This window comes from Equus caballus, chromosome 7 (assembly GCF_041296265.1).
Source record: "Equus caballus isolate H_3958 breed thoroughbred chromosome 7, TB-T2T, whole genome shotgun sequence".
NCBI lineage: Eukaryota > Metazoa > Chordata > Mammalia > Perissodactyla > Equidae > Equus > Equus caballus.
This window is the reverse complement of record NC_091690.1, coordinates 78415225-78487313: the sequence shown is the minus strand read 5'-3', so window position 1 is coordinate 78487313 and position 72089 is coordinate 78415225. Positions and strand designations below refer to the sequence as shown.

Sequence of the window (72089 nt, the reverse complement as noted above, 5' to 3'; positions counted from 1 at the left end):
GCTCTGACTGCCTGTGGGTCTTGTCCCCACACACCAGCTCTGCCTGCCCATGGGACCAGTCCCCATGCCAGCGGGGGCAGCAGCAGGAGCTCTGACCGCCCGTGGGTCCTGTCCCCACGCACCAGCTCTGCCTGCCCATGGGTCCTGTCCCCATGCCAGCGAGGGCAGCAGCAGGAGCTCTGACCGCCTGTGGGTCCTGTCCCCACACACCAGCTCTGCCTGCCCATGGGTCCTGTCCCCATGCCAGCGAGGGCAGCAGCAGGAGCTCTGACTGCCTGTGGGTCTTGTCCCCACACACCAGCTCTGCCTGCCCATGGGACCTGTCCCCATGCCAGCGGGGGCAGCAGCAGGAGCTCTGACCGCCCATGGGTCCTGTCCCCACGCACCAGCTCTGCCTGCCCATGGGTCCTGTCCCCATGCCAGTGGGGGCAGCAGAAGCGGCGGCAGCAGAAGCTCTGACTGACCATGGGTCCTGTCCCCATGCTATTCCACACTATTATCTAAATAAAAGAGCACTACTGCCAGATCTTGAGTCTAAGAAATCTTTATTTCGACTCCTTGGCTCACCGACCCCGCATCATTCCCACTAGGCTGTATGAGCCCTTGTTAGTCCTTGATGTTCTCTCAAACAAACATCTCCTCCCCATTCCTTCCTTCATGCCTTAACCTTCACTTTCTGCTTATCTGTAGCTTAAGAATCAGTTAGAGGTAAAAGATATCAGTGCAAATAATCCATAGTCAGTCTATTAATCAAACTTGGGGTGAGATTTTTATGAGCCAAGTTTGAAGACTATGGCCTTGGGCTTTCCTTCCCCAGTGAAGGAAGGTCACCAAAGAAGTGGAGTATACAGAGTGGTTATATATCATCTTGGAAAAAAGAGCACACATCACATATGACAGGGATATCTCTTTTACTACTGTCATCAGAGGCTTAGCTGGCAAGCAGGTTGGTGGTCATCAGGTTAGTGGTCAAAAGAGGAGTACAACAGGTTGGTAATTAATCCTTAGTTTCCAGGAAGAGATGCTTATCGTTAAAGAAATGCCTTTATGGGGGAAGCTACATTCCTCTCTTTAAGGGCATAATTCTTGTCTTTGGGACATAGTAAATGTTTAATGCAGATATACAATGCAAGCTCCACAGGCCCTTTTGGAAAAACAAGGTCAGCCCAAATTAGCTTGAAACAGAATGGTTCCCTCATACACTTCAATATATTCTATTGCTTTTCATTTACTTATCATAGTTCAGGGTCTTCTCAGGAATTTTCTGAGCATATATCCTGCCCTGAGTTTTCAGGTGGCTTCCTAAAGTTCTATATATAGGGAGCTAGTTAATCTTCTACTTCCACACAAAATCTCTCCCTTCAGGCTTTCCTCCCAAGTTTTCAGCATGTCTATTGTTTGTTTTAACCTTAGTCTCTTCTCTCAGGCAGGAGGGCTTGTTCATTTGCCTTTCATTGTTTTCAAACAATACCCTCCACTTGGCTGCTTTTCTGCCCTGAGGAAGCTCTGTGCTAGGCAAAACAAAGGCAAGACTGCCTTTTATCAGTCCTTCAGATAGCCCTCAGATCCAAACAGACGAACACAATTCTTAGAGAACAAGGTCTGCTCTTCTCCCTTTGGAATCAGGGACCAGGGTCCCACATTGGAAAGGTGGGCTGATGTCTTCAAGACCTCTATCAAGCAGGGCAGGAGCGTGAGCCAAGAGCAATCAAAAAGGCCAAAACACTCCATTCCCATTTTCAGGTTGCCTTTTTCTTGATTCAGCTTTCATTTTGTTGCTATAAACCTTTGACTATTTTCCAAAGTTCCAAAAGGGTTGATTCTGGTGGTTTTTCTCTTGCTTGTTTATTGTTTCAGTGGAAGATGGCCCCTGGAGTTATTAGCCCTTTATATTTGCTGATGTGACTCTTATAGAATTTATTTTTCATAATGGCTGTGCTTAAGAAATGCCTTACAAAGTTCCTGAAAATGTAACAATTGGTTCGCATGAGCCAGTACAAGCTGGTTCCAGCATACCCCTTGTCAATGCAAATAATCCATAACCAATCTATCAATCAAAATTGGGGTGAGTTTATTCTGAGCTGAAATGTGAGGACTATATAGCCCAGGAGAGTCCTTCCACAAAGGAACAGAGCACTCCAAAGAAGTGGGGGTGTACAGAGTGGTTATATACCCTCAAAGACGATGATTCACATATGATTGAAATGTCCCTTCCACAATAGTCACAAGATTGCCCTGTCAACACAGCAATTGATGGAAACAGCAGGTAGTAGGTCTGTTGTCTTGATGGGTGCAGCAGGAAGCAAGTCTGTTGTCTTGAGCTTGGTGGTCACACGTGAGCTGGGTGGTCACAGGTGAGCACAGCAATCAATTCCTAGTCTAAGGAAATGCCAAGGAATGTTAAGTGGGGGGAAGTTGCACCTTTATCTTAAGGGCCTTTGTTCTTGCCATAGGAAATGTTTAAAGCAGATATATAATGCATGCTCAATGACCATGTCAGGCCCTTTTGAAAAACAAAGTCAGGTTGAATTAGGTTTACACCAAATGGCTTCCTCGTATACTCCAAGATATCCTATTGCTTGCCATTTCTTTTTTTTTTTTCCTACTTTTTCCTCCCCTAATGCCCCCAGTACATAGTTGTATATTTCAGTTGTGGGTCCTTCTAGTTGTGTCATGTGGGATGCCACCTCACCATGGCCTAATGAGTAGTGCCATGTCTGTGCCCAAGTTCTGAGCTGGCAAAACCCTGGGCTGCTGAAGCAGAGTGCAGGAACATGACCACTTGGCCACAGGGCTGGCCCCTCCTTGCCATTTCTATGTGTCACTATTTTTGCTAACAAATTTTGTAACAGACTTAGTGTTTGCACTATATCCAATGTTGATAACTCTCAAACATATTTATTCCAATCAAACCAACAAACTTAAGCTCTTAATTTAACAAAGGTTATTTTATATCAGGGTAATTTGAAAGGCATTTGGGTTAGCTTATATTACATTTAGAAATAACTTATAAAAGTCTTTACTCCAAGGCAATTAAATAGAATTCCTTTAGAAATTATATCATCTGGAGGCAGACAAATACATATAGAGGCAGATAGACAGAAACAGAGATCTTCAAAATTTTAAGGAGATCTTAGGTACAAAACTCAAAAGAATGGTTGGGTCCAAACTATTTTTCTGGCAAGTGGACCAGCTCAGATAGCCAACAATTTTTATTAAAGATTTTTTTTCTTTTTGCTGTAAGGCTCCTTTGTATAGCTGTTTTTGAAATCATTTTGCCTTTTAGAACTTTCTGTATATTAATCAAAGTCTGCATTCCATCATGAGAAGTTTCTAATTTTCTCTTGTAAGGGTGACCCTTAAGGTGGCCTCGCCTGAAACAGAGGTTCCCCAGAATGACCACTATAACTCCAAATTATCTCGAAAGTTTACTTGCTTAATCAATAATTTCAGGGGAGTCGAAGAGGGGAAGCTCCGCAAGAGAGCAGCTTTGTTTTCATTATGCTAGCATGTTTCATTATTTAATTATTTTCTTTTAAAGAGGCAGTAAGTATTCCTGATTTGATTTGGGAGCCTCAAAAGATTAAAATATGCCTCCCATTGGTTGTTTAATTTTATACTTTGCTTTTTCCAATTGAATATGTAAATACAGCAGTTTGGGTAAACTGAAATTGTCCTATTTTGGCCATTTTCTCTCTGGAGTTTAAAGAATATGTGACCATGTGGTGCTACAAAAGAAAACTATCTTCTTCCTGGACATGGGCTCATAGCTAAACTCAACCCATTTAGTCAGGAGGCAGCCCAGAGGGCTTTTCTTGGGGACTTAGGGAGTTTCTCCCATTCCAATACAAAGAGATAGACAGACACATAGATCCAGACACTGAAACAAACAAACAAACAAACAAAAAACAGACAACCAGTGAACCAGTTCCCAGGTTTAGAGTAGAAAGTTCTACAACTCAACTGTTCCCACTCCAAATGCACACCGAGATGGCCCCTCCACCAACAGTAAGGACGCCAGATGGCCCCTCCATAAGTGGAAGGGATCCTAGATGGCCCCGCCATAAATGGAAAGACCCCAGATGGAAGAGAAGGGAGTACATGGGCACCCCCGAGATGACCTACCCTATTCCAGATTGAGCCTGTTGACTCATCAGAAGCAAAAACAAACAAGTAAATCTAGAGCCTGTTTGCTTTCTTCAGCCACTAGGAAGCATTGAAGGCAGTCAACAGTCAAGAGAACTGAGACAGTCCCCAGGAGAAAGAATGTCCCAGCAGCCACTGTGAAAGTCCAAGATTTCTCCTGGAGTTAACTAGCTGTGAGCAGAGGCACATCCCACCTGGGTCACCAGAAATTTGTAACGAAGCAAAAAGGGACTGGTTCTGCTCACCACAATCTAGGGACAATCAATTGCAAACAATCCAGTGGTAGAAAAAGGAACATTTATACAGTTAGCTAGCATAATTGGATGGCAGACTAGTGTCCTGAAGAACCATCTTAAAATCATACAGAATCTTGAGGCTGTCACATACAGTAAATGGGCAGGGTAGGAGATGGTTTTAGGGATGTCAACTATCTGATGCGACAAACTTCAAGGCACCACATTATCTCTTTCTTCTGTCATTCATGAAGGGCACCAACACAGAATTTTTCTTTCTGGAGGCCATCATGTTCCTGGCGAACTCAGAGAACAAAGTTGTCTTATCACAGCTGGGAGATATAAATTAAAAAGTGTCATAGAACTAGCAGATCATGTATTTTGTAAAAGTGAGAGGTGCTTAATCGTCTAGGCCATGTGCAGGCTAGAATGTATTCACAGAGACTAGTGAGTCAGGGTCGTACTTACAATGTTGCTTCTTTTCCCTAAGATGGCTTCCTTCATGTTAACTTAAGGTCTAGCTGTTACATCTCTTCTCCCAAATTACTCCCTATCCTATGTCTGCTGTGTTTATCATCTTATGATCACCCACCCCACCATTAGCATACACACACACACACACACACACAGATGCACACAGATCATCATTAATCTTCTATATGCAGTAAATTTAAAACCCAGGAATCATGATAGAAAGAAGGAAGGAGGGAAGGAAGAATGAAAGAAAGAAAGAAAGAGAGAGAAAGAGAGAAAGAAAGGAAAGTAGAAAGAAGGAGAGAAAGAGAGAATGAGGGAGAAAAGGAAAGAAAGGTGATTCCTTTTAATCAGCTAAAGATATTTTTTCATATCCCTTTGATTTCATCTTTTACCCATTGTTCATGAGTGTGTAGTTTAATTTCTGCATATTTGTGAATTTTCCAATTTTCCTTCTGTTACTGATCTCTAGTTTCTTACCATTGTGGTCAGAAAAGATACTTGGTATAATTTCAATATTTCTTAATTTGCTGAGACGTATTTTGTGATCTGTATTCTCTCCTGGAGAATGTTCCATGTTGCTTGAGAAGAACATGTATTCTCCTGCTATTGGGTGGAACGGTCTGTACATGTCTGTTAGGTCCACTTGTTCTAAAATATATTTCAATTCTAATGTCTCTGTATTGATTTTCTGTCTGGATGATCTATCCATTGTTTCAAATGTAGTATAGAAGTCCACTCCTATTATTGTATTGTTGTCTCTTACTCTCTTCAGATCTGTTAGTGTTTACTCAATATACTTAGGTATTCCAATGTTGGATGAATACATATTTATGATTGTTATATCCTCTTCACGAATTGACAATCTTATCACTATATAAAGACCTTCTTTCTGTTGTTACAGTTTTTAACTTAAAGTCGATTTTGTGTGATACAGTATGGCAACTTTACTCTTTCATTTTCTATTTGTGTGGAATATCTTTTCTCATCCTTTCACTTGGAGCCAGTGGTTCAGGTCAGTGGCAGGAGACAGGGCTGGATGCAGGCCAAGAAACACCTGTGGGGGCTCTGGTGAGTGTGTACTTCTAAATCTAGAAAGGCTGTATTAATATCAAAGTTGAATTCAGAACAAGGGATATTAACAAGAATAAAGAGGGACATTACATAATGTCAAAGGGGTCAAATCACCTAGAAGCCATAATAATCCTCATGTGTATGCACCTAACAACAGAGCTTTTCTTAAAATGAAGAAAAATTGATGAACCTAACAAGAAAACAAACAAAAGCTCAACTATAGTGCAAGATGTCACCATTCCTTTCTTAGAAATTTATAAAAGGATGAGACAGAAAATTCAGTAAAGATATAGAGGATCTGAAAAACATTGTAAAGGTCTTGACCTAATCGACTTTTATAGAATATCCCAAGCAAAACAGCAGACTATACATTCTTTTTTAGTTTACAGAGAATACTCATCAAAAGAGATCATAAAACAAGCAAAAAACGTTTAAAAGAATTAAAATCACATGACATAGATCTCTGATTGTAATGGAATTAAACTAGAAATCAATATGAGAGAGATATCTGGAAACTCCTCAAGTGTTTGGAAAGTAAGCAAAATAATTCTAAATAACCCACAGTTCATAGAGAGAAAGAAAAAATAAATCAAAAGGAAATTTAAGATATTGAACTGAAATAAAAATAAAAACACAAAATATGAAATTTTGTGGGATGCTACTAAAGTAGTATTTAGGAGTAAGTTTATTTCATCACATACCTATATTAGAAAAGAGGTAACATCTCAAACCAATAATCACAGATCCCAACTCAAAAAAAAAATCGAAAAATAACAAATTAAACCCAAAGTAAATATAAGAAAAGGCATAATGAAGATCAATTCTAAAAATCTAGCTAGACAGGGGGCCGACCCCGTGGCTCTACCTTGTGGATGGTAATCTTTCTAGTTTATTAGTTTCTGAAAATAATTTTAGTCTATTCTCAAGCTTGAAAGATAACTCAGTTGGATTCATGGTTGTAGGTTTGTAGGTTTGTCTGTTTGTTCATCAGAATACAGAAGAAGTTACAGACACAAATCAAAGTATGGAAAGGCAAAGACGGCTGCAAGAGGATTGGATGAAATGACACTCGCTGCAACCAAACAAGAACAGTGCTCAGATGTATGCCACTTCAGTGATGTCATTAAGTTTGATGTCAAGACTCACATCTATTACTTTGCTCACTTTTGGGAAGGTTCTCCCCAACTGGCTCCTTCTAATCGCTGCTATAGCCACAATGTTCAGGAGCTGAAAAGCAGAATTCTTAAATATGCCAAAGAAGAATCCAGGGGAGGTGTTTTGAAGATATCAGAACCTAAAGTCTGGATACAGGATTTATGAAAGGCCTTAGTGAATGAGAACTTCATTTTCAGGTTCAGGAACACCCCAGAGGACATGGCTATGAATAAACTGAAGAGATGTATAACAGCTGGACCTGGGAACTGAGAAGTCATAGGTTGACTTGCAGAATCAGCTGACCAACCAGATTCTGAATGCAGTTGTTGAGGAGATCAAAAGAAGATCAATAGAGAATTGACTTGTGGAAAGACATGAAGCCATTAAGCAAGAATTTGAAAGGTATTTTTGGGAAGACAGAGATAGAGGTATCTTGGCTCAGTGAAAAGGAAGGAAGATGATTTGAAGGATCTTAAAAAGGAGCTTATAGGATAAACTGTGAGAAAATGTGAGTACTTCATCAGTGGAAAGAAAACACAACACCTCTTGAAGCAGCAAAAAGTAAAATTTGAAAATGAGCTATTGTAAAAACTCAGAGATGCCTGTGTCCCCCAGTGGGAAAGAGTTACATGATAAGGAGCTCAGAGATACTTTCAACAAGATCTGATCAGAGAACATCTGCATTCTGTTTCCTCCCACACTCCCTTCTGCTGAGGGTTCTGATATTGCTATTGAGCTAGAGAACATTCGATTGGAGCATTTTAAAAAGCATTCCAATATTGTGAACAAAACTAGGTATCATAATATGAATAAAACATTTTACTTTAATGTTTTATTTTAACATTTCAATTATTTGAATCATGTTATCACCTCTAAAAAGTTCCAAGCATATGAACCCTCTGTGGAAGAGTTTGAAAAAGATATTATATAGAGGACAACAGCACAAATTCTGAAATTCTTTAAAGAAATCATATACATAGGAGAACAACAGAATGAGGGTTACAGTTCTAGTTACTTCTGTGAAATTCTGCGAGTGATCCATACTGACGCTGAGGCTGCATCTCAAGGAGCCAGGTTCATGCTGACAAACAGATATAAACTAGAACTTGCACTCGAGCTCTTCCAAGAGGCAGCAAACAGCCTTAAAAAGATATGTATTGCATGCAAGAGAGCAAACAACCCTGTTCTCTACCTAGAAAGGATGAGAGGAATTTTCTACTAATTTTATCTACTCTTACAAAAACTGTCAAAACATTGGCTGATTTCCTTTGGTGCAAAGAGTTTGTGCTACCTTATGAATTGGAATAAACACTCAAAAAGCTTGTCAGTTCCTCACCCAGCTTTTCTCTTCGTGTTAGATTGATTTCTCTAACGAGCATTTTTGTAACCAGATAATTAAACCCAACCAATTAAACACTACACCTTTCATCTTCACTGGGAGTTTTAGAATTAGTATATGTTCTGGATTGATGTCAGCATCAATGACAGAATGAGTTTCCCAGAAATATTTCCCCTCCAATATACAACAAGAAAAACATGCATACTCTAACAGAGACATCCAAGCACAACACAAAAACGTTGGAGAGACCCATGCAGCCATACAATGGAGGGTGGTGAGGCTGGAGCCCCCCTTGAGGTGGTGAAACTGGGTAAGAGAAAACTTTGCTCCCTCCCCTAAAGACTGGCTCCAGGATGGTGGGTGGCCTCCAGGAAGGAAGGAACAGGAGAGGGGATGTTCACTCACAGGAACATCAAGGTCTCCTGAGGACCATTGCAGCCTAGAAGGAAGCCCTCTATGGGGCGAAAGCTTTCATGGGGAGTGACTTTATCAAGCCCATACCCAAGGAGAACAGATAGCAAGAGTAGAGGGAGAAAACCCTGAGAGCACACAGGAGAAAGAGCCACTCCACCTCCTCCCACACACACAAGCAGCACAACTATGCACCCTGGGATTTGGGCTCAAGGCATAGATGACTCAGAATACATGGCTCCTGACCACCACCCAGTGACAATAGGTGGTAACTGCGACCTAATAACACCAGGATGCAAAAAAACAGAGCCACTCCCTCTAGCAATACCAAACATTATATTAGATCTCCAGACTAGAGAGAAAATGACACGTACCCAGAAATCAGTCCTGAGGATACAGAAATATGTAATCTAAGTGGCAAAGAATTCAAAACATCTAACATCAAAAAACTCAATGAGGTAAAAGAGAATGTAGAGAAACAATTCAACAAGTTTAGGAGCTACTTCACAAAAGAGATTGAAACTATAAAGAAGATTCAACCAGAAATATCAGATGAAAGACACAATGGAAGAAATAAAACAAAATATGGATTCCCTGAACACTCAAGCAGACACCAGAGAGGATCATATCAGTATACTCGAAGTTAGACATGTTGAAATGCTCCAGATAGTGAAGGAAAGAGAACTAAGACTAAAAAGAAATGAAGAAAGTCTCCAAGAAACTTCTGACTCAATTAGGAAATGCAACATAAGAATTATAGGTATTCAAGAAGGAGAAGAGAAGGAGAAGGGACTAGAAAGCTTGTTCAAAGAAATTAATAGCACAGAACTTCCCAAACCTAGGGAAGGAGATGGAAATTCATGTGGAACAGAATGCCCTATCTCCTAAATATCTCAATGTAAAAAGAATTACTGCAAGGCATATAGTAGTGAAACCGGAAAAACTGAACGACAGAGAAAGAATACTAAGGGCAGCAAGGCAGAAGAAAATAACCTACAAACGAACTCCCATGAGGCTTTCACCAGATTTCTCTACAGAAACCTTACAGGGTAGGAGAGACTGGAATGACATATTCAAATCATTGAGGGACAAAAACTTTCAGCCAAGGATACTCTATCCAGCAAAAATATCCTTCAGGCATGATGGAGAAATAAAATCTTTCCCAGACAAACATAAGCTAAGGGAGTTCATAGTCACGAGACCACCCCCGCCCCGCCCCACACACAAGAAGTGGTATATGTTCTTTAAATAAATCTCCAAAGAAATGTTTTGCCAAAGTTTTAAACTGAATATTTGTCAAAAAAAAAAAAACACAAAACATGTAATTCAGTTTGTTGAATAACCATCTCAAGTAGTACAAAATTATAGAGCAAAGAAAAATAAAAAGGAAAATTTAAGAACTAAGAGTGGGGGCTGGCATTGTGATTAAGGTTGCACGCTCCACTTCAGTGGCCTGGGGTTCACAGATTCATATCCCAGGGGCCGACCTGCACACCTCTCATCAAGCCATGCTGTGGTGGCATCCCACATGCAAAAAAATAGAGGAAGATTTCACAGACATTAGCTCAGGGATAATCTTCCTCACCAAAAGAAAAAAGAAGAGAAAAAAAGAACCAAGAGCGTATTGAACTTCTTTTTCTTTCTTCCTTCCTCCCTTCCCTCTTTCCTTTATTTGCTTAATTATCAATTGAGTCCCAGCTATGAGCCAGGAATTTTGCTAAGAATTGTGGATATAGAGCAATATAAGACATGGCCCCTGGTTGTTATATAAATGAGCAAAATATAGTCTCCTTATACGAGCTCTTCGGTTGTTTATTTCTTCACTGTAGCCTTGGATCCATTAGTTCAAAAGCCCACCAGTGCTAAACTCAAAATTTTGCACAGACAATTGTTTTTACTCTAGTCCAAATAAGCATATTTTTAGCCATTTAGTGCCTGCCTGCTTTTCACACCTTGCAAAATGGGCTCCAATATCTCTTAGCCTTAGAAAGGTAAATGCCAAGGCTATCAAGACCCCAAGCTGCGCCCTTTGGAGCTCTTTGATTCAGAGACTGCCTACTGAACCACTGATTTCACCTAGACATGTAGGCCCTTCTCTGACCTCCTGGGAGTTTCCTTGCCTTCCTTTGCTCCTGAGTGATGACCCCCTCTGGATGGTCTCCTGCTATGTGGTGCTTCTACACACAAACCTTTCAGTCACACAAATAAAGGTAATATGCTCCTGCCATCTTGTGGTCATGTCTTTTTCCTTGATTAGCCCTGAAATCCCTCAACCTCCTACACAAGGACACACGTGTTTTATTCAGGGACTGCTTGAGAGGAAGAAGTAAATATTATTGATTACAACAAATTATAAGATTTGCTGTCACTAAAGGAATTAAAGAAAGATATGGGCACCAGAGGGAATAAGGCCTAGTTTAGCCTAAGCTGAGAGAACCATCAGAAAATGCTTTTAAGATAAGGGAGATGAAGCCTGAGCCAAATCTAGAAGAATGAAAACTGTGAGGCAAAGGTAAAAACTTCAGGCGGAGAGAAGAGCTTGGAGACTCTGAGGAAGTAGAAGTTGACTGACATGCTTAGAGCACAAGTTGTAAGTGGGGCCTGATAGGAGAACAAATTAGATAGGAAGGTAGGTGGCATGTTCTATAGCCCTTGTTAACCCTCATAAGGACATTTGATTTGATCCTGGGTGGGATTTTTAAAAGATGCATAATTGTGCTTGACAACTTCCTTCCGTCTCTTCAGGAACGCTCTCACCTTTCTACACTTTGTACTGTATACCAGGAAGTTAAGCTCAGCGGTTTGAACCAACCAGGCTTCCTTGCCTTCTGACTATGGTTCAGTTTGGCCAAGGAGAAGTTCTTGCAGGTGATTAGCAGGGAGAGGGAGTTGGGGAGGATGAGAGTATTTGTCCTTCTGGTTCCCTCTTTGGCAGACTCAGGTTAACAGGGACATTTTCCTACAAAGACAGGCATTTCAGAATTGTCCTTCCTGCTGTTGCTAGCGCCTGGTGCTTCACCATCCCTTTAACCCTACCTTTATAAGTATCCCCCTCATTAAACTCTCTTTAATCCCCCCTTTTGAATGTGCCATATTTTAGCAAGTAGCTCAAGTACCTTCTTTTCACAGCTGTATACTATTCTTTGAAATTAAGCCACACTGTCAAGGCTATGGAAAACAATGATGGACTGAGAAATAGTCACAGACAAGACGAAAATAATGGCACATGACAATTAAATGCAATGTTATCCTGGAACAGAAAAAGACATGAGTGGGAAAAGTGGTAAAATTCAAATAAAGTCTGGATTTCAGTTAATAATAATAATGTACCAATGGTAATCTCTTAGTTTGACAAATGTGCAATAGTTGTGGCAGATGTTAACATTAGGGGAAACTGACAAAAGGGTATACAGACATTGTACTATCTTTACAACTTTTCTTTAAAACTAAAATTATATTCTTGAATGTTGTGGCTTTATACTAAGACTTGAATATGAGTAATTTCATTCCTCTAATTTTATTTTCCTTTTTCAGATTGTTTTGGCTACTCTAAGTTCTTTGCCTTTCCATATAAATTTTAAAATTTGGTAGGGGGCCAGCTCAGTGGCGCAACAGTTAAATGTGCATGTTCCACTTCGGCAGCCTGGGGTTCACCGGTTCGGATCCCCGGTGCAGACATGGCACTACTTGGCGAGCCATGCTGTGGTAGGCATCCTACATATAAAGTAGAGGAAGATGGGCATGGATGTTAGCTCAGGGCCAGTCTTCCTCAGCAAAAAGAGGAGAATTGGCAGCAGATGTTAGCTCAGGGCTAATCGTCCTCAAAATAAATGAAATTTGCTTGCCAATTTCTTCAAAACAACCATTTAGGATTTGGTTGAGATTGTATTCAATCTATAGGTAACTGAATCTATGGTTTAAGAAAACAGTGAATCTTCCAATCTATGAACATGCTATATTTCTTCATGTCTTTAGATCTTCAATTTCTCTTTGCAATGTTTTATAGCAGCACCAGGAGTTCAGAAACAGGCTGACACTTATCTGGTTAATTTTTGACAATGCTACCCACTAAATTTAGATGGAAGAAGAATGTTTTTAAGAAATGGTCCCAAAGCAATTGGATATCCGTAGGGGGGAGAAATGAATCTTGACCCTTGTCTCACAGATTAAACAAATGTTAACAGAAAATGGATCATAGAACTAAATGTAAGACCTAAAACTATTAAATTTGGGATAGAAAATAGGAAAAGAATCCTTGTGACACTGGGTTAGGCAAGAGTTTCTGAAACAGGACACACAAAGCACAAACTATTAAACAAGAATAGGTAAAGTGAACTTCATCAAGATTAAAAATCTTTGCTCTTTGAAAGACCAGTTAAGAAAACAAAATATCAAGTTAACTGTCGGTCTATCATTCATAGGAATGCCTACAAGCCAGTTTTAGATCTTCAGGACATGCAGTTTTTACGTAAGATATATCCTGCTGTGAGATAGTCCAAGGTACATAGAAACCTAAGAATTGTGCTGAGGACCCAGAACATCTAAGAAGTGGATCAGATAAGGTCTCATCCCTGTGGACCTAACTCCCATGGGGGTGGTACTGGAAGCCTTGAAGCTCTCCTTCTGTTCCTCACCCCCTAGAAGGGCAGTCGGCCATGGTCATTATCCACTCCATTCAAGAAAAAGAAAAACTTAGACTCAAATATGATGTTAGGGTGAAAAAAACATTAAAACTTGGGCCTATACAGGAACTTCCCTGAGATCAAGTGGATATCTGGTCTTCAGGCCTCTTCTGGACGGGCCCCTGCTTTTTGAAGCATTTTCTCACAATCTTCCCTGCCGGCTTAAAGATAAAATAAAACCACTCTCCTTTCTTTTAACTTTCCCCCACCCTACCAAAATTCACATGTCAGGCAGGAAGCCCAGGACTGCACATACTTATGTCATTTGACCCTTAAATCTTAACACTCCCCACACAGCCACAACAAACCCAGGGCCAGGGTCGGGCTGAAGGAAGTGAGGGGTCTACAGCACACAATGTGAGGAGGCACTCACTCTGTAGTGAGCCAGAAAATTTAGGAAGATGTGGAGTAGCAAAGGGGCAAAAAGATGCAGAAAGAGCAGTAGGAGAAGAGAGAGAAAAGTCAGAACAGTCTTGTGTGACTGAAGCCCAGAGCTTTATAACAGAAGAAACAGAAGCAAAGATTACTGGGTATCTCTTCACATCCCTCATAAAGGCACACAAAGCACACATATAGATGCCTCCTTGGAGACGGTCCCTGGAAAGCTGGGATTAGTATGGGATCCATGTCCATCAATGAACAATGAAATTAGAGACGTTTATGGAAGTTATCCAAAGCTCTGAGTTTGTTTATTACAAACTTTCTAATATTTACATTATTAAAGAAATATCATTTAGAAAAATTAGAAAATATGAAAGAAGAGAATTAAGGAATAAACCTGAAACAACGTAGAAACAAAAGGGCCTGTGAAGCAGAAGGACTGCCTCAGGAAATCATCGGTTTGTTGTTTGGATGATGGCTTTAACATAATACACATCCTTTAATTCACTGCTCAGCCTGACAACCAGACCATTCACTATGACTTGCATTTACTTCTGTCCTTGTTCTTTTATCATTTTCCCTAACTCTCAGCACCTGAAGTAAACACTATCCCGACCTCGTGATTTCTGCCCTTGTTTTAAAAAATAGTTTTAGCACACACATTTCTTTCTAAAACACATATTGTTTACTTTAGGTTGGTTTAACCTTTTAGAATGGGTCTTAAATGTTCTATAAACTTGGATTTGTATTTTCACTTAGGACATTATTGCTACGATTCACTTGTAGCTGAGGTTTATTTTTGGACTATTGTGCAATAATGTTGCGTTATAGGAACACGCTAGAATGTGTCTGTTGTCCTGAACCCCTGTTTCGTTTCCCCAGAACTTTGCTTTTCTGAAAAATACTGGTCAGACATGTTTGGCCAGATCTCCTAGTGCACCTATGCCAGAGTTTCTCTTGAACATACGCCTAGGAGTGGAATTCTAGGGCATGTAAATGTTAAGCTTTACTAGAGAAAGTGAAACTGTTTTTCCAAAGAGCTGGTGTCAATTTACACTCCCTCCGACAAAATATATACAAAGTCCTGTTGATCCACATGCTCTTAAACACTTGATAGTTTTATATTTCTTAATTTTGCCAATCACATAAATCTAAAAAGAAATCTCCTTGTGGTTTTGATTTGCGTCTCCCTGATCACTCTGGATCTGAACACCTTTATTGGCCACGTATCTGTGCAGTGCTGTTCACAACACTTGTCATTTTTTCATCTGCGTGGTCCAAGGTAGTTTTTCTGGAAAGAATGGAAAATTTGGCCAGTGGATGTTCTCATGTCATATGGACTGGGACTTTCACCGCATATGGACTTTCAGCCATACACTCAATTAATTGACCAGGTATCAGGAACATGCCCCAAGATAACATGGAGCAATTGTGAACCAATGTGCAGGCTTAGCTGCACCTGGAAAGTACAAAACCCTGCTGAGGAGCTGTGAGGGAAGAGAGCATTTTATCATTCCCTCTCACCTCCAACCCTCATAAGAGAAATAGAATATTTCCCTGGTGATTTGCTTAAGTTCCTGCCTCATTAAATCTCCTGACAGACAGACTGCTCTCAGCCCTTGCCACTCCCAGGACACACCATTTTCCTAAGAGTCCCTCTGATAGGACTGCCTACAAACCTGTCTTGGACCTTCAGGACAGGCAGTTTTTACTTAAGAGATATGCTGCTGTGAGACAGCCCAAGTAACAAAGAAACCTAAGAATTGCGCTGAGGACCCAGAACATCTAAGAAGTGGATCGGATAAGGTCTCATCCCTGCGGACCTAACTCCCATGGGGGTGGTACTGGAAGCCTTGAAGCTCTCCTTCTGTTCCTCACCCACTAGAAGGGCAGTCAGCAATGGTCATTATCCACTTCATTCCAGAAAACAAAAGACTTAGGCCTAAAGATGATGTTAGGGTGAAGAATACCTGGAAACTTGGGCCTATTCAGGACTTTCCCTGAGGTCAAGTGGATATCTGGTCTTCAGATCTCTTCATGATGGGCCCCTGCTTTTTGAAGCATGTTCTCACAATCTTCCCTGCTGGCTTAAAAATAAAATAAAACCACTCTCCTTTCTTTTAACTTTCCTCCGCCCTACCAAAATTCACACATTAGGCAGGAAGCCCAAGACTGCACATACTTATGTCATTTGTCCCTTAAGTCTTAACACTTCCGACACACACAGGGCCAGGGTCAGGGTGAAGGAAGTGAGGGGTCTACAGCATACAATGTGAGGAGGCACTCACTCTCAGGGTTGTGCAGGTACACGCTTGGCTTGCCCCTAAAAATAAGTATCCAGAGTGTTTAGAGCTTACAAAAGCTTTAGGGTCCTACAAAAATGTTTTAATTGTAATTTCTTTTAAAATTAGAGTAACAATGAATATAATAATAATGAATATATAATCAAGAATCCAGCTTGGATTATATTTCCTTACATATCAACACAGTGGCAAAATATAATTTTTCATATTTTCTATGGAGGAAGGGCCCAAGAAGGCAAAAGTGTCTAGGCCCCACAAATGTCCTAATGGGGTCCTGAAACCCTGCACAAACATATTGATCTAATCTTCCTATACTAATCTAACCTCTATCTAAACCATCGAGATATATAATTATATGAGAATCCCTATGAGTCTTAAAGTACCTGTGCTAACTCCCATAGGGTCATAATTCCCATGTTCTAATAATACCCAGTTCCTTCAACTGTGTCTCCTGGGAAGTGATTTTTCATTCCCCCATACACTCCTTACTCTCCCTGGAACATTTCCATGCACGGTCATTCCGTACGGAGAGATCAGAACCACACAGAACACTCCAAATGCGAGTTGATGACCACAGAATGAAACGGGATTCTTATATCTCTTGTCCTAGAAGCAGTTCTCCTATTTTCCCATTTGTTGGGTTAGGTGCCTCGTCATTTACATTCATACATTTACAAATCACTTCATCACTTAATTATCCCTTCAAGAAAAACATTTTAAGCTTTTGTTATGTTATAAGCACCATGACATTTCCAGAGCATATAGAAAGAGAGGAATGTTTTCAGGAGAAGGAGAAAAAATTCTCTGAAATTGCTTGCATTGGAAGGCCTGCGAAATAATACTAAGGAGCTGATTACAGAATCTGGAAATAAAGATTTGGAAGGCATCAGCAATCAAGTGCTATTTAAAACAACAAAGTAAATTATATAACCTAAGAATTAAATAAGAGATGGAGAGAATGGGGAGAAAAACTTGAACAAAGATAATACTTTACATCTAAAAGGATGCATATTCATTTAATAAAACCTGGAAAATGCACATACAAAAAATGAAAGCATAAAGAAGGCAACAAAAAAATAGAATTATATTGTGAATACTGCTTGGGGCATACTTTAAAATAAAGCAGGAACACGTAAGCGTTTAGACCACAGAGCAAGTCAATACAATCAGTTACCAAGGGGCCCCTCATGCATCCAGTTAATAGTGGAGAGTTTCCCAAAAACCTATTTATACTTTCTGAAAACTTTTTTTGCATATATATTTTTATCCTAGGGGTGCCTTGATGAAGATGCATTATGACACAGTGAGTAATTGGTAAGCATTATGCTCTTTGAAGATTTCCCCAGTTTTGCCTTGACAGTCTATACTGTTTCTTTGGAACAAAGCCAGGCTTCAGAAGATTGGCCCACCTGGTCAAAATACATTGTTTTGACTTCTCATAGAACTGACTTTGTTGAACTTATTTTGTCACCGTGCCACACAATTCACTGAGGGGCATTATCATTAACAAATACAAGAAGCTATTGTTCTATTTAGTATATACAGATGTTTTCTATGATCCAATACATTGGACAGAGGAATACAGAATGTATGAATGAATGAATGAATTGTAGCCTAGAATGCAATTCAGAGAAGAAATTCATGTGTTTGAATGATACTGTCACATTATCAAGAGTTGCAAGAGTGGAGGAGAAACAAAACACCACATTCATATTTCCAGAGATAAAACCTCTGTGGATACCAGAACACTGAGTGAAAAAAACACAGAACTCTTCTTCTCCTGTGAAGTCTCCCTGACTCCCAGAGCTCATAGGACTCCATGGGCCTGCAACACATATCACCATCTCTGACGTCCGCCCTACACTCCTCTCCTTTTCTCTACCCCAGGTCAGACCTTAATACTACATACAGGATGTGTAGCAGACTAACGGTTATCACTACAACCCCAAATCAGTTTCACTTCTTAAGTGGTAGATGAAACCGCCCTGCCTGTTAGCAGAGGAAATATGTTATAAACTGGGTGCAGCCTGGGTTGACTCTTTAAGCCCCTAAAGGGCTGTGCCTGGAGGTCGCCAGGAAGAAATTGTTTCTCCAACCCTGTACCTGGAGTTGAGCAGTCCCCAGGGCCAGGATTTTATCCCTGCAGATGGGTAGCTGGTGGGAGGAAATAGGGGAGGATGTGGGAGTTATAGATAGAAAGAAATGAAGAAAGAAAAAGGCAGAGAAAAAAGATGCATGGACAGGAACAGAGTAAAAGAATCAATCATAAACATGAAAATGGCAAGTTTGAAGGAGAGAAGAGATGAACATGAGAGATACACAGAGAGACAGAGATGTCTATCACAGAGAGACATAAGGCAACGATAGCCAAAAAGAGAGGTTAAATAAAAACACTGAGGTTCATCCAAGTAGTTTTTAGAATTGGCTGGCCTTCACATTCTTGTTGGCCCAGAAGAGGGCTTGCTCTGCTAGCTGAGATCCGTGCCAATCAATCACAACGAGTTAGAGACCAAAAAAGGAAGTTTAATTAGATTAGCTAGCTAATCAGAAGAGGAGGTGACTAATGTCTCAAAACCCATCTTCAAGGTTTACAGAACTTTGAGGCAGTTATATAGGAAAAATGGGCAATGAGGAGGGGGTCCAGGGATGTTGGTCTCCAGGCATGATGGGCTCCAGGCATCACATTGTTCTATTCTTCTGTCAGCTGTGACGGATACCTTATAGGTTGTTTCCTGCCTGTGGTCAGCCTGTTCCTGGAGAGACACTCATAGAACAAAGTTTTAATTTATCAAGTATCAGGGAGTATATACATACGCAGAGGCCATATATCAGGAGAGCATGTGAATTTGTTAAAGTACGTGCAGAGCAGCAAGTAGTCACACAGAGGAGGGGCTGAGGCCATTTAGCAAAACAAGATGGCCCCCCTTTTGCTCCCTTACGGAAGGACTACCTCCATCATCCACTGAGTGTGTCGTCAGACTGACAGTTGTCAGAAGGTCTTAGAGATTAGGCATTTAATGAGAGGTATTCCTAAGAAGGTAACGAAAAGAACAGTTATGAAAGCTTGAGCAAGGGAGTAAAACCAAGACTTGATTTTAGGAGGGAGCCAGTTGAGAAGATTCCAGGACATTGGGCCCAAAGCATCCTTCAGTGGTGAAGTGAGAAAAGCATTCACAATTTAATGGAATTCTTGGTTCTTGATCTGAATATTTTTGGTGATGGCATAGACATCAGAAAGATTTCAGTGAACATATGCACAGATGTCTCTTCCAATCACTACACAAGTCTCCCTTATGAAGCTAAAATGATGTCCAACACCAGATAATTGTAGAGGACCTGTTGCTGGCATTTCTATAGTTCTATGGAAACACTACTTGTGGTTTCAGTAAGACTGCCCACAGACTTCCTTATTTTCCAGAGCTGACAACGAAAACTGAGGGAGTTCTGAAAACGTCCTGAGCATCCCCCACAGCAGCAGTTCTGGGTCAAAAGTTTGCCTATACATGATAGTGGAAGTGGTCAGTCTTTTAGATTTAGTCTCAAACTTTTAGTCTCTTGTTCTAAGGCTTCCTGAGCTCCTGGTGAGAAATAAAGGTCACAGCTTCTTTATGGGACTGGGATTCCTCACCCAAATTTATGGCTCTAACATGATTCCATAGACCTTTTGGATCCTCTAGTTCCACAAAAACTTAAATCCAAAGTAACAGTAGGTAAGGTGAAAAAAGACGCCAGTCTGGTTAAAGATTAGATAAGGGGAGCCGGCCAAGTGGCATAGTTGTTAGGTGCGCACCTTCCACTACAGCGGCCTGGGGTTTGTAGGTACAGTTCCCAGGCGGAGACCTGCACACACTCATCAAGCCACAGTGTGTTGGCAAACCACGTACAAAAAAGATAGAGGAAGACTGGCACAGATGTTAGCTCAGCGCCAATCTTCCTCAGCAATGGGGGAAAAAATAAGATAGGTTAAGGGATAAGTAGATGAGCTAGAGATAAGAATCACATTATGCTGTAACACTCTCATAACTACTAGAGTATAAATCATAACTAACAGGGTTTTAAAGAGATGGTAACAGTCAAATCAAAGCATAAAGCAGAAATCTCTCAAAGGATAGAATTTTTCTTCAATGAGTATGTTTTGTATGTTTGTTATTTTAATCAATAACTGACTGTAACATCATTCATGTCACATGGAAACTGATGTTAGCTGCTAAAGTGGAAAGAACATTGCTCTTGGGAGTCAGAACATTTAAGGCTGAGCCCAAGACAAAGCATACAAAAGCTGTGACATCTTGGGTTACTCATTTGACCTCCCCCGTTCTTTTCAGAAGACAGAAATAGAAAATTCTGCATCTTGCTATTTGAAACCCTGACAATATAAAGAGCCTAGGTAAAGAGGTCAAAAGAGCAACTCAACAGTGAAGTGGACCAGGAGGCACAGAGCTGACCTAAGAGCACCTTGGTCTTTATTCTGGCTAAAGTGGGAGAAAAAACACGTTCCTCCTCAGCTACAATACTACTTTCAACATGGGCTATAGAATAAGATGTTTTGTAAACATAATTTTTCAGCAAAAAGTGACTATAAACAATAAGAAAAAAAGAGGATGATGAAACACATGAAGAGGATGACAAGGAGAAAACTGATGAAGAAGAATCAAGTGATGAGGATGATGATAGAGATGGTGATGATGTTGATGATTAAGTTGTAGGGCCTTGTGGGACATGGTAAGGATTGTACCTTTTGCTAAGAGCAGATTGGGAAGCTCTCGGAGATTTCTTAGCAGAGGAGTGACCTTCTCCTTTCAATCAAACAGTATGCTGTGTAGAGAATCGACTGAGAGAGGAGTGGAGGAGAATTCAACAACAACGACCGATACAGGGGAATGAGTTAGAAGACTATTGCAACAATCTGGGAAAGACATGATGGTAGCTTGGATTAGGATGGTGGTTAGTGCTCTACATGGTCAAAAGTGGGCTGATTCAGGACCTATTTTGATGGTAGAACCATCAAGATGGTAGCTTGAATTGGCTATGTAAACAATATATCTGGGTTAACCAGTTTGAGGGTTCAAATATATCCCCCTAAAATGGCAGCCCAAATTACAACTCCAAGTCTCCATTTGACCAAACTGACAAAAACCCTGGATCAGCTTTCTCCTCAAATGTGACCTCAAACCCTACGGGTACTTTTCATTAGTAATCTCTTCTAATGCTCTCAATATTCACTAGTGGTACTGGAATACCGTCGAATCGCCTTCAGGGACAGTAAAGTCCACAACTGCTGCCGTGTTGCTGGTGGTTCTTTCCTTAAGCCAATCCCTACCATTTCCATGGTACTTAATCTTCTGAGTTAAGCTTCTGACTTGATTGCCCTTTGTACTCTACCTGGCCATGCTAAAAGTCCCTCAGGATCTTCTGCAATGGGGGCCACCCTAAATCCCCATGCAGAACAAATTCTCTACATTCACTCTTCCAGATTCCCATCAGAGGATATCTATCCTGCATAATAGGCGCTCAATACAATCACTTACGGGACATATCATAATGTCTACGAGGTACAGGAGGTTGGCTTGATGGTGGACCATTGGGTGATTTGCACACTGGTTTCAAGACCCCCACACAAGGCTGAGTTGCAGTTTATACGAAAGGGTCCATTAACAGGACTTGAGTGGGAAGAAGAGATGGTAAGAATTAATTTTTTGAGCTCATACTTCCAGTTAGGCAATGGAATTGTCTTATGTGATCGACACGAGGAAAAATGGTAAGGTGAAAAACTGAGAGATTAAATGAGTGACCCAAGATCACACAGTTAGAATGTCAGGAGAAAGGAATCTGAGTCCACTTCCCATGTACGTACATGACATTAAGGGAACTGATGATGATAGCTATCTCTTAACTGATCAAAGGAGACAAGATCCTCACCTTCCTCCATGTGCAAGGATAATGCCACCTCATAATATTCAGAAATTCATATTTACAGAAGTGAGTAGGATGGAGGCATGAGCAGACAGCAAAAGCAGGGAAAACTCAGGGTTCCTAGGAGAAAAGGAGGGGCTCTTTCTTTCTCCCCATCTGGCAGGCAAAGCACTATTCGTTGCAGCTGGGGAATGCCCTAAGAGGTAGGTTGAGAAATCCACTGAGGGCAGGATCTGATGCCTCTGCATCTTTCCCTGGGTTATCTGATTTTTCTTTCTCTCATCCCTCTTTTTCTGTCTTGGCAAGTGTCCCTCACTAGATTTCAGAAGAGGCCATCAGAGTCCCTTATATATTCTCTTACCCAAGGAGGAGCCAGTTGGAGGAAAGGATCAGGGAGAAAATGCCGCGTAGGAGAGACCCAGGACCCAGCTGCCCTCTCTCTGTAATCAATGGATTAGATATGGATTTGCTCACTCCATAGGACTTTAGTCAAAGCTGGGAGTATATCTGGAAGGAGGGAGAGGCAAGTGAGGCGCTGAGAGAGCAAAGTTTAAGCGTTCCCTCACTCTCAAGAACCCTTGTACCCTAGCTGCCTCTCTTGCCCCACCCCAGTCCCAGTGCTGGGTGGGCCCCTGGGTGATTGGCTCTCTCTAGTACCCCTGGGGAGGTCTGAGTGACTTCCTGCCCCTTCAGTTTATTAATAATAAGACTAGAAGTTTTCAAATGGAACTGAAGTCAAGAAACTGTCAGGAAAAAAAAAGAAACATGGAAGCCTAGAGAAGTCAGCTTACAAAGAACATTCATTGATCACTTCACAATCTTTCGTGTTAAAAGCAACCATTTCTGGGAATTGACATGAGACTGAGAAATGGAAGCAAAAGTCTTTTGTCAGCGCTGGGCGTTGACTTGAGAAACAGGAGCAGCTGTGTTGTGGAATGAACTTGTTTGTGCATCTGATCTTGAGGCCATAGGATTGCTTCATCCCCTTCCTCTATTTATACAGCACTGACTGAGATCTTATTATATACAGAAAATGGGCTCCCACTGTGAGAGAATCTGAGGTGGATCGGACACAGACTTTATCATGGCTAGACTGAGGGCGCAGTAATAGAGAGACATAGGCACTGAAAAAGGACCCAGCATAAGACTGCAAAATACTCCCCCAAGAACTGTAAGATGGTGGGACTCAGGAATCATCAGAAGTTCAAATTAAACACTTAAAGGAGCTACAATGCAATAGCAGAGCATACCCATCACAATGGTTATAATTCACAAGAGAAGAATTAACAAGTGTTAGAGAGGATGTGGAGTAAGGCAAACTCTCATACACTGCTGGTGGGGATGCAAACTGCTGCAGCCACTATGGAAAGCAGTATGGAGATTCCTCAAAAAATTAAAAATGGAGCTACCATATGATACAGCTATTCTACTTCTGAATATTTATCCAAAGACCACAGAAGCACTAATCTGTGAAGATATTTGCAGCCCTATGTTCATTGCAGCGTTATTCACAATAGCCAAGACTTGGAAAGAACCTAAGTGCCCATCGATAGATGAATGGATAAAGAATATGTGGTATATGTACGTAATGGAATACTACTCAGCTGTAAAGCAGGTGAAATCTTCCATTTGCAGCAATACGGACAGACCTTGAGGGTATTATACTAAGCGAAATAAGTCAGACAGAGAAAATCAAATACCATGACTTCACTAATAAATAGAATATAAAAACAACAGCAACAATAAACAAATACAGAGACAGAGATTAGATTGGTGGTTATCAGAGGGGAAGGGAGGGAAGTGGACAAGAGGAGTGATAAGGCATATGTGTACGGAGATGGATGGTAATTAGTCTTCGGGTGGTGAACACGATGTAGTCTACACAGAAATCAAACTATAATGATGTTCACCTGAAAAAAAAAGATGACTATGACAGAATTGACACAGAATATGACACCTGTGGAGGTGGGACTTTGAGGTTTGGGGGATGGGAGACTTCCTATGAACAAGCAGACAGCTACAACACATCACAGTGTGATAGGAGCGTTACAAGAGTGTGAAGTAAGTGCTGTGATAGCACAGCACAGAAGAGTTCAGTAGAGGTCAATGCAGGTAGAGTCGTGTAGGTGGACTGGGAGGAGGAGGGGGAAATATGCAACAATGTGGGTAGGATTTCTCGAGGAACTGGAAAAAATATGTATGAATTTCACCTGGAAGAACATGTATGTGTCAGACATACCAAGTTTGATCTAGAAGAAGGATAATGACGCAGGAGGTAAAGATCCACAAGCAATGATATAATGAATTCAATCATGGAGAAAGACAAGAAGTGGCAAAACAAAATGCTTTACCAGGGATGTAGGTTTAAGGGAAAACTTAGAGATAACATTACTAAAAAGACAGAGAACAGCGAAGTTCCCTCTGTCTCATCATGAACACACAATATGCTTTTAAGAATTTAGTTTACTTTGGGCCGGCCTGTGGTGCAGCATTAAGTTCGGGCACATTCCCGTTCGGCGACCCAGGGTTCGCCGGTTCGGATCCCGGGTGCAGACACGGCACCACGTGGCAAGCCACGCTGTGGTAGGCCTCCCTCATATAAAGTACAGGAAGATGGGCATGGATGTTAGCTCAGGGCCAATCTTCCTCAGCAAAAAGAGGAGGGTTGGCAGCAGTTAGCTCAGGGCTAACCTTCCTCAGAAAAAATAAAAATAAAAATAAACAAAAAGAAGAATTTAGTTCACTTTGTGTTGAATCATCCAAATCAGCTAATAGAATGTTGGAAACTTTGTTAATTTTCAAATCAAACACTGTGGAGAATAGCTAATTCTGGCATAAAGGTCTTTTACAGGAAATGAAAACTCACGTTATTTGCACTGGGAGCATGCTTCTCTCTTTGTTCTTAGATGACTTGAGAACTAGAACAGCAAGACAGTTAAAGCACTTTCTCTGAGGAAGAAACTCTAATGTGCCTGTGTTTCTTCTTCCAAATTCCTTCCCTATGCTGTTTTTGCTGTGTTCATTATCTTGTGCTCACCCACTCCCACCTTTGTCCACACACACACACACACACACACACACACACACACACAGAGATTAATGTTAGTCTTCTATCTGTGGTAAATTTAAAACACAAAGGAAAGAAAAAAAGAAAGAGAAAAAGAAAGAAAGAAAGAAAGAAAGCAAGAGGGAGGGAGGGAGGAAGAAAGGACAAGGAAAGGAAGAAAGATGATTCCTTTTAATCAGGTGGTTTATTTTTTAAGGAAAAATGAAAGTGAAACCAGTTTTTCACTTCTTGCTCAAAGGATAAATTGAGCTCTCTCTGCCACACAGGAAGCCAAAGTCTGGGCTGGAGACAGCAGCCGGCCCGGCTCAGGGAAGGAATCTGCTTTGCCTTCTCTCTGGTTTCTCTCCAGCAAACTGAGAACAGGAGCCTGGCCTCAAGGAGACAGGTAGGTGAAGAAAAAGAAGGGAAATGGGGTAGACAGAGAGATACAATGACAGATTCAGAGGCTAAACTTGAAACAGAAATTCGTAGAAATAACCATAGTGAATTGTGAGAGACCAGGCAGATTATGAACACAAATATGAATCCACCGTCGTCATTCTTCCAAAAAGCAGCTACAAATCAGGGGAAAGGGAGTACAGCATCTAAACACACAGCTAAACAATTTAGTAATTTGTATTATGAAAGAAAAGTAAACCCAGACAGAGGTAAAAGGAGCCTTTGCTTGAAAGGATTATTGCAATGAAGGGAAGGAGACTCTTGCAATAGGGAAAACAATCCACCTGTAGGGCTGCCAGCATCTCAAAGGCCAGGCAGAAAGGAATTTTCTTTATGGGGAAGTGTCAACGGGGCCAGAAAGACAGGCTATGGAGGGAGTAGGATCATCAGGGAATGTTTTTCCCTGAGGCCCGCAGATTCTTAGGAGGGAGCATTTAGGGGGTTGTGTGCTAGGTCAGGAGGAGCTGGGTCACAATCAGGGGCCTGGAGAAAGGAGAGAAGCTTAACTAATGTTCAGTCAACTTACAAGCACTTTGTTTCAATTGAGCAGTAGGGACAAACAGCCCAGCTAATCTTTTATGAGGCAACGAATGGGAATTTAAAGGGTCCCTGTTTGGCCTCATTATAGGTAAAAATGGGGAAGAAGATTGAGTCCTATCTAATTCAGTCATATGTGGATGAGTGGTTTTCTGCTCTCAGCCATTTCTCAGAACACATAAGGGTGGATGGATTTCTTTAAGGATCGTGGTTGCAGGAGTAAAAGGCTAGAAAAGGTTAACACTGTTATTATGATTCATGTAAGTAACAGGTGCTATTGCAAGCACAAAGAAGAGAAGTAATAACTCCACCTGAAACGCTGATGGAAGGCTTCACAAATAAGAAGAAAATTGAACTGCGTCAGGAGTGATAATTGGCTGTCCTAATAATCAAATTTCCATAAGACAGATTAACAGGAGAAAACTAAAATTAAGTGTATGCATATCGGAGCCCCACAGAGACATGAAGACTCAAAGACAGTCAGGCAATTGAAGCTCATATGCCATCCTGAGCTAAGGAGAAGTGGGTAGGAGTCTGGGTTTCAAAGGGCAGGAAGATTCCATGCAGATAATTCTTTCTGGTATAAGAGTTATCTCTGGTAACAGCACCCTTCCTGGTACAGACATCCTATCTAAATTCTTGTAGGCAGTTAAGGGAGAAGAAAAAAGCTTTTCCTGAGTCTGTTGGGTCTTAATTGGCTTCACTCAACACAATCCACATGCCAAAGTGCCACATTTTGGGGTGGCATACTCTGCTCCCCCTAATTATACAAGGTTAGGAAAACTATGAGGTTGAGGAAAGATGACAGAGTGTAGTTGCTAAGGAAAGAAAGTGAACTAGAAGGTAGGAAAAGGAAAAAGAGTGGTTGTGAAAGGCAGTAGGCTAATTGTTCCACATTAGGAGGGGTCTTGAACCAGGACCAAGTAATCTGATCATATCATAAACCAATGAAGAATTTTCAAAGTTTTGCAAACAAGTAAATGATGTAAATATGAGTTTCAGGATGTAGCGTGAAAGATGAACCACAAGAGGGAGAGAGAGAACTGACAAAGAGCTTCTCAAACAGAGCAGTCAAACAAATAGGGCACACTAATGCCCCACATTTGATAGGAACCCAACAGGGACCACAGTTTTGGGGAAGAATTAGGAAAAATGGGCTTCTAAGAAATAAAACGTGCCCACATCACCATTTCCTCATGAAAATTGGGTGGATTCCCCCAAATGGCTAGAGCCAGGAATTTAGGATGAGTTTCTAATTGGAGAAGCCGTTCTCCATAGTTAGTCCAGCAACTCCAAAGAGCAGCTCCAAATACAAATGGAATAAGATCTAGGCTAGGAGGCAGAGCCTAAGAGGAAAGCTAAATTTATTTAAATTTTTTATTGAGATGTAATTCACATATGACATTATATTAGTTCCAGTTGTACAACAAAATGATTCCATATATGTAAATATTGCAAAATGATCACAGAATAAGTCCAGTTAACATCCATCACAACAGATAGTTATAATTTTTTTCTTGTCATGAGATCTTTTAAAGTCTAGTCTCTTAGCAACTTTCTAACTTACAGTACAACGTTATCAACTACAATCACTGTGCTATACATTACATCCCCAGGGTTCATTCATTTTATAACTAGAAGTTTGTACTTTTGACCTCATTCACCCATTTTGCCTGCTCCCTCACCCCCACCTCTCCCCCACCCCCGCCCCAGCAAACACCAATCTGCTCTCTGTATCTATGAGTTTCGTTGTTTTGTTTTTTACTTTCCACATACAAGTGAGATCATATGGTATTTGTCTTTTTCTGCCTGACTTACTGCATTTAGGACTCAAGGTCTACTCGTGTTGTCACATATGACAGGATTTCCTTCTTTAATGACTGAATAATATTCCAGTATTTATTTACCACATTTCTTTATTCATTCACCCATCAAAAGCCATTTAGGTTGTTTCATGTTTTGGCTATTGTAAATAATGTTGCTGTGAACATGGGAGCGCAGAGCTTTCCGAGTAAGGGTTTTGAGTCCTTCAGATAAATAACCAGAAGTGGAAGTGCGGGATCATTTCATTTGATGGAAAATAGAAAAGATTGCACACTGCAAGAAAAGCCTAAAGCAGCTCATGATTAGCAGCAGAGTCACAATTCTTCAAACACATGTTTTGTTTTGTTTTGTTTTAAAGATTTTATTATTTCCTTTTACTCCCCAAAGCCCCCCGGTACATAGTTGTATATTCTTCGCTGTGGGTTCTTCTAGTTGTGGCATGTGGGACGCTGCCTCAGCGTGGTCTGATGAGCAGTGCCATGTCCGCGCCCAGGATTCGAACCAACGAAACACTGGGCCGCCTGCAGCGGAGTGCGCGAACTTAACCACTCGGCCACGGGGCCAGCCCCCAAACACATGTTTTTTAACTGCATGATCAAAAGTAGCCTCAAGATGCTCTTCATCCCGTTACATGCTTATTTCTTTCTAAGCAATAAAACAATCTGTGATTATTTTGCTTATTCAAGTATTGACAAGTTCATGGTCTGCTTCCCACCACTGGAATATAAATTCTCCAAGGATAAGGATCTAGCCTGTTTTACTCATCAATCAACACACAGCACCCAGGATGTTCCCCAGCATGCTGAAAGCCCTCAATAAATATGTGTGGAATAAATACTGGAATTTTTAACACATGTTGCCAAGCCTCTGATCCATGGTAGTTGTATGATGAGTTTGCATAAAAGTACATTATCAGGATGGGTCCAAGAGAGGAGAGAGAGTCAACAAAGAGAAGCTCCCCACATTGAGCAGGATAGAAATGTTGGAGAAGTCCCCTGGACTGGGTAGTTACAAGGTGACTATCAGGCTACAGAGAATTTTTTCAGAAAAAAGTGAGGGCAGAAGTCAGACTAAATAGTGAGAAGTGGATGGGGTGTATTCATCAATTCATTTCATCAATAAACATTTATTGAGCCAGAAGTGCTAAATTTCAAATAATTGTTTGAGAACTCTGGCAATAAAGGAACATAAAGAAGATAAAAGTTTATAAAAGAGGTGGGATATAATCTGCATTTAAATAAACTGTGAAGACTTGAGCATGTTTTCTTGTCCAAAGTGAGCAATCGTGAAAGTAAGATACTCCAGATATTTTAGACTCAAGATACAGAAAACAAGAGCCAAAAGGAGGTGAGTAGGAGACGGATTTAGAGGACAGAGTTGGTATTCAAAGAGTTTAGGGACATTTCTTCCCTAAGGACCAAAGGGAAAAACACAAGGATGGAATTTGATCTTATTTTGAAGGTGGAAATGTCTGAAAGTGAGAAAGGTGAGACCACATGGCTTCTGCATTCTGTAGAATTAGAAAGTGAGGTCACCAAAGGTGAGAGGAACCTCAACGAATGCCGTTTGATGTAATCTTCCCCGTACTCGTAGACCTCTTCTCTATGCTTCCTAACTCTAGGTTCAAGGGACCCTCTCAGACCTTTTCTTATTTATCTCTCTAACTCTATTGTCTAGCAAAGCGCCTGGCACTTGGCAGATCAATAAGTGTATATAAATTAAATGTACAATTACCAAGATGTGATGTCTGGATTGTGGGGAGTGAAGGAGATAAAAGAGTCAAAGTAGACTCTCACTGGGACTGAGACACTTGGAAGATGGGAATAGGATGAGAGTGTTGAGAAAACAAAAGGAAAAAGAGGTTTGGGAAGAAGGTGGTGAGTGCAAGTTGGGATGCACTGATTTATATTCCACCTCATGGGCCCCTTCTGCTGAGAACCACATCTCTGTCTCAGGCTGGCCCTGGACTCGTTTCATCCCAGGGCACCCAGAAGTTCAACTTTCTTCTCCTTCTGCTTCTCCTCCTCCTTCTCCTCCTCCTCCTCCTCCTTATTCTTCTCCTTCTTCTTCTTCCCCTTCTTTCTTCTTCTTCTTTGAGGATGATTCACCCTGAAATAACATGTATGCCAGTCTTCCTCTGTTTTATATCTGGGTGGCTGCAATAGCATGGCCACCGCCAAGTGTGTAGGCCTGCACCTAGGAACCAAACCCAGGCCACCAAAGCAGAATGGGCCAAGCATAACCACTAGGCCATTGGGAATAAACAAGTTTCTTGTTTATTCTACTTAATTATCCATGAACACCCTCTATGCACTTGTCTGTTACTGGTCCAGGTATCAGTTCAATTCCTTTCTGCCTTCAGAACAATGCCTCATGCTTCAACTATCCCTAAGGGATTTACTTCTAATCACTGGATATGACAACAAAAATGTACAAAGCAGGGAAAGTGAAAAATTCTCCTCCTGAATGTGGCTTCAGAATACTCCAGGTAACGTCATAGAAGCCTCACTACTCTGGGGGCTAATTAGAAAAGTTTGTGGGTAAACTGGTCTCAGGAATGGATGTCTAAGTGTGAGCATATACTCCCACATACAGGGGCCCTATGTTCTCCCACTAACAAGTCCCATAGAAGATGGTATTGTGTGACATCCTTTATCCTGCCTTAAAATTAAAGTTTTTATTTTTTCATGTCAACTTTATTGAGAAACCATTAATGCACAATAAAATGAATCCATTGTTGGGGCCCTGCCCTGTGGTGAGTGATTAAGTTCGCACGTTCCGCTTTGGTGACCCAGGCTTTCACTGATTCAGATCCTGGGCATGGACATGGCACTGCTTGTCAGGCCACACTGAGGCAGCATCCCACACGCCACAACTAGAAGGACGCACAACTAAAATACACAACTATGTACTGGGGGAATTTGCTGAGAAAAAGCAGAAAAAAAAAAAAAAGATTGGCAACAGTTGTTAGCTCAGATGCCAATCTTTAAAAAAGAAAAAATCCATTGAAGGTATACATTTTGATGAGTTTTGCCAAGTCAAAACGACTGACACCTTGAAACCATTCCCACAATAAAGATACAAAACATTTTCACCATCCCAAAAGATTCTTTGAGTCCCTTGGCAGTCTACCCCTCCCTCTGCCCTAGCCCCAGGCAACCACTGGTAGGCGTTTTGTTACTATAAATTAGTTTTCAGTTTACATAAATGAAATAATATGATCTGTGTTATTTTGTTGTTTCTTTCACTCAGCATAATAATTTTTAATTTCAACCATGCTGTTACGTGTATGAGTAGTTGTCATGTATTGTTGAGTAGTATTTAATTGTGTACCATACTTTGTTTATCTGCTTACCTATTTATGGACACTTAGAGTATTTCCAGTTTGGGGCTCTTATGAAAAAAGCTGCTACAAATATCTATACACAAATCTTCGTGTGAGCATATATTTTTATTCCTTTGGGTAGATACTTACAGTAAAATGTCTGAGTTGTGTGATAGGTACATATTTAACTTTTTAAGAAATTGCCAAACAATTTTCTAAAGTCGTTACCCACAAGAGCGTCTGAGAGTTCTAGTTGCTCTACATCTTCCCTGGATTTTGATGTCGTCAGTCTTTTTAATTTAAGTCACTCTACTGAGTGTGTAGTGTTATCTCATTGCAGTTTTAGTTGTCATTTCCCTGTCACGAATGGTGTTGACATCTTTTCATGTGCTTCTTGACCATTCAATATCTCCCTTTTTGAATTGTCTGTTTAAACTTTTTGTACATTTCTTATTTCATTCTCTTACATATTTTGAGCTGTAAGAGTCTTTATATAATCTAGATACCAGCCCTTTAGCAGATATATACATTGCAAATATTTTCTTCCATTCTTTAGTTTGCCTTTTAATTTTCTTAATATTTTTCAAAGAGCAAAAATTATTCATTTTAATTAAGTCTAACTGATGAAATTTTTCATTTATGGTTCATGATTTGGGTGTCCTAAGAAAGTTTTACCTACTGCACGGCCTTGAACATTTTCCCCTGTTTTCCTCCAGAAGTTTTATAGCTTAGCTTTTACATTTGGTCTATTTTGAATTATTTTGTGTGTGGCTTCAAGTAGGGTCAATGTTCATTTTTCACATGAATATCCAATTCTCCTAGCACTATTTGTTGAAAAACTTTCCTTTCCTCTTTGAAAATCAATCTATCATAAACGCATGACTATTTCTGGACTCTCTGTTCTGTTCCATTTCCATTGACCTATATCTAAACTTCACTAATACCATACTGTCTTGTTCATTGTACCTTTATAGTAAATGTTCAAATCACACAACGTAAGGATGTCCTTCTTTCTTCCTTTCTTTTTTTTTCACATGCACACCCAAACCACATATCCATATGCAATTTCCTTAGACAGGTCAAAACAGTCAAAACACAAAATTCCTAACTGTCTCTGAAAGACGGCGTCTTGAGTTATGAATTCCTCAATGTTTCTTGGCAATCTTAGCAAGTTGGAATTAACAATGTAGGGTAGGAAGACATTTCCTCTACCCACTCTAGGTTCTTCTGTCAGGACAATGAATTAAATTTACACGACAGATAATAACAGGAGAAAAGTAAACAAAGCTTTATAATATGTATACATGGGAGAGACCCAGAAAAACTGAGTAAATCCCCAAAACGGAGGAGGTTCTCATCTTAAATACTCTCCTCATCTAAAGGCAAAGGAGGAAGTTGGGGGGAGAAGGGGAGTCAGTTATGGGAGATTACCAGAAAAGCACAGTAAACAAGAGTAAGGTTATTATGCAGATTAAAGTCCTTGCCTTCTGCATTGATAAGAGTTTCTAGAGATAAGGTCATCCTCTCCTCTTCCTCATACAGAGAGGGACACATCTTTACAGGTGGAGATTTCCTTTACAAATGGAAATGTCTCTTAACAAAGAGTAACTTCTGCTTTTCAGATTTTCTCTCATGTCTGCAGTTTTTAAAAGTAACCAACCCAAGATAATCCTCATGCCAAACAGACATATCTTGGTGTGGCCAATTCCAATCCCTCATAACAGTTTTCATGAACTTTAACAAGATAGAGATCCTATGGGACAGAGAAATGAGCTACCATCTAAGCTTGTATAACATCTACCTTCTGAACTCTATCCCTTCTCCAGACAAACTTCAGGATACAGCTGAAAGGTCTATTCTCCCCTTTCTTCCTCTTGACGCACACAACCCCAGAACTCAAGGTCATGGAACAGTTAAAAAGGAAATTTTGATTTGCAGGATGTCAGAGAAGATCTCTGAATATAAGTTCTTATTTGATGCAATTTTCTGGTACAGAGGTGTCCACGCTACTTTATCTGTGTGTTTCTTAAACAACAAGAAATTAAAGAAATTAAAAAACTATGTGCTCCTTTTTAGAGGGGTTAAGTCAGGTAACAATAAGCCTGTGCCTACCTGCCAGGCTCTGAAAACCATCACTTCGCAGCAGCATGAAGGTTACCCCAGAAGGCTACAAGTCTTTCTCTACTCCTGGCCAACTGTAGCTCAAAGCTATCTCAGAATGACCATGGCCAGGCTACTCAGACAGCTCAAGAAATAAGATACAAGTTCCCAGGGGCTTGTCCATATAACATCTGAGATTGCCTGTTTTCGGTTTACGTGATTTCCAAAGATTTCAACCTCAAAACCATAAAACAGGGGCCTTCAACATTACTTAATTGAAAAGGACATAGGTTAATTTGAATGCCCTCCTGGGGACAAAACAAAGACTGCTTTGATCCTTTCTCCTGTTCTCTTTGATCCTTCCTCCACCTGCCAAGGACTTCACAAGCCATAGAGAAGATCATCCTGTCAGCATAGAGCCTACTAGGATTTACAGGTCAATGAAGTATCATCAATTGTATGACCACTTAAGCATGACCAGGTGGAGTATTAGAACACTGCCTGTATTCCAGAACAATCTCTCATATCTCTATCTGCTTCCCATCATTAATCCTCTCTACTTCCCAAAAGTTTACACTAGTTGCTATTCAGACTTCTAATACTATAAGTTAATTTTGCCAGGGGTTCAACTTTCTTTCTGTGGAATCATATTGTAGGCATTCTTTTGGATTTGGCTTCTTTCTCACAACTTAATATTGTAAGACTCGCCCGTATTGTTGTATGTAGCTGTGATATTTGTCTCCATGTCTTCCCATAAAATTCTATTACGTGAATAAGCCGTAACTTGGTTACCCACTTGGCAGTCAATGGACATCTGAGTTGTTTCCAGTTTGTGACTTTTATTAGTACTGTTATGAACATTCTAGTGGATATGACTGCATGAATATGTGCACACAGTTTCTATTGGCATACACCTAGGGATGGAAATCTTGGCTTATTTCTGTCATTTTATTTTATGGGGATCCATGATGTCTTGTTTTGTTTGGATTTTTGTCTTTCCTCTATTTGTAGCACTGATTGAGATTTCTATGTTTAATTTTATTATTACATTAGTTAGGATGTAATCACCCTTTTTAAGTCATAAAAAACCTCCATTCTTACCCAATATATTCAAAAATAATTTTGTATCAACTTTGCACATATTCACTCTCACAGCACCATTACCACACACACATGTGCATGAACATACACTATCCTCATCCATACCACTATTTCTGTATTCAACCAACTGGAATTTTAACTATAGATTGCTCTTAATTTTTAAATTATACAGCAACAATTATTTAAACTAAGAGTTTTACTTGTTCCTTTACTAATTTGGTTGGCATAAGATCTTAGTTTCAAAATCGTATTCCTTAAGCACATTAAAAATAGTACTGTCATGGGCCTGCCCCAAGGGCCTAGTGGTTAAGTTCAGCATGCTCCACTTTGGCTGCCCTGGCCCAGTTCCCAGGTGCAGATCTATACCAATCACCTGTCAGTGACTATGCTGTGGTGCAGCTCACATACAAAAAGAGGAAGATTGACAGCAGATGTTAGCTCAGGGAAAAAAAAAATTGTGCTCTTATATCATTTAGTATCTCACATTGCTGCTGAGAATTCTATCAGTCTGCTTTTAACTTATCTGCATATAACATGGTTTGCTCATTTGTTTAATTTTTAGACTCTTCACTCTGTATTCTAAGAGTATGAGAATATTGCCAGATATCTAAATAATTATTATTAATTAGAGGCATGTATATATGATGACTGACAAATAATAAGGTACAATTGAAATTTCAGAATGTTATAAACTATTATGGGCTCAATAAAATAAAATAAAATAAAATAAAAGTAGACCTACCATATGATCCAACTATTTCACTTCTGGGTATGAATCCGAGGAACATGAAAACACACATGTGTAAGATATTGGCACCTCTGTGTTCATTGCAGCATTATTCACAATAGCCAAGACTTGGAAACAGCCAAGACTTGGAAACAACCTAAGTGCCTATCAATGGATGAATGCATAAAGAAGATGTGGTATATATTCACAATGGAACACTACTCAGCTGTAAAAATATGATGAAATCTTGCCATTTGTGACAACATGAATGGACCTTGATGGTATTATGATAGGTGAAATAATTCAGACAGAGAAAGTCAAATACCGCATGATTTCACTCATAAGCAAAAAACGAAAAAAAACAATAGGAACAATAGACAAACACATAGACACAGAGCTTAGACTGGTGGTTACCAGAAGGGAAGGGGGGGTGGGAAGCAGGTAAAAGGGGGGATAGGGTATATGTGTATGGTGACAGATGGTGATTAGTCTTTGAGTGGTGAACATGATGTAGTCTACACAGAAATCAAAATATAATAATGGACATCTGCAATTAAAAAAAGATGAATATGAGAAAGTCCCCTACAACCGGAAGGAATACAGGGCGGTGGGATTTTGAGGTTTAGGCAATGGGAGACTGCCTATGAACAAGCAGACAGCTACAAGGCAGCACAATGTGATAGGAGCGTTACCAGAGTGTGAAGTAAGTGCTGTGACAGCATAGCACAGAAGAGCTCAGTAGAGGTCAATGCAGGTAGAGTCGCGCAGGTGTCCTGAGATGCGGAGGGAGAAATACAGGAAGATGTGAGTAGGCTTTCTGGAGGAACTGGAAAAAATGAGTAGGAAGTTCACTTAGAAGAATACGCGTGTGTCAGACATACAAAGTTTGAAGTAGAAGAACAATGAGGCAGGAAGTAACGATCTAGAAACAGTGTTATAGTGAATTAGATCAAGGAAAAAGATAACCAGCAAAACAAAGTACTTTATGTGTGATTTGGGTTTGAGGGAAAACTGGCAGAAATAACATTACTAGAAAGCTCTAATATAACAGATAGAGAACAGTGAAATTCTCTCTTTCTCATCATGAACACACACTACACTTTTAAAGAGTTTAGCTCCAGCCAGCCGGTGGCTCAGCAGTTAAGTTCGAGTGCTCTGCATCAGCAGCCCAGGCTTGCTGTCCAGATCCCAGGTGCGGACCTATGCCCACTTATAAAGCCATCCTACGGCAGGGGTCCCACTTATAAATAGAGGAAGGTGGGCACAGGTGATGGCTGAGGGCTAATCTTCCTCAAAAAACAAAGTTTAGCTCACTTTAGTGTTGAATCATCCAAAATACCTAATACAATGTCAGAAGCTTGGTTAATTTTCAAATCAACTACTGTAGAGAAACAGCTCATTCCAGCATAAAGGTCTTTTACAGGAAATAACACTAACATGTTTCATTAGCACTGAGTGCATGATTCTCTTTGTCCTTGGATGACTCCAGAAATAGAACAGTAAGGCAGTTAAAGTGCTTTCCCTAAGCAAGAAACTCTAACGTGCCCAAGGCTCTTCTCCCAAATTCCTGCCTTACCCTGCTTCTGATAGAGATCAATATGGATCAAAAAAATATACTATCATTTACCTTCTGAACCATATCCCTTCTCTAGACAAATTTCTACTGAATACAGCTAGGAGGTCTATTCTCCCTTCTTCCTCTTGATTCACACAACCCCAGAACCTCAGATTGTGTATTAGTTGGAAAGGAAATTTTGAGTTATGGGATGTCAGAGAAGATCTTCGTACAAGTTCTTCTCTCATGCAATGTTCTGGTACATGGGTGTCCATGCTATTTATGTGTTTCTTAAACAACAAGAAACTGAAGAAAGAACTATGTGCTCCTTTCAGGAGGGGATAAGTCAGGTAACAATAAACCTGTGCCTACCCACCAGTCTCTGAAAATCACCACTTCCCAGTAGCATGAACCTTTCCCAAAGGGCTACAGGTCTTTCTCTACTCCTGGCCAACTGTAGCTTTGAATCTGCCTCAGCCTGACCGTGCCCAGGCTTCCCAGACAGCGCAAGAAACGAGACACAAGGTCTCCGGGGCTTCTCCATGCAAGATTTGAGATGAACTGTTTTTGGTTTATGTGATTATAAAAGATTTCAACCCCAAAACGATAAAACATGTACCTGCAACATTTACTTAATTGAAAAGAACACAGGTTAACTTGACTGTCCTCCTGGTGACAAAACAAAGACTGCTTTGATCCTTTCTCTTGGTGTTTTTATCCTTCCTCCACCTGCCAAGGACTTCACAAGCCGTAGAGAAGACCATGTTCTCAGCATAGAGCCTACAAGGATTACAGGCCAGTGGAGTATCACAAATTGAATAACACTGTTAGCAAGCCCAGACGGAGTATTAGAACACTACTTATATCCCAGAACAATCTCTCATATCCCTATCTACTTCCCATCATTAACTCTCTCTACTTCCCAAAAGTTTGCGCTAGTCACTATTCAGACCTCTAATACTCTACGTTAACTTTGCCAGTTGTTTATCTTTCTTTATGTGGAATCATATTGTATGCATTCTTTTGGATTTGTCTTCTTTCCCATAACTTAATATTGTGAGATTTACCCATATTGCTGTGTGTAGCTGTGATATTTGTTTTCATTGTTGTATAACATTCCACTGTATTAATATGCCACAATTTAGTTACTCACTGTGCTGAGAACAAACATCTGAGTTGATTCCAGTTTGTGACTTTTATGCATGCTGCTATGAACATTCTATTTGGATATGTTTTGATGAATAGATACCTACAGTTCTATTGGCATATACCTAAGGACAGAAATTTTGGCTTCTGTCATTTCATTTTATGCACATCCATAATTTCTTGATTTTTTCTTTGTTTTTTCCTACCTTGTGATACCGATTGAGATTTCTCTATTTAATTGTATTATTACATTATTTAGGGTGTGATCACCCTTTTTATGTCCTAACTAACCTCTATTCTTACCCAACACATTAAAAAATCATTTTTTATCAACCTGCACATATTCACTCTCACCAACACTGTCACCACACACACACACACATGCACAAACACACATTGTCGTCATCCTTAACACCAGTTCTATGTTGAACTAGCTGGAATTTTAATTACAGATTGTTCTTAATTTTTAAATTATACAGCAAAAAATATATAAACTAATAGTTTTACTCATTCCTTCACTAATTTGGTTGGCATATAGTCTTAGGTTCTAAATCATACTCCTTAAGCATATTAAAAATAATATTGTCATATCATATAGTGTCCCACGCTGCTGCTGAGAATTCTGATATTAGTCTGCTTTTAACTTACCTTTAAATAACACAGATTGTTCATTTGTTTAATCTTTAAACTTTTTACTCTTTATTTTAAGAGTTTGAGAATATTGCCAGGATATATCTAAATAGAGTAATTATTATTATTATTTCTGTTCAACATTTGATGTATATTATCTTTTTTTTGAGGAAGATTGACCCTGAGCTAACTACTGCCAGTCCTCCTCTTTTTGCTGAGGAAGCCTGGCCCTGAGCTAACATCCGTGCCCATCTTCCTCTATTTTATATGTGGGACGCCTACCACAGCATGGTGTGCCAAGCGGTGCCATGTCCGCACCCGGGATCTGAACCCGCGAACCCCGGGAGGCTGAGAAGCGGAACGTGCACACTTAACCGCTGCGCCACTGCCAGCCCCTGATGTATATTTTCATTATAGAGAAGCAGGTCATATGGACCTCTGGGAAATGTTCTTCTATTGTTTCTTTGATAATTGTTCTCCAATATTCCATCTGATCTTTCCTTCTGGAAACCATATTAGAGTCAATCAGATGTTGGTTACACTTCTGGATCTAGGCTACATGTTTCCTTAAAGAGATGTATAGCTCCTTATAGCCTTTCCATTTATTCTTCGAAGTTAAATTCTGAAATACCCCTTACTTGAACAGTCTAGCATAGTAGTTGAGAATTCAGGTGTATTCATTCAAATATTCGGCCCAAAAGAATACAAACAGCACTTTCAAACAGCACTACACTGCTTCATGGCTAATGCAAGTACCTTCTAATAAAAAGTCAATCCTAATTCTGCCTTTCTGTCCCTTGTGTCACTGCTATCATTTATTTCACTTATTTTTAAGCATACATAGCATGTTTACACTTATATAACACATATACATAAGCACACATAATTGAATATATTGTTGTATCACTATTTTTGACAAACTCTTTATCTACTAGATCAATTAAGACTAAGAAAAATGTTTTATTTTACCTTGACTTATTCCTTCCTCCATGCTCTTCCTTTCATTATGTACATCTGAGTATCATTTTCTTTCTCTCTAAACTTTTCTCTAAGCTGTTCAACTTCTTTTAACATTTTTCCCAAGGCAGTTCTATTGGCAACAAGCTACCTCAATTTTTGTTAGTCTGAGAAAGTCTTGATTTCTCCTTCACTTTTGAAGGATAATTTGGCAGGGTATAGAATTCTGAGTTGGTGAGGTGTGTTCTCTCAACATTTTAAATATTTCACTCCAGTCTCTTCTTGCTTGTATGGTTTCTGAGGAGAACTCAGATGCAGTTCATATCTTTGCTCCTCTATAGACAAGGTATTTTTTTCTTCTGGCTTCTTTCAAAATTTTTCTGTCTGTATTTTTGGCAGTTTGAACATAATATGCTTAAGGATGGTTTTTGGGGGCATTTATCCTGCTTGATGTTCTGGTTTCCGGATCTGTGGTTTAGCATCTGATATTAATTTGGGGGAATTCTCAGTCATTATTGCTTCAAATATTTCTTCTTTTCCTTTCTGTCTTTCTTCGTCTTTTGATAGTCTCATTATGCATATGTTACACCTTTTATAGTTGTCTCACAGTTCTTGGATACTCTGTTCTGTTTTTTCAGTCTTTTTTCTCTTTGATTTTCAGTTGTGGAAGTTTCTACTGAATTAGCCTCAAGCTCAGAGATTCTTCCCTCACCTGTGTCCAGTCTACGAATGAGCCCATCAAAGGCAATCTTCATTTCTGATGCAGTATTTTTTATCTCTGGCATTTATTTCTTAGAATTTCCATTACTCTGCTTACATTGTCCATCTGTTCTAGCATGCATTCTTCTTCATCCATCAGAGGCCATAGGATATTAATCACAGTTGTTTTAAATTCCAAATCTGATAATTCCAATATCCTTCCATATCTGAGTCTGGTTCTGATGCTTACTCTGTCTCTTCAAACTGTGGCTTTTGCCCTTGTGTATGCCTTATAATTGTTTTCTTCACAGACATCACGTGTTGGGGGAAAGGAACTGCTGTAAACAGACCTTTAACAACGTAGTGGTGAGGTGTGGGAGAAGGGAAAGAGTCCTATAGTCCTGTGACTAGGTCTTTTAGTGAGCATGTACCTCTGGACTGTGAACTTCACAAATTCTTCCCGGTTTTTTTACCCTCTTTGGTGGGAGATAATGGCTAGAGTGGGCTGGAGTTGAGCATTTTCTTTCCGCCAGGTGGAACGCTAGAGTAGACTGGCCTTAAGTATTGCCCTTTCCCTAGGCCAGTCTGACTCTGAAAAACATCTCAAGAACTGAGGTACTGGTAAAATAGTTTCTCTTGAGGGCAGGACTTATTAAGAAGAAGAGAATACTCTGATCTATTTCAAAATGGTTATTTTCCCCCTCCCTCTGCATAGGAATATTTTCTCCAATATTCACTGTGAGAACCTGGTTAAGCTCCTGGGGGTAAAACTCACAAATGCATGAGGACCTCTACGACTGGGACTCTTGGAGGTTTTGATTTTCAGACGTGTCCACACGGCCTCCAGTGATTTTCAATTACAGTGTAGCTTTTCCTACCCCAGCACTAGGTACCATGGAGGTTTCTGCTTATGAGTTTCTCCTCCAGTAAGCTGTGATTCTCTGTATTCACCTGTGCCTCTCTCCAAATTGGAGGGCAACAGATTGTCCTGTGACCCCACTTATCTGACACGTCTAAGAAGAACTGTTGATTTTTCAGTTTATTAAGCTTTTCACTTGTCGATAGGATGGAGTGATCACTTCCCCGCTTCTTACATGCCAGACTGGAAACTGGATGTCTTGCTTTTTATTTTGAGGTCATGTTATTAGATGATACTAATGTAGGAGAGTTACATGTTCTTTGTGAAAAGTCTTTATTGTTATAATTTGTTCTTTGTCTCTCAGGAGGCTTTTTTTTAACTTAAATTCTATTTCTACTTTATTAATATAACTAGCTTCTCCAGCTTTCTTTTGGTGTTTGAATTTTCTCTTCTTTTTACTTGCACATTCTTGGTATCCTTATGTTTTAGATATGTTAGAGTTTTGTCAACAGCAAAAAAAGTTGGGGTTTCTTTGTTAATTCATTCTTATAATCTTTGTCTTTTACTGAAGCATGTAGTGTACTTGTACTTAATATGATTACTAATATATTTGTGTTTGCAATCTTACTCTGTGATTTCTGTTTGAAGTGCCAGTTCTGTGTTCCGTTTTCCCTCCATGCTTGCCTACTTTTGGATTAATAAAGTATTAAAAGTAGAAATTGGCAAAGTAATAATTAATAGATTCTACTTTTAGAGCACTATTAGAATTACCAAAAAAATTAAGTGGAAAGTGCCGAGCGTTCCATATATGCCCATGCCACACACAGTTTCCCCTATTATCAACATCTTATATTAGTGTTTTTACACATACAAGTGTGTAACATTTGTTACAATTGATTAGCCAAATGTTCATACACTATTACTAACTAAAGTCTATGGTTTACACTAGAGTTTACTCTTTGTATTATACATTCTATAGGTTTTGACAAATGTATGGTGACATGATCCAGCATTACAATATTATAAAAAATTCTTTCACTACCTTCCTCTCCCTGGAAGCCATTGATCTTTTTATAGTCTCTGTGGTTTTCCATTTTCCAAAATGTCGTATAGCTGGAATCATAAATATTTTGCCATTTTCAACTTGGCTTCTTTCGCTTAGCAATATGTTTTCAGTGTTCCTCCATGTCTTTTCATTGTTTGATAGTTCTTTTCTTTTTCTTTTTCTTTTTTTTTTTTTTTACTAAATAATAATCCATTGCATGGGTGTATCACAGTTTTCTTTATTCATTCACCTAGTGAAGGAAATCTTGTTTGCATCCAAGCTTGCAGTTATGAATAATGCTTCCATAGACATCGTGTGGAGGTTTTGTGTGGCTATACATTTTCAACTCATTTGAGTAAATATCAACTAGTGTGGTTGCTGGATCATACAACAAGAGTATGTTTCTTTTGTAAGAAACTGTCAACCTGTCTTCCAAAGTAGCTATAAAATTTGCATTCCCATCACCAATGAATGAGAGTTCTTATTGCTCTGCATCCATGCAAACATTTGGTGGAGTCAGTGTTTTGGATTTTAGCCCTTCAAATAGGTTCGTTGTGGTATCTTGTTTTAATTTGCAATTTTTTAATGAGAAAGATGCTGAGCATTTCTTCATATGTTTACTTGCCATTTCTATAATATTTTTGGTGTTTATCTGTTCAGAAAATTTGCTCAACTTTTAAATGGTATTTTTTTCTTCTTGTTGAGTTTTAAGGGTTCTTTGTACATTTTGGATACCAGTCCTTTATCACATGTATTTTGCAAAGATTTGCTCCCAGCCTTTGGCTTATGTTTTCATTCCACTAACAGTGTCTTTCACATAACAGAAGTCTTTCATTTTAATCAATTCCTCTTGTCAATTTTTATTTCATGGATCATGCTTTTGATGTTATATATAAAGAGTCATCATCAATACCAACTTCACCTAGGTTTTCTCCTATGTTATCTTCGAAGAGGTTTATAGTTTTGCCTTTTCTATTGCAGTCTATGATCTATTTTGAGTTAATTTTTTGAAGGGTGTAAGGTCTGTGTTTAGATTAACTTTTTTGCATGTGGATGTCCAGTTATTCTAGCATCATTGGTTTAAAAGACTATCCTTTCCCCCATTAGATTGCCTTTACTCCTTTCCAGATTAGTTGACTATATTTGTGTGAGTCCATTTCTGCATCTTCTATTCTGTTCATCAATTCTATTTGTCTACACTTTCACCACTAGCACATTGTCTTGATTACTTTCAAGCTTTATAGTAAGTCTTGAAGACTGGGAGTGTCTGTATTCTCACGTTGTTCTTCTCCTTCAATATTGTATTCTGGGTCTTTTACCTTTCTATGGAAACTGACTTTAGAATCAAGTTATTCATATCCACACAATACTTGCTGGGGTTTTGATGGAAATTGCCTTGACTCTATAGGTCAAGGTGTAAAGAACTGACGTCTTAACAATATTGATCGTGAAATACTTCTCCATTTATGTAGATCTTTGATTTCTTCCACCAGAGTTTTGTAGTTTACCTTGTACAGATATTGCACATATTTTGTTAGCTTTAACCCCAAGTATTTCATTTTGGGGGTGCTAATGTATGTGATATTGTGTTTTTAATCTCAAATTCCAATTGTTTATACCTGGTATATAAGAAAACAATGATTTTGTATGTTAATACCTGTATTCTGCAGCCTTGCTATATTCACTTATTAATTCAAAGAAACTTGTTAATTATTTGGGGTTTTATACCTAGACAATCGTGTCATCTGCAAACAATAGGAGTTTTATTTCTTCCTTCCCAATCTGTTTATTTTTCATTTCCTTTTCTTATCTTAATCCATCAGCTAAGATTCTAGTAGGATGCTGAATAAAAGTGGTGAGGGGGATATCCTTGTCTGTTTCTGACTTTAGTGGAGAAAGCTTCTAGTTTCTCACCATTAAGTATGTTAGCTGTAGGGTTTTTGTAAATTCCCTTTATCGACTTTAGGATGTTCTCCTCTATTCCTAGTTTGCAGAGAGTTCTTATAATGAATTGGTGTTAGATTTTATTGAATGCTTTTTCTCCATCTATTGATATGATCACGTGATTTTTCCTCTTAGCCTGTTGTGATGCACACCTGAGATAAATCCCACTTGGTATTGGTGTATAATTCTTTTGTACGTTGTTGAATTCAACTTGCTAATATTTTATTCCTGAGAGATGCAGGTTTACAGCTCTGCTTTCTTGTAATGTCTTTGTCTGGTTTTGGGTATTAGGGCAATGCTGCCCCTGTAGAATAAATTAGGAAGTACTCCCTCTGCTCTTGTTCTCTGAAAGCATCCAATAGGTGTTGGAGTGTCATGTTTCCATTTTCATTTGTTCTGAGATACTTTTTGATTTCCCTTTTGATTTTTCTTTGCCCCACTGGTTGTTCAGAAGTCTGCTGCTTAATTTCCACATACTTGCAGATTTTCCAGCTTTCCTCTTGCTGTTTATTTCTAGTTTCACACCATTGTGGTCAGTAAAGATACTCAGTATAATTCTAATCTTCTTAAATGTACTGAGACATGTTTTATGCTCTATCATATGATCTATCCTGGAGAATACTGTGTATGCATTAGAGAGGTATGCAGATTCGGCTGCTAGTGCAAGGAATGTTCTATAAATTTCTGTATAGTCCATTTGGTCTAATGTATGTTTCAACTCCAATGCTTCCTTGTTGAGTCATCTTACACTTAACAGAGTATTCATGGCTGGCATTTTTTTTCTTTCAATACTTTGAACACATCCTTCTACTCTCACCTCTTCTATGTACTTTCTGCTGAGAAATCCACTGATAGTCTAATAAGGGTTCCTTTGTAGGTTACAATCTTTTTTCCCCTGGCTGCTTTTAGGATTTTCTCTGTATCTTTGATTTTTGACATTTTCATTAAAATGTATCTTGGAGAAGGTCTTTTTGCATTGAGATAAAAGGGTGATCTATTAACTTTGTGAAAATGGATGTCCAAGTCTCTCCCAAGATCTCTGAAGTTCTCAGCTATTACTTCTTTAGATAAACTTTCTGCACCCTTCTCCTCCTCTTCTCCTTCTGGAATCCTGATTATTCTAATTTTTATTTTATTTATGGATCCTACAGATCATGTAGGTTTTCTTTGCATTTTTCCAATCTTTTTTCTTTATTCTCCTCTAATTGGGTTATTCAAAATTCCTGCCCTCTGACTCACTTATTCCATCTTCCATTTTCCTTATTCTGAAGCAGATGCTTTCTATTGCATTTTCCATTTCATTCATTACATTTTCCACCTCCAGAATTTGTTTCTTTTTTATGATTTCTATCTCTTTGGTAAACATCTCATTTTGTCGTGGTATTTTTTCCCTGATTTCGTTGAATTGTCTTTCTGAGTTTTCTTGAGGCTCATTGAGTAACTTCAAAACAGCTATTTTGAATTCTTTATCAGCCAGGGCACAAAGTTCAATGCCTTTGTGTTAGGTTATTGGAGAATCATTATTATCTTTTGGTGATGATATGTTTCCCTGATTCTTCATGCTCTTGTGGTTTTGCATTGCTTCTTTCACATTCCAAGTAACAGATCCCTCCTTAAATCTTTACTAGTGGCCTTTAGAGGGGGTATTCGGTTTTTTGGTGCTGGAGTTTTATCTTCCTTTGTTTGAGTACATCTGCTCCACTCTTTTTGCTCTCTCATGACAGAATTGTTACAATTTTATGTCTTCTCTGGTTCTTACAACTCACCAGCCTGGCTACTGGAAACTTCTCTTCTGTTTTCCAGAAGGTGGTGCTATCCCTGAAGTGTGTGGTTTCTCCGTTGCCCAGAGATCCTGTTCTGTTTTTCTGATAGCACCCCACTTACCAGACTGGCTCTCAGCCCTGAAATCATGAGTGTGCACAAGGAGCCAGTCACACAGTGAAGGGAGTTGTGGGTTTAGCACTCGGGTGATGTGGGTGTCTGCACACCAGTTTGGGAGATTGGTGGTTGAGTTCTCCCAGAGGCTTATGGGAGGACTTCCTTCTGAAGTCCTGAGTAGAATCAGCGGCAACTGTGTCCCTTTAATGGCCTTTGATATTCTTGTCTGCCTCTTTCCCAATCTCTTTCCAGTCATGGAGGTCCGGCCTCAGTACTCTGGGTACTGCTGGAAAGAAATGGGTTTCTATGGCCATGTCCTGAACAACTCAGGTAGTCAGGCATTCACTCACCAATCTCCTTTTTCCCCACTGCAGAGGTCACAGTCACTGTATGGTCAAGCCCCATGCAATATCACTGAACAAGTGCTGGAATCTCCCTTCAGGAAGCCTGGACTTTTGCAAATTCTCTCCCATCTGTGGGTATCTGCCCATCAGCACATTCCAGGTTTTTTCCAACCATGGCAGGAGGAATTGGGCAAGTTCATTTGGGTCGGCTTCTTCCACAGCCCATAGTGAGTTCTTTTGCCTGTTATCAGATGCATGGGTGGGTCAGAATCCTCCCACATCTCTTGGCTTATGTTACCAGATACTACAACTCCAACAGAAGAAATTTTGTTCATGCGTAGATGTCTAATTAGTTGTTTTAAAAGAGGGACAAAAAGGAGGAACATCTTATGCCACTGTGACGCTGATATCTAGAAGAGAATTTTAAAGGACAGGAGAGCAAATAAATATCATGAAATGCCTTAAGAAGAAGTGACAGAGAGACAGGAGGGAAATCATCCAACACAATTGTGACAAAAACTAAGAGAAGAAAGATAATTGGTGGTACCACCCATGTTTCTAAAAGAAACATCATGCTATGAAACTCATGCATATGTTAAAACTACAACCCTCAGCTTAATGCTCTCCATACAATTGATTCTGTGTAATAGGAAGTGCCAAAAAGCCAGGCTACTAATTTACAGTTCACCCTCACAACTCAAAAGGCAATCCATGCTGAGAACACCGAAAAAGATGTCTTGCCCACAAAAAATTTAACAACGGTGTTAACAAAATATATTTCTTAGTACAATGAAAGGAGGAGAGGAGAAAGCCTTAAAGACTTGCTCCTTTAGGACACTCACCCTGTTGGCCATGGTGCTGACACTTTCTAAGGTCTTGACACAGGCTAAATATGTGTCTTTTCCTCCCACAGCCATGGGCACAGCAGGGTCCACCCCTGATGAGCCCCTGCTCAGAGGCAAAAGGAGGCAAGATCTCCAAGAGATGCTGACAGAAGTAGGACTGCCAGTTGAGTACTGGTTACCCAAGCTGCAGGAACACCTGGGTGTCACCTGTGCCCAGGCCTTACAGCACCTGGAAGAAAAAGACCTCCAGAAGCTGAAATCCCAGGCACAACATCCCTGGGAGAAAAGGGCCCTGGAGAAGCTGCTTGACCTGTCACACTCAAATAGTCTTTCAGAGCTACAGGACTCTCAGGTGGAAATGATACAGAAAAAGCAGAAGCAGGCAGAGCAGGCACTGCAGGAGCTACGAGACTTGCTGTCTGAGGGGAGGCAGCGACAGGAAGAGGCAGTGAGGAAAAAAGAGGCAGAGCTGAGGGAGGCAATGGACATCCCCAAAGAGTACTGGCCACCCCCTGAAAAGTCCCTAAAAGAAGTCATGGAAAACATGCAGAGACAACTCAACCTCATGGAAGGGATCCTGTCTCATAGGCAAAACCTGCCAGATAGAGATCTGGTGAGATGGGCATCTGGAGGGCTGGCCCTGCAGGGAATTTACAAAACCAGCTACCAACAGGGCCTAATAGAGAAGAGAGAGGAGCTACTCTGTGTCCCCAAGGAGTTCTCACTCTTTGGCCCTGAGCAGGGTCCACGGATGGAAACAAAGGAATTTACATCTTCTCAAGCAGAATCTATGTTCACCCAGACTATAGAGAAGCTGGGCTTCAGTGTAACTGCCTCAGCCAAGGCAGGAGGTTGGGGATTTAGCCTGGAAGCTGGTATGGATCACAGCAAACATACAGAATCCAAGGAGACCCGACAATCACGTTCTGAGCACTCTTACTTCTGCTCAACCAAGTTCAGCTATGTCCCGCTGGCCTCCTGCCACTTTCCCATTGATCAGCTCCAGTTCTCCAAGGCTGCTCTCCAGGAATTGAAATGCATTGAAGACCTTCTGGGTCAAGCTGAAGGCCCAGACAGACTCTCCTTGCTGAGCTGCAGGACGGAGGCCTTCTTCAACAGGTTTGGCTCTCACGCTAACCAGGGCCCTCTGCACCTGGGAGGAATCTACTGGTGGAAAGCCATTTCAGAGGGTTTCCAAAGTGAGCAGCTGGCAGAAGTGAAGCAGCAGTCGGCAGAGGCCCTGGATAGTTACATACGGGGCAGCTACAGTGGCTTTGGAGTGAAAGTTGCTGCAGGTGTGGATGTGTCAGACTCTCATTCAAAAGCAACCTCTGAGAGCACAACCTTCCAAACTCTCCAAACCAAAGTCCAATTATCTGTGGCCCAGACAGGTGGCCCACCAGAAGCAAATGGCCTTTTGCAGTGGAAAGCTGGCCTAGTTGCCAGTAATCAAACCTGGTGTGTCATTGACCGGGGATTTCAGCTGGTGCCCGTTTGGGACATCATTCTTTCCAGCCACAGAAGCGATTTTAAGGATCCTCTTCAGGTAGCTAACTGCCTGAAAGACAACTACGCTGCTCTGACTGGCCTCCCTGCCCAGATCCAAGATGCAGAAATATTACTGAGTGTTGGAAAGGAGGCTAGAGTTTTCCTAGAGGAGGTGAACTCCTGGGAGGTATCTGATCCTGAAGAGCAGCTTAAAATACTGATAAATTTCATGCAAACGTTGAGTCAAAAAATAAAAAGTTATGACACTTGGATTAAAATATGTCTCACCGATTGGGGTCTTCAGAATTTTCTGGTAAACCTTGTCAACTTTTACAAAAAGTCCTCTATTCCTAACACTACATTTATTAAATCTCAGTTGCGCACCCTTCTGGACCCTCACATCTACAGAGTGACAAACTTTCCTCAGGCTCATTCCATCATGCAGTGGATCTTCCAATCAGAGTCAGAGCAAGAGCATATCAACATCTCCCAATTTTCTAAATTAATTAAAATCTTAAAAGAAACCCAGAATGACCTCATGGAGGTGAAGGCCAAATCTGAGTCCCCAGAAACAGTGGAGGAAGCTCAAAGGAAAGCCACTTATGAGGTCAGCTTGCATCTTGGCTGCTTCTTGAATCACCTCCGAGAGCAAGAGCAGCCAGACACACAGCTCTTGCTACTTTCCATTGCTGCTGGTGCAGGATATCATGTGGAAAACAATACTTTTCAGTATCTCCTGGGGTGTGATGAGTTAGACTTCCTACTGGATGAAATGCAAACTGCCCATGATAAATATCAGGAGCTCAAAAGCATTTGCAGCTACAGGGCTCAAGCATTCCTGGTGCTCACAGGTCTGACAGCTACTGCTGGAGTCACAGCTATTTCTCCAGAGGAGAAAACACAACGCTTGGCTTTAATTAGACATCGCATGGGGCAATCCTTGTCAAAAGAAGTTATACATGTCCTCACCAAACTTGGAGCAGATCATGACTGGGAAAACCTAGAGGAAGACTTGAGATTGCTCATTGATGGGAATTACGAAGCCACTGTCTCTTCGTTGAAAATGGATGAGGTGAGAAAACAATTGCAAAGTCTCTTCCATGAAAAGAAACACCCCACTGAGCCACACGAGAATAAAAATGACAAGTTGGAGATCATTGAAAATGAAGCCTTCCTAGAATTACTTGAGCGTCTAGGCCTAGAACATTACCATCCAAAAAGGATGAGCAAAGCTAACTTTCATCTGATCTACAAGACTTCTGTGTGCAACACCCAGCCAAGCTCTGAACGTGAGCTTCCTTTCTATTTCCTGCAGAAGCTAGTGATGCTGGATTATGGGCTGAGATACCTGGTCTATAAAGATGATGCAATCACAGAGAATCAAGTTTATACAACAGCCTCAAATCAGGAAGATGAGGCTTCTGATCCATATGAAGACTTTTTTGAAGATCATGATAGTCCCACTAATCCTACCACTAATCCCAGGCCACATATCCACCCTATGGATATTCAGATGGCAATTCTTCTCTGTGCAGATGGTTTTGCCAGACAATATATTTTGACCAAACTTTCTGTTTGTCAGTTTGCCCTCCCACTTCTCATACCTAATCCCTGCAATTCTCAGATTGAATTCTGTCTCTGGTCTCTGAGTCAAATTAGAAGAAGCTGGCAGCAGGCAAAGAAATCACCAAAAGAGGAGAAAACCAATTACAACAATCAGCAGATGTGTCGTGTCTCTACCCCCATTGTGTCGTTTATTAGAGTTGGAGATGGCTTCTCTGCTTCCAAATCTCAGATCATGAACTGTCTTCTCAGTAAACGTAAACATGACGCCTTTTTTCACCGACACTGCAGAGAGAGCAGCAAAGACTGTCTCTTGATGGAGGGTGTGGTGGAAGTCTCCTGGTTCTGTCCTGGGGGGGAGGATGACGACAGATTTGACAACTGCTTGACCTTCACCAATCTTCACGGAGATGCAAAGAAACATAAGAAGCAACTCACCTTCCTGCAGGAGGTCTCTTCTCTCATTGTGGTCCTCATGTCAACCTCTGATGACAATAAAGAAAACCGAAAAGTTGTACGTGACCTGTGGCAGTCATCAAAACCTTTGATCTGTTTGCTTGATGACAAAGAAAGAACCATGGCCAATACTTCTGGCCAAAGAGTGAAAATTGGGATCCGGAACAGAAATGAGGCAGAATTAACACAGGAGCTCACAACTGCAATCAGACGTTTTCTAGAGCTTTCTGGAGCTGCTCTCAGCTTAGAGGACTGTGCCCAGATTGCTCGCAAGCAAGGATTCCTGATCGATGAGGACCAGAGAGATTGCAAGGAAGCCAAAGAAAAGGCAGAGGTTCTAATGGCCTTGTTAAGAGAAACGAAGATATCCCAGATGAAGGAAAAATTACTACCCCTTCAAGGAGAACTGTGGCACCGTTGGTGTAAAAAGGACAAAGAATTCTACCATCTGAGAGAAAAGGGGAATCGGAGCATCGAAAAACACAAGAGTGAGATTGAGACAGATAAACAAATTATACGGCATCAACAGCTGAATAGAGCCTTTCCTCTCAATGATTTAATGCAATCTGTCCTTCAGATTCTCAAAAACCCTTCAGAAACTGACACCAAACTCTACTTCTTGCAATGGCTGAGTGTATTTTTGGACAACCTGACCACAGGACACTTGGAAAAACTGAATGAAAAGAAAAAGTCTTTGTACAAACAGGTACAAACCGAAAAGCAAAAGGCACCAAAGAGCAACAACCTGAAAAAGTGGCAAAATGAGATAGAATTTGTCTCTGCAGAGATTACTAACTGTACCTTGGGAATTGAGCAGCTTCTCAGAGAAGTTGGCCAGATCTATGAAGCTCTAGAAGAAGCTTCCTCCGCCAAAGATAGCCTTTTTCTCTCCCTTCCCCAGATTGCTGCAGAGCTGATGATAGCCGGTGTTCCCATTGAGCTGATGGATGGGGATGCTTCCTATGTGCCTCTAAAGTGGGTGGCAGCTGTTTTTGACATGGTCGCAGAGAAACTTGGAGACAAACGGCTCTTCGTTCTCTCTGTCCTGGGCCTGCAGAGCTCAGGAAAGTCCACCCTGCTGAATGCCCTTTTTGGGCTGCAGTTCACTGTCAGTGCTGGGAGGTGTACTCGGGGGGCCTACATGCAGCTCCTGAAGGTGGAAGAGACATTCACGGAGGAACTCGGCTTTGACTTTATGCTTATTGTGGACACAGAAGGACTTCGGGCCCCAGAACTCAGCAATATATCCCAGAATCGTGACAATGAGTTGGCATCCTTTGTCATTGGACTTGGAAATTTGACTCTGATCAATATTTTTGGGGAAAATCCATCAGAAATGCAAGATATTCTACAAATAGCTGTCCAAGCCTTTATGAGGATGAAACAAGTAAAAATCTCCCCAAGTTGCCTCTTTATCCATCAGAATGTGGGGGAAGTTACAGCTAAAGACCAAACAATGGAAGGACGAAGGCGGCTAGAGCAGAAACTAGATGAAATGACAGCAACAGCGGCTGAACAAGAACAGTGCTCAGATATAACCCACTTTAGTGATGTCATCAAGTTTGATGCCAATACTCATGTCTACTACTTTGCTCATCTCTGGGATGGCAATCCCCCGATGGCCCCGCCCAATCCTCGCTACAGCCACAATGTCCAGGAACTGAAAAGTAGAATTCTTGAGACTGCCAAAGAGGAATCTAGGGGAAGTATCATGAAAGTATCAGATGTACAATTCCGAGTTAAAGATTTGTGGAGAGCCCTGTTGAATGAGAACTTTATTTTCAGCTTCAGGAACACCCGAGAAGTCATGGCCATGAGCAAATTGGAAACCATGTATAACAACTGGACCTGGGAGCTGAGGAGTCATGTGCTGAGCTTGCAGAACAAGCTGGTAAACCAGATTCAGAATGGAAAAATCCAGACATTCAGGACAAGCACATTCGAGGCTTCAGTTACAGAAAAATATGAGGCCATCAAGCAAGAATTGGAGAAATATTTTAATGAGGACCCAGATAGTGAAATACTGGTTCAGTGGAAAGCAAATTTTGAACATAAGCTAATAATCCTGAAAGAGGCACTTATTTCAGACAGCCAAAGAATAGCCAATGAACTTATTAGTTTTAAAAAAAGTCAAGAAGAACTAGATAACCAAAAGTCAGGTTATGAAAGAGAATTATTAGAAAGAAGCCAAAAGTTGGCTTTAACAGTGAAGGACAAACAACTGAGTGAGGAAGAGCTACGTGAGAAATTCGATCGACTTTGGAAAAAATGGGTCTATGCTGTGTCCTCAACGCTCCCTCCAATCACAAAGCCTGACATAGATGTGGATTCTGAAGACATCCTTTTGAATCATTTCAAACAGGAGAAAAACATGGGGAACATACTAAAGAGAAGTTCTGGAGAAAAGTTTCAAATCACCTATGACAAACATGTCAAAATGACCAAGAAATACTGGGTGGTTGAAAGGCAATTAGAGGTCTCTGATAAAGAATCCATAAAGATGACTACTGACCGCATTCTTTCAAGATTCACTGAAACCATAAATAACATTCAGAAGCAACAGCGTGATTACAACCCTAGTTACTTCCATGAAATCCTGAGAATAATAGATGAGGAGGTGAAATCTGCGCCCACTAGGGAAAGATACACATTTACGAGTGATTATAAAATTGACTTATCTTTGCATTTATTCCAAAGAGCATCAAAGAAATTTAATGAGATGCATGAGGTATTCAAGAGAGCAAATGATCCTGTAAACTATCTGCAAAGCAAAAAAGATGATTTCTTCATGAGTTTTAAGATCTCTTGTCAAGGAGCAACCTCAATCAAAACATTTGTTGATTTTCTGTGGGAAAAACTCACTCCTGCTATTTCCATCACCATAAGGAAAAAAATGGTCCCTAGCATTGCTGGGGACATACGAGCTACGTGCCCAGCATTCAATGGAAACAGGGCTAAGCTGGAAAAACACATTCTCATCTCTCTGGCAGAGGAAGAAAATTTTGATAATTACTGGCAATATATTCATAATCCAGAATTATTTTTTAGGAATTACATTAAAAGCCATATTGAAAGATATTGCTCAGACATTGGAAGGGAAAAAATGAAGACTTTCTTAAATATATGTTTAGGTGACATCAAGAATGCCATCCTCTCAGCTATTCATGAATCCACAGCAATAGCTAAAGATAAAAGCAGCACTGTGTCTGAGTGGTTGGATTTGTTCTGTGAGGGCCTGGGGAGTAACTTGATCTTTCCACGAAAAGATTTAATAAGCATTGAACACCAGGAGATAAAAGATACTGAGTTTCTCAAACAAGCCATGAGCACAGCTTTGGATCCCACAATGAAGAGAGCTGAACAGAAATATTTGAGCATGTCTGTAGAAGAAATGGCTCTTGAAATCCAGAAAATGCTCTCTGAACATCTCTGTGGCTGCTGGAAACAGTGTCCCTTCTGCAGAGCAATTTGTACAAACACATTGCCTGCACATGACGGAGACCACAGTGTTCCCTTCCATCGTCCTCAGGCTGTCAATGGGGGGAAATGGGTTAACACAGACCACTTTGCCATTGAGTTCTGTACTAGTAATGTAGCAAGTGATCTTCTTTTCGTTTTGCAAGATGGCCGGGAATACCCATATAAGAACTATCGAGAGGCAGGAGGGGAGTATGCCACATGGAGCATCACCCCAGACTCATCCACCCAGCCATACTGGAAATGGTTTGTCTGTCGCTTCATATCAAAACTAGAAGAAAGCTATCAGCGAAAATTTAGAGGTAGAGGTGAAATCCCTGATGCATGGACCAAAATCACAAAGCAGAATGCGCTTGATGACCTGAAAAAACAATAATATTTAATGACCAAAAAGCCCCAATATCTGAAGAAAAAAGTCACAGAACCTGAACAAGCCTGAAAGACCCGCTCCTCACAATGAGAATCCTCATTATTTCCATTTTTCAAATGTCACATCTAACAATAGATCTTTAACATTTCAAGAGTTGAAAATTTCCTGTGAAAGGGTTTCATTTTTCTTTGCCTCAACTCCTTCTGGTTTAAAAACAAATTACTAAAAACATATGAACATATAATAAAATTACATAGGATCTACTTAAAAGAACGACTTCATATTTTAAACTATCATTAGGAATGTTGTCTTGACTTTGAAATATTTAATGTTATATAAGTGTCGGAGAAAGTCATTTTTATAGAGGGAAATCAAAAACCATTTCAGACTGCTACAAATTTATATATGGACATTTTGACCAATATACAGTTCTTCGCCGCAAGGCATAAATTGTCCTTACTTTGTAAGTGCATTTTTCACCCCCTGAAATTGTGCAGAAAAGTTACTACCCCTTGAGTGGAAAAACACTCAGGGAAAGTTCATGATTCCCAAGCAGCGTAATACTTAGGCATACTCCATTCTGGGAAACCATAAAAGAGAGAGTTGGCCAGGATAGAGTCTGCGTCAGTTCAGGAAACATCAAGCAAATATGGGAAATACAAATCAAAAACTGTTTTTCTCATGTCACCACTACTCTCTTCTACCCTGGCCTCTTGGCAGTTCCCTGTGCATGTTTAAAAAAGAAAAAAAGGGTTCACAAGAGCTTAGGTATCCAAAGCCTAGTGCTGTGCACAAGTCTGAGAAGGAGTGGCTTTTGGAGCAAGATTTGGGACTAGGTAAGAAGGGCCATTTTAATCAAGGCTGTGGGCAAAGTCAAATGTGATGAACTCATTGATGATTACAAAAACTATTACTCCAAGAATAAAACATCATAACATATATACTTTTTAGGATCTGATATTTTAATAATAGATTCTATTTTATGTAGTCCAATGTAAGGAAATGCTTATCAGGCACCCTTGGGAATTTTCATACTATTTGAGCCATAGGGCCATGATCTGAATGAAAATCAAGAACACTCTGAAGCCAGCCAAGGAGCTCAGAGGGGAACGAAAGCATTGTTCTGCAAACCTCTACCTTCCGAAACAACAACTTCTGCTGGTTCTCACAGCTGATAAGCTAGAGAAATTCTGACACAAAGAAGAAAAGTTCCTCATTTGGGACGTAAGGGCATCCATTGGCTTTCATTTACAGGCACACTCACTACCCCTCCACAGCCTGTGAAACAGACAGTCCAGGGAACAGCAGGCCAAGGATTTGCATCTTCAGAGCTGGAGATAGGAGTGCTGACTCTGCTGGCTTTGTCTCCTCTAAGGGCTTCAAGCATACTCTCAGTTTCAGGTCAAATTACCCAGGCCTCTAGGAGAAATCCTGAAACAGAAAAGTTATGAAGGAAACTGGTGTTCTTGAACTGTTTTCCTTTTGTTCTCTGGAAAACACTCTCGTTGAGAACTGGAAGGACCTCCTAACATGATAAGTTCAAATGGAAATAGAACCCCTGCATAGCATGGCGCCTGTCTCTCACATCACTGTGGCCTTGAAAACTGCATTGTTCACTTAACCTGTGCTAAATGCTTTTTGTATTTGTTTAATGAATCCATAATGGCCTTTAACTAAGAGGTATCAAATATATCATATATTAACTTTTATTTTAAAGCCAAAATTATTGTGTCAATAAAAAATATCTTTGATAAATTCTTCAGTCATTTAAGCATTCTGACTATAAAGTGAGATTCAGAGGCTGTGCCCAAGACATCAAAAACATACTGGCAAGAAGCAAATTGGGATAGAGAGAAGATGACTATGTGGGAATGGTGTTTTCTGTGATAGTACTGGAGAGAGTAATACTGCCATCAAGGTGGTGTCAAGATTAAGGGGATTACACTGTCAATGGGTTGGAGTCACTGAGGGTGGAGACCTCAGGGACAGTGGAGGAGGAGGAAATGGAGTCAATAGGGATGACAATCATATGATCATCAAGAGTGAGAGACACTGTGCCCAGGTGTCGGTCACAGGATTGGAGTTGACCAGCGTTCTAAGGATAGAAGAGGTAAGGGTCACACGGTCAGTGGAATGAGTCTCTCAGACTCAGCGAAAGTGGGAAACATAAAAACCCAGGAATTGGTGGTCACCACATCAACAGATTTAGGGGATTTCAGAGTAAGTGAAGTAAGAGATTCCAAGTGCCATGTGAAAGAAGGAGTCACAAGGCCTGTAGGAGTGGGGCTAGGAGGGTGATGAAGTCTCAGACAACATCAAACCATGTGAGTAAGATGTGAGTGACTTAAATAAAGATCAAAATTTGCACTGAGAAGTTTTCAAGTAAGTTTCCCTCTCAGAGATGAAGATAAAAATAAGAGAAAGTCTAGGGAGTGGGCTGGGTCCTGGAATAAACGTTTGTGTCCTCCTAAATTCATATGCTGAAGCCCTGACTCCCAATGTGCTTTAAAGAATGGGGCCTGTGGAGGTCATTAGGTGAGATGAGATTGTTACCAAACCTGAAGTGAGTTTGCTCACCCATTGCACAGCAAGCCAATCTCTGACACTGGGGGTGGTGGAAGAAAGTAGGAATTTTATTTTTGCACAGTGCTGAGCAAGGAGAGAGGGAAGATAACAGTGAAATCTCAAACTCCCCGAAAAGGTGAAAGGAAGGCTTTTTATTTGGGGTTTTACGTAGGGGAGGGGGAGAACATGGCCTTGCTGGTCGGAGCTTTCCCACCAGCCTGTCTTTGGCCTTGAGACTACTTGCAGAGAGGAGGGAGCTCATGACCTTGCTGGTCAGCAGCTTTCCCACCAGCCTGTATCTCTTTGTGGAAGGAGATAGTCCAGGTGCTTGTCCTTGATGGTGTCTGTCTCCATGGGGATAGTGGATTCTGGAGCCAGGAAGCCAGAGAGTAAGCAGGGAATGAGTGTTTTGGTTTTAACCCCATATACGCTGGGTTTAATGCGGGGAAACTGATATCAGGGTCAGTATCAAGATCACAAGGCAGGGCCCTTAGGATCAGATTAATGCCCTTATAAGAAGAGACACCAGAGAGATCTCGCTCTTTCCAAGTGCGTTAACCCAGGAAAAGCCATGTGAGCACACAGCAAGAAGTGGCCATCTGCAAACCAGGAGGAGAACCCTCAACAGGAACTGAATCAGCCAGCACTTTGATCTTAGAAGCTGCAGAACTGTGAGAAATCAATTCCTGTCGTCTAAGTCACACAGCCTGTGGTGTTTTGTTATGGCAGCCTGAGCTGAGACAGGGAGCGTCTAAAAATTGACCCCCTTAAGTTTTGACATGCTTTTCCCTTGGACAATGGGGAAAGACATATGATCATACAATTTTAATTTTTCCCCTTGCCTAAAAATTGTAATTCTCTTGAATCATTCTAACCATTCAGTCAGCTCTGAAAAAGCCAGTCAGCCCTTTATGGTAGTGCTGTGGTGCATTTGCAGAGAAGACCATGGAGGAGAGTGTGCATGTTACATCTGAGACTGTCATGATAATTGCTAATCCTGCTACCTTTGTAGTAGTGGTGACTGTGAGACCTTGGGCATGTAATTTAACCTCTCTGTGCTCAAGTTAACCTGTCTGTAAAATAGTACGTTTTTCAAGCTGTTGTTGGGAAGAACAAATGAATTGCAACGTATAAAGCATTTAAGACAGTGCCACACACAGAGTAAGTACTCTATAAATGTAAATTATTATGATGTTACCCTGTCTCTCTCAAATTCCTTATTCCTTTGTTTTGAGTAACATTTTATTAGAACCACATCGAAAGGTTGAGATAGTCTCATCTGAGGTTCATTGGCAGGAACATTCAACAAGGACTCCTTGAGAAATCACAATTAAGAAGACAGATTGTTCTCAATGAATGTGATCATAACTTACAGCTCAAAATGCATCTCAAGATATCGATGTCCTTTGGTACTTTATCAGTAGTTACAACTATTTCAAACACTAATCAACCAAAGACAGAGAAGTCACTGCCACCATTCTCTAGCAGTGCTAAAGATAATATGTCTCAGGTTCCTCAGAAGCAGGCCTAGGACATAGATTCCCATGCAAGTGATTTATAAGAAGAGTTATCCTAGTGGAAAAGAATAACAGGAAGCAATAAGGAAAAGGTGATTTAAGGTAAGGGAATAAATTAGGAGGTTGAAGTCAAGTTCTGAGAGTTAGGGAATGGGAGCCTGCAGTTTTAGTTAAGAACACCAACTCGGAAGTTAGACTGCTTGGTTTTACATAGCACCTCCACTTTTTATATTTGGCACACAACGTTGTGTAATTTTAAGGTGTACAATATGTTAACTTGTTACATTTATATATTGTAATAAGATTGCCATTGTAGTAATACTTAGCACTTCCACCACATTACACAATTATCAGGGCCGGCCCGGTAGCACAGTGGTTAAGTTCACACGTTCTGCTTCTCGGCAGCCCAGGGTTCACTGGTTTGGATCCCAGGTGCAGACATGGCACTGCTAGGTAAATGCCATCCTGTGATAGGCGACCACGTATAAAGTAGAAGAAGATGGGCACGGATGTTAGCTCAGGGCCAGTCTTCCTCAGTAACAAAAGGAGGGGTGGCAGTAGTTAGCTCAGGGCTAATCTTCCTCAAAAAAAAAAAAAACCATAATTATCATCATCTTAGTGGTTAGAACAATTAAGTTCTAGTCTCTTAGTGGGTTTGTTGATTATAATACAATGTTGTTGTCTACAGTCACTGTACTGTGCATTAAACTGCCAGGGCTTATTTACTACTCATTATAAGTGCGCCCTTAAGCTTCATTTCTATTCACTTTCCACGTCAACCGACATACTCGAGTGATGCTGAATTTTATTCAGCTCCTCAAATGAGGCATAATTTCTTTACACGTGCAGTTACCTCTGTTGAGTCTTTGTTCCCTCTTCCTTCTCTTCATTGGAAGACTTCCTTTTATCCCTCAGGTCTCATTCCATCCTCCAGGAAACCTCCCTCAAAATATCATGCCAGAGTTCAGCCCTTCTCCCTAATTATTGTTTATGGCAATGTGGAGACAAATACATAAACCTCTATATTGGAATCAATTCTTGACTAAACGCTCTACACACTCCTGATATTTTTCGGACTAATAAAGTCATTTCTGAACTGAGCATCTAATTATAAATTGTTGAGAAAATCTTCGGAAAGATAAGACATATTAGATTCATGGAGCTGCTGGGAGATGAATTTTAAGCTATGTCAGAATTATCAGCCTGATAGATAAAAATAAAATCAGAGTATCTAGAAAATACACTTTATGTCTGTTTTATGTTTTATAAGCATCCTGATATATTTCCTGCCATTGAAAAAGTCTACTTGACAGTTTTGAATGGAATCTCTCTCCTGACAAAAATTCAAATTTTCGTGAATGTTATCTCTTGTGTGAGCTTTAATTTTAATGCTATACCTATACTTGGTTGTCATGGAAAATTAATATCATTCCAGTGGTTTTATTTTGTATATAGGTATGTTGTTATACCTTCATTAAGGTGAAAAGTAACAGTAGTTTTTCTTTCTTTAAGCTTATATCAACAAGAGATTAAAATGTAATGGCTATGATCTGCATGTGTGCCCCCAGAATCCACATGTGGAAATCCCAACTCCCAAGGGGATGGTACTAGGACTCAGGTCTTTGGGAGGTGATTAGGTCATGAGGGTGGAGCCCTCATGAATGGGATGACTGCCCTTATAAAAGAAGCTCTAGAAAGCCTCCTTGCCCATTGTAGGGGAGAGGGGAATTATCCTCGATCCTCTTAGGGTCCCTGGCCAGGTCTGAAAATTACTGACAAAGACAGATTAACAGGAGAAAAGCATAACAAATTTATTTAATATAAGTTTTACCTGACAAGGGCGCCTATAGAAGGAAATGAAGACCTGAAGAAACAGTCAGACCTGGGTATTTTTATGCTAGTTTTGATGAAGAGTGGTCAGTTGTGGAGGAATATGACAGGTCAAGCAGAATGAGGTAAATACAGTTAACTTGGGGAAATTTAGCAAGGCCTGTTTGTTCGGATCCTTCTCTGTGTCCCTGGTCCTTAAAGATAAGGATGCTTCTTTCCTCTGAGTTTAGGAAGGACACCTCTCACAAGAGGGTTTTATGACCTGTTTCAGGGGAGAAGGTCAAAGTGACCTCCTTGCCTCTGCCGTTTTCTCAAACTCCTTCAGCTTAAAATAGCCAATATGCCAAGGTGCTATACTTTGGAGTAGCGTGTCCTGAACCCCATCACTTTCCACCATGTGAGGTTACAGTGAAAAGACAGCCCTCTAAGAAGTGGGCCCTTGGCGCCGGCCCGCTGGCACAGTGGTTAAGCGCACATGTTCTGCTTGGATGGCTGGGGGTTCGCTGGTTCGGATCCCAGTTGCAGACATGGCACTGCTTGGCAAGCCATGCCGTCCGTGGTAGGCATCCCACATATAAACTAGGGGAAGATGGGCATGGATGTTAGCTCAGGGCCAGTCTTCCTCAGCAAAAAGAGGAGGATTGGCAGCAGTTAGCTCAGGGCTAATCTTCCTCAAAACAAACAAACAAAAAGAAGTGGACCCTCAACGGACACCAAATCTACCAGGTGCTTGATCTTGGACTTCCCAGCCTTCAGAATTAGGACAAATACATTTCTATTGTTTATAAGCCCCTTGGTTTATGAAATTTTATTATAGTGGCCCAAACGGACTGAGATAATAATCAATTCCACAGAAAGAAAAAAAAAACCACAACAATGTCTTTAAGAAACAGTACAACTGGGCCGGCCCAGTGGCACAGTGGTTAAGTTCGCACATTCCGCTTCAGTCGCCTGGGGCTCGCCGGTTCAGATCCCAGCTGCAGCCATGGCACCACAGCACCATGGCACCACTTGGCAAAAGAAACAAAAAAAAAGAAACAGTACAACAAGGTTGTGACAGAAACATTCAAAATAAGAAAAGCATGAATCCTTAGGTTATGATTACCCTGTTTTCTACTACAGCCTGCTTTTATTACCTCATTCATTCCTTATACCAAAACCAAACCAAAATTTCCATAATCAGCTTTCTTCTCTACTACCCCTTCCTTAATTACATCAATTATCATCGAGACCCTTACATATAGGTATCCCTCACTAGCTGAACTTTTATTATCTGAAACAATTTGGATGGAACTCCCCAGTACTTCCACCCTGCTCCACATCCTGACTGAGGATGCCCAAGTTGAGATCCCTGGGCTTGCAATTGAAAGCTGTCAACATGTATAAAGGAAGAGGGTGTGTATCCAGGGCTTATGTGTGGCACACCAATAGCCTTGGCTACAATGGGGAGGGAGTGGCCATTATATTACTCTGTCTACTTTTGCATAAGTTTGAAATTTGTCCTAAAAAAAAATCTTTAAATAAAACAAAATAAGAGCCTAATGCCATTGAAGAGATTAGGCTAGTTGACATTGAGGGAAAAAAGAAAGATGAGGCAAATTTTTGAGGGAAAATAGAAACATATTAAGGATTCAGGTGCTCTAAAAACTACTTTGGCAGGATCCTGAAGTGGTAATAAACCTCAGAGGAAATAGTTCTTGATGAATAAAAGATGCCAGATCCTAAGCCCCAGGGTCCCAAACTGTACAAGGATGATTTAGTCCTACTTGATTCAAGAGATCCAGAATCTCAGAATTCAGAGGCCACAGCCCTTGGCAAACAGGGGATTTTAAAATGGTCCTGAAGAATTGAAGATTAGAGGTCCTTTACCCTTTATCCAGAATTCATATAAACTTCTGTACTGTAGTGGGTCCCAATAATGCCTGAGATTAAAATACTAGACAGCCTGGTGGAACAGGGGCTCAGGCTAAATTTAAGTTGATTTAATGAAAATTTTTACATGACTATTTTACACACATGGATTGATGAATAAACTTTCGAGCATGCCATACTATGATTATAAAATCTTTAGTGTTATTTAATGTTCATCTCTATCACTAATAATGAGTTCTGATGGCATCAAAAGTCGTCCCTAGTGTTCTCATCCTTATAATCCCAGTTCTCAGGAAAGTGCCTGGCAAAGAGTAAAAAATAAATATCAATGGGATGAATAAATGACTCAAAATGTGCCTTTCTTATTAAGCTAGGAAACACAGAAAATAACCAGGTTTGAGGAGAAAGATCATGATTTTTATTTTGGAGATATTGAGATATATAAGGGATGTCAAGTATAGACTTGCTAATCTACAGGATGCCTATACATCCTAGGTTTCACAAAACAGTCCAGATATGTGCTTCTTATCCTAGGATCCTAAGGATTTCAGTATTTTCCCCACCATGTTTCACTATCAAAAATGCCCCCATTTTAAGAGCAAATTATGTGGTCACCTAGTAATATGGGTCTGGAACTTGAGACTTTTAGTAAATCTGTCCTGTGAACACTTAGCTAAGCGGAAACTACCTTTCCTAGAATTTCCTTCCCTGTATAGTTCAAGCTTAGTGTAGACCACAAGAGGTATTTTGTGTGAGATTTGGAAGGCAGAGGTAAAGTAGTAGCTGTATTCTTTTTACATGTAGAAAGTTCATAAGGGGCAGTATTGCAGCTCACAGATGTTTTCACTGACTCGCCTTGTAGATGTGGGGCAGTGGTTCAGCTGACAACTCCTTCACCTCTCACCTGGATCTCCTCCTTTCTGTTCTCTCACTCTTGGGCTAAGTAGGAGTTTAACCTTATGACAAAGGGCACCAGCTTCTTTTGCAGATCACCTGCATCATCAAAGTTGGAGGACTAGATGACTGAAGGAAGTAAGAGACCAACAGAGTCTTCAGCTCACCTCATGGATTGCAGTCATGTACTACATAACAAATTTTTTGTCAACGACTGACTACATATACAACAGTGGTCCCATAAGATTAGTTCCATATAGCCTAAGTGTGTAGTAGGCTATTCCACCTAGGTTGGTGTAAGTACGCCCTATGATGTTTGCACAATGATGAAATCACCCAACGATGCATTTCTCAGAATGAATCCGAAACATGTCTGACTTAAATATCATTTTTTTTCTCATCTTCGATGATGCCACATCAAAGAATATGGAGATGAAAAAAGCAAAGCCTGTTTGGTAAGGTGCTCTGCTAGGCCCCTTAAGCATATTATTCTATTTGTTTCCTTTAAGGAAACAATTTGGGTACTATTACACCCATGTACAGCTGCAGAAACTTCAATTCAGAGAAGAAGGGAGAGAAAAATCACCAATCCATTAAGCAATTATTTACTGATCACCTGTTATAGTCCAAGAACTCTGTCAACTGCCAGCAGAATAAAAATGAGTATGACTGCATCTCACCCTCAGTGGGAGTGACCAAGGAAAGATAGACAAATAAAAGCTACCAAGAAGATCACACAGCCACTCATAAAGTTATTAAATAGATGATGAGAGATCAGAGAGAGAAAGAGAGAGACACTGTAAGTAGTTCCCTGCTGGTGGATATTTGGCTAGACTAGATACTAAAAACTATACTCAGAATTCATAGGAAAATTTGACCAAATAATTATAAAGATCATCTGAAAGAATAATTTTTAACACCCATTAAATAACAATTAAAAATAATAATGATGGGAGAATTGCCCAGATTTTATGGTATATTGCACTTATTTATAAAGACCAGCAATTAAAATCATATGCTTCCAGAGTACAAATAGAACGATAAAGGAACCAATGAAAAAGACCAAAAATAGAAATTTGATATAAGTAAACATAGCATTTAAAGGAAGTCCACGGAAGATAGATATTGAACAATTGTGGGAAATAAAATGATATACCATTCAAAGAAACATTTGATAGATGATTGCCACATACTTTACATAAAATAAAAATCCAAATGTAAAAACTCCCATAGAAGTGAAAACTATTTGGAGTAATTTATAATCTTTCAGTGAGAAAGACCTTGGAATAAAACCAAAGTCAGACAGTATTAAGGAAAATATTGATAGATTTGATTTCCCATAAATTTAAAACTTCTGTATAGCAAAAATAAAGCAAAACAAAAATCAAGTTTAAAAACATGACAGAAAGGGAAAAAACAGGTGCAATATTTAATAAAGACAAGAATTCAACATCCTTAATATGTAAAGAGTTTATCAAAATGTCTAAACAAGAAAAAATAAAGACATCAAAGTAAAATGGGTAGAATATTAAAACGCATATCCAAGCAACTGAAATACAAAATGTAAATAAATATATAAATAAATCTTCAATGTCATTAATATCCAAATAAGTGTAACATGAAATACAATAAAAACAAAAAATTGTCAAAAACTAAAATAAGTAATAATGCCAATGTTAGCCAGCATATGTGGAAATGGTAAGGTTTATTTATTTCTGGTAGAAATATAAATTAGTGCACAGAAGGGCAGTTTCATAATGTGTGTCTAAAGCCTTAATAAAGAGCATGAACTATCTATTCCACTTCTAGGAATTTATCCTAAGTAAATATATAAATGTATGCAAGATAATTGTACAAAGTCTTCATCACAGAATTTCACATAAAAAGAAAATCTAGAAACCATTTAAATGTCCGTTACTTGGAGGTTGCTAAAAAGAAAAGTGGTCTATCTCACCAATAGAATTTAATACAGAAATTAAGAAAAATGAGGTAACTCCTTGCATGTCTACATAGAAAGATGTGAAAACATATTTAGTAAAAAAGAAAGTTACAAACAGGTGTATACAATATGATCCAATTTTGGTAAAATAAGGAAAATATTACCATTTTATATGTTCATTTAATTATTAAAAAAATGTTTATTGAGGTCCTAGTATCTTCTAGCTACTATGCTAAAAGTTGGGGATCCAAAGGTTAAAAAAAAGAAAGAGATAAAGTCCTTATTTTCACAAAACTTAATTCTAGTGGGAAGAGATAATAACTAAACAAGTAAAGAAATAGTATGTTGGATGGTGGCAAGTGCTAAGAAGAAAACATAGCAAAGTAGAGTGGATAATGAGTGCTGGGCATAGAGGGTTGCTATATAATATAGGGTCATCAGGGAAGACTTTTCCATGTGGAGTGAAATATGAGCAGAATTCTGAGAAAGTGAGGAAGTGAACCATGGGTATGGCTGGGAAAAAGTGTTTTTTGAACAGAGGGAACAAGAGCAAAGGCCCCAAGGTGGTAGAATGCCTGAGGTGACTGAGAACCATTAGGGAAGCCAGTGCAGTTGTAGCAGAATAAGCAAGGGCGAGAGTGGCCAGAGGTGAAGATGATGGGGGGCCTTGTGGGACATCAGCAGGATCATCACTTTTGCTAAGAGTAAGTTGGGAAGCTCTTGGAGATTTCCTGGCAGAGAAGTGACAATTTACTTTCAATTTAAAAAGATGCTGTGTAGAGAACTGACTGAGAGAGGAGTGGAGGAGAGTACAATGACAATGACCAATACAGAGGAATGAGTTAGAAGACTATTGCAACAGTTGGGGAAAGAGATAATTGTAGCATGTAGGATGGTGGTTAGTGCTGTAGTTGGTCAAAAGTTTCCTGACTCAATATATATTTTGATGGTAGAACCAACAGGATTTGCTTGATTTTGATACATAAAAAATATGTCCGAGTTAACCAGCTTAAGGGTGCAAATATATTCCCCTAAAATGGCAGACCACATTACATCAACTCCAAGTCACTACTTGACCAAACTAACAAAAATCCTGGATCAGCATCCTCCTAAAATAGGACCCCAAACCCCAGGTGTACTTTTAGTGATTAGTAATCTCTTCCAATGCTCTCAATACTCACCAGTGGTACCAGAATGCAGTTGAACCCCTTCAGGTCCAGCAAAGTCTACAATTGCTGCCGTATTGCTGGAGGCTCTTTCCTTAGGCCCACCCCTACAATTTCCATGGTGGTCACTCTTCTGAGTTGAGCTTATGACTTCATTGCCCTTTGTACTTTACCTGGCCATGCTGAAAATCCCTCAGGATCCTCTGCAATTGGGGCACCTTAAATCCCCATCCACTACAAATTCTCTACATTTACTCTTCCATATCCCCATCGGTGGATACTTATCTTGAACTTAGAAGCTCAATGCCATCACTGAGAGGAAATATCATAATGTCTAGAAAGGTATAGGAAGTTCTCCCCTCTGCTTGATGGTGGAAGCCACCTGCAATTCCTCTTACATTTTGCATAATTGGTTTCAACACCCCCACACGAGGCTGAGATGCAGTTTACACTAAAGCATACTTTAAGTAGGACTTGAATGGGAAGAAAAGATGGGAAGAAATAAATTTTTGAGCCCATACTTCAGGTTAGGCACTCGAATTATCTCATTTGATCAATATAAAGAAAAGTGGTAAGATGAAAAAAAGAGAGATTAAATGAGTGACCCAAGGTCACACATTTAGAAAGTAGTGAGAAACGACTCTGAGTCCACTTTCCCTGTAAATACATGACTTTAAGGAAACTAAAAAAAAGGACCTATCTCTTAACTGGACAAAGCAGCCCTAATTCTCAGATCCCTGTCATATGCAAGGATAATGCCACCTGATAATTTGCTCAAAAACTCAAATTTTGTGAAGTGAGTAGGATGGAGTTATGATCAGACAGTAGAAGCAGGAAAAACTCAGTGTTCACAGGAGAAAAGAAAGATGCATTTCCTGTCTCTCTCCCCTCATCTGGCAAACAAGCACTACTGATGGAAGCTGGGCACTTCCCTAAGAGGTAGGGAGAGATGTCCACTGAGGGCAGGATCCGATGCCTCTGTGTCTTTCCTCGGGTTATCTGATTTTTCTTCCTCTATTCCTTCTCTTTCTTTCTTGGCAAGTATCTCCCACCAGATTTCAGAAGCAGCTCAGACAGTCCCTTAAAAGCTATATTCTCTTAGCCAAACATGAGGTAGCTGGAAGAAAATGATCTGAGAGAAATGCCAGGCAGGAGAGACCCAGTGACCTCAGCCGCCCTTCTCTCTCTCCAATCAGTGGATTACAGACGGATTGGCCCACTCCACAGGACTTTACTCAAAGCCGGGAGTAGGGCTGGGATGAGGATGAGGCAAGTGACGCACCTAGGGAGCAAAGCTTAAGCACTCCCTCACTCTCAAGCTCCCTTGTACCCTAACTGCCTCTCTCGCCTCACCCTAGCCCCAGCCCTGAGTGGGCCCCTGGGGGACTGGCTCTCTCTATTATCCCTGGGGAGGTCTGGGTGAATTCCTTTCCCTCAGTTTATTCAGAATAAGACTAGAAGTTTTCAAACGGAACTTTAGAAAACTGTCAGGAAAAAAAGAAACATGAAAGCCTAGAGAAAACAGCTCACAAAGAACTTTCATTAATCACTTAACAAATATTCATGTTAAAAACAAACATTTGGGGCTGGCCCCATGGCCTCGTGGTTAAGTTTGGAATGGTATGCTTCAGTGGCCCAGGTTCAGTTCCCAGATGTGGATCTACACTACTTGTCAGCAGCCATGCTGTGGTGGTGACCCACATACCAAATAGAGGAAGATTGGCCCAGATGTTAGCTCTGGGTGAATCTTCCTCAAGCAAAGAGAGGATGATTGGCAACAGATATTAGGTCAGGGAGAATCTTCTTCAGGAAAAAAAAAAATTCTGGGAATTGAGATGAGACTGAGGAATGAAAGCAAAAGTCTTTTCTCAATATTGAGGGTTGACCTGAGTAACAGGAGAAGCTGTGTGGTGGAATGAACTTTTTGTGCATCTGATTTTGAGGTCATGGAATTGCTTTACACCCTTCAATAATTTATACAACACTGAGTGAAATCTTACCATATACAGAAAATGTGCTTCCAGTGTGAGTGAATCAGAGATGGATCAGATACAGTCTCTATCATCTGCAGACTCAGAGTACAGCAATGGAGAGACATAGGCACTTATATAAGACCCAGCGTAAGAGTGCAAAAGAATCCAGCAAGAACTGTAAGATGTTCGCAATCAAACAGAAAAGCTCAGAGGTTCAAATTAAACACTTGAGGGAACACGGCAGCTGGAGACATTCCCCTTGATGTCTCTTGTTCTGACAGAATGGATCTTCAGAGCAATTATGTGCTGAGAAGAAAAGAATTCACGTTTGAACATCTACTTCAGGCCAAGTACTGAGCAAAATTAACCTCACTTAATTCTCATTAACATTAGATGAGGTATAGAGTTCCCCACATCCAAGACTTAAGTAAATATAGTGTCAACAAAAGTATCCAGAATATAAGAATTTAGTAAGGAAAGCTTTATTGCTCATACAGTTTGCAAATCACGGAGATGCAGCCGTCAGAACAAATCACAAGTCTGCTCTGGGGAGGGTGGGGGATGACAGAGCTTACAAAGGCAAAATCCATAGCACAGGCATTGTTTGGAAAGCCCTGGGAGTGGTTGGCTCCCCTATAGATACTGTTATTCTAAAATCAGCTATATGAGGCTTCTGGCTCTCCATCAGGAAGGAACGCTTAGTTTCATGTCTAAGTTATGGCTTTTTTGAGAACAGAGTTCATGACTGCCCCTCAGTCCTCGCATGGTTGCTTGACTGTGTTTTGTTCTAAGTCCCAGTTAGCCACACCTTTGTCTTTCTCTTTTAGGGGTCCTCTATCTTTTATTTTAATTCCATATTAGTAACTGTTAGATCCTGGACTCAAACTTCTCTCTGACATTAAAACTCTTGCTTATTAGAAAACACCTATGCTCCTATTCTGAGGGAAAAGATTAGGAAAAGGTAAGTCTTTTTGATAAGACTCTATGCCAGCCCCCTTTTGTCCTCTTTGTTCCTCATGTCAACTCACTAAAACAGCTATTAATATCCTCACATATACCTGAAGAAACAAGCTGAGACAGATATGCTAATTTCCTTATTCAGTCATCACACATTTCTTGATCATTGATATATTCCAAGCACTGTGTTGGAACTAGAAGATAGAGATGAACACCACAGAAGCCCCCACAAGTGGGAGAAGCACAGGGAGGTGGGATGTTTGATGTTTGGGAGACGGGAGATTTCCTATAAACAAGGAAACAGCTACAACACAGCACAATGTGACAGAAGCATTATAAGAGTGTAAAGAAAGTACTGTGAGAGACCAGCACAGAAGAGCTCAGTTAGAAGTCCATGCAGATGGACTTATACCATGCAGGTGTGCAGATTTACTGGGAGAGGGAGGGGGAATATGGGATGATGTGGGTAGGATTTCTGCAGGAATTAGAAAAAAATGAGTATAAGATTCACCAGGAATCTTATGTTTGTGTCAGACATAAAAAGTTTGAAATAAAAGAACAATGAGGCAGGAGTTACCGATCTACGTGCAATGCTATAATGAATTAGATCATGGAGAAAGATAATCAACAAATCTAAATGCTGCATGACATTTAGGTTTGAGGGAAAGCTGTCAGAAATAACATTACGAAAAAGCTAATATAAAAGAGAGACAACAGTGAAATTCTCTCTTTCTCATCATGAAGACACAATATTCGTTTAAGAGTTTAGCTCACTTTAGTGTTGAATCATCCAAATCAGCTAATATAATGTTGGAAACTGTTAATCTTCAAATCAACCACTGTATACAAACAGCTAATTCAGGCATAAAGGTCTTTTGCATAAAATAAAAACTAACATGTTTTATTAGCACTTGGAGCATGCTTCCCCCTTTGTCCTTGGGTGACTTGCGAACTAGAACAGTAAGGCAGTTAAAGCACTTTCTCTGAGGAAGAAACTCTAATAAGCCCAGGTCTCTTCTCCCAAATTCCTTCCCTATCCTGTGTCTGCTGTGTTCATTATCTTGTGCTCACCCACCCCCACCATTTTACACACCCACAGAGAACAACACTAGTCTTCTGTCAGCAGTAGTTTTAAAACTCAGGAATAACAATAAAAGAAAAAGAGAAGGAAATATGGAAAGAAAGAGAAGGAAATATTGATTCAAATAATCCATAGACACTCTATAAATCAAAATTTAGGTGAGTTTATTATGAGCTAACCCTAAGAACAAGATAGCCTGGGAGAGTCCTTTTACAAAGGAAGGAAATACTCCAAAGAAGTAGGGGTGTACAGGGTGGTTATTTAACCATCAAAGAGCATGTATCACATATGACTGTAATGTCCCTTTTACAATAGTCATGAGACTGCTTTGCTGGCACAGCAATTCGGTGAACACAGTGGGCCAGTGGTCTCAAGGTGGGTGTTCACAAGATGAGCACAGCAGGTCAGCAATCAATCCTTAGTTTAGGGAGAGATGCTTATCCTTAAGGAAATGCCAATGGTGGGGAAGTTACATCCTTGTCTTTAAAGGCATTGTTCTTGTCTTCAAGATATAGTACATACTTAAACCAGATATATAACACATGCTCAAGGGCCAGTTCAGTCCCTTTTTGAAAAAAAATAAGTTCAGGCCAAATTAGTTTTATACCAAATGGCTTCATCATATACTCCAATATCCCATTGCTTGTCATTTATCACTATGAATTGGAGATGCACATTCTGAGGATCTCATAGGGCTCAGATGGAACTCCTACAGCTCAAGCAGCTCCAGTGAGCTCAGACCACTCTGGCCTGAGCTGAGCTGATTTTATTCTGGGAGCTTGTGGGAATGGTTTCTGATCCAGCTAATCTCTCAGTTTGGGTAGGGGTTCAGACTTGTTTATAATGCTTTATCCCAGAGAAGCTGATTACTTCAGACTATAAAAGGGACTATCCCTCTGCTCCTTTCTTCTCTGGCTGCTCTGCCTTCATACCATTCTGCCCTTCCCTAGGAGAGGAGCACGGAAAAGGAGCGATGGACTGGGAGCCCTTCACAACCAGGGCTCAGGTAAGGAGGTGTTTCTTCTCCATCCTGAAATGCAGTTTCAGAGCCATCTTGGAGATCTTGCCCCATGCTGTAGGCTTAAACTTTGCCAAGTCTGGTCTCTGGAATCCTGTGCTTCCACATCATTTGTATAGTACCTGCCACCTTGCATGATGTTTCGGGATTCTGAGTAACTGGAGTGTCTCCAGCTTCTAGCACAGCGTTGATGTACTGTTAATGTTTAAGGGAGGTTGTTGAAGAGAAAGCATCACCATAACTTCGCCACATCTTCAATGATTTCAAATATATCGAGAGAAAATACTTTAGATTTTTTGGGTTTAGGAGCAAGAATCCATTAAAATTTTTGCATGTGGCCCACACATAAATACTATTTCTAGTTGCTTGTATAGGAAAACTGGTTCACAGGAAGAGAAACCTGACTGGAAAATTCCCTTCTTATTTAAACTATAGCACTCTATTTTAATAATGACTATGTTCATAATGAAATTGACAAAAATAAAACTTTAAAACAGCATCAAGCAAGTCATGTACGTTCTGCAGGCAGTGCTCATGTCAGCTTTCTCTCTGCAGCTTTGTATTATCCACTACATAATGAACACGAAGGAATTATTTTAAGATGAAAGAGCCAAATAAATAGTAGCTAACACAGAATATTGATTTAGATTTTTGTTGACTTCAAAAGTTATACATTTTCATTCAGAAGTCAAACCCACTGAGATGTTACCATTCTGTAACTATGAAGATATAAAGGGAAATTCTGTTATTCTTAGAAACTTAATTTTCTAATAGCCTTTTCCTTTCCTTCC

At 40.2% G+C, this 72089-nt stretch overlaps 1 protein-coding gene across 1 annotated transcript; it reads left to right on the top strand.

Annotated features, from left to right (window-relative positions):
• The first annotated feature begins 25382 nt into the window (after positions 1–25382).
• Positions 25383–56241, top strand: LOC100070235 (interferon-induced very large GTPase 1). Its single transcript, XM_001499898.6, has 2 exons — positions 25383–25563; positions 47201–56241. The coding sequence occupies exon 2, from the start codon at positions 47203–47205 to the stop codon at positions 54490–54492; it is 7290 nt and encodes a 2429-aa protein (XP_001499948.4). The 5' UTR covers positions 25383–25563; positions 47201–47202; the 3' UTR covers positions 54493–56241.
• The last annotated feature ends 15848 nt before the right edge of the window (positions 56242–72089 follow it).

Excerpts from the sequence above, each read along its gene's own strand:
- LOC100070235 (XM_001499898.6), top strand. The coding sequence starts at position 47,203 with ATGGGCACAGCAGGGTCCACCCCTGATGAGCCCCTGCTCAGAGGCAAA.